We start from the raw sequence: 71634 nt of genomic DNA, 5'->3' as shown, positions 1-71634 counted from the left end.
ACCCTTGTAGATCGCGAGCGGAAGCGTTCAAGAGAACGGGGTTGATGGAGTCGTACTCGTCGTGATCCAAATCACCGATGATCCTAGCGCCGAACGGACGGCACCTCCGCGTTCAACACACGTACGGAGCAGCGACGTCTCCTCCTTCTTGATCCAGCAAGGGGGGAGGAGAGGTTGATGGAGATCCAACATCATGACGGCGTGGTGGTGGAAGTAGCGGGGATCCCGGTAGGGCTTCGCCAAGCACTAACGGGAGGGAGAGGTGTCACGGGAGGGACAGGGAGGCGCCAGGGGCTAGGGTATTGCTGCCCTCCCTTCCCCCCACTATATATAGGGCCAAGGGAGAGGGGGGGCAGCCTTGGCCCTTCCTCCAAGGAAGGGTGCGGCCAGGGAGGAGTCCTTCCTCCCCAAGGCACCTCGGAGGTGCCTTCCCCTTTTAGGACTCTCCCTTTTTTCTTATCTCTTGCGCATGGGCCTCTTGGGGCTGGTGCCCTTGGCCCATATAGGCCAAGGCGCACCCCCTACAGCCCATGTGGCCCCCCGGGGCTGGTGGACCCCCGGACCCCTTTCGGCACTCCCGGTACAATACCGATAAAGTGCGAAACTTTTCCGGCGACCAAAATAAGACTTCCCATATATAAATCTTTACCTCCGGACCATTCCGGAACTCCTCGTGACGTCCGGGATCTCATCCGGGACTCCGAACAACTTTCGGGTTACCGCATACTAATATCTCTACAACCCTAGCGTCACCGAACCTTAAGTGTGTAGACCCTACGGGTTCGGGAGACACGCAGACATGACCGAGATGACTCTCTGGTCAATAACCAACAGCGGGATCTGGATACCCATGTTGGCTCCCACATGCTCCTCGATGATCTCATCGGATGAACCACGATGTCGAGGATTCAATCAATCCCGTATACAATTCCCTTTGTCTATCGATATGTTACTTGCCCGAGATTCGATCGTCGGTATCCCTATACCTTGTTCAATCTCGTTACCGGCAAGTCTCTTTACTCGTTCCGTAACTCACATCATCCCGTGATCAACTCCTTGGTCACATTGTGCACATTATGATGATGTCCTACCGAGTGGGCCCAGAGATACCTCTCCGTTTACACGGAGTGACAAATCCCAGTCTCGATTCGTGCCAACCCAACAGACACTTTCGGAGATACCTGTAGTGCACCTTTATAGCCACCCAGTTACGTTGTGACGTTTGGTACACCCAAAGCATTCCTACGGTATCCGGGAGTTGCATAATCTCATGGTCTAAGGAAATGATACTTGACATTACAAAAGCTCTGAGCAAACGAACTACACGATCTTGTGCTAGGCTTAGGATTGGGTCTTGTCCATCACATCATTCTCCTAATGATGTGATCCCGTTATCAACGACATCCAATGTCCATGGTCAGGAAACCGTAACCATCTATTGATCAACGAGCTAGTCAACTAGAGGCTTACTAGGGACATGGTGTTGTCTATGTATCCACACATGCATCTGAGTTTCCTATCAATACAATTCTAGCATGGATAATAAACGATTATCATGAACAAGGAAATATAATAATAACCTATTTATTTATTGCGTTCTGCGTCGTTACCTTGATGAAGGCATTGTCATGTGACTACTGTTGACCCACTCATACTGCTCTGGGGGAAACCCTAGGATCTGGTCTTCCAGGTCGGATGATGGCGGCACTGCGGTGTCGTTTCTCTCTTGGGAGCATCGTTTGTGGAGCAGCGCTCGAAGTCAGAGGCAGGAGGTGGAGCGGCTTCGTATTGCACGGAGTTTCGGTGGAGATGTCAAGTCATGCCTGGCCGACAAGTGCTACACTTTGTCATGTCTGGTCGGCAGGTGCTACGCACGACAGATCTTCCAGAGACTTCAAGTTGTGTCGGCTGATGGTACTTGACGATATGGTGTTGAGGTGTATCAGCGGCGACCGCGATGTGCTCAGCAGTTCGCACGCAGGGAGGTGGTGCCGTTGGGCGACGTGGTGGCGTCGATGGGAGCTAGACCGGGCAAGGACGATGCGTCAGTACAACTCTGAAGATGGAGTGGTGGTAGTTGGCGGCGACGGCCGCTGGGAGCGCGCCGGACCAGTGTGTGCGCCATACTCGGCAAGTGGCTTGGTTGGGGCCTCAGGTTTTAGATGTTAGACTTGGCTGTGAGGTCTGTGGTATTAGGCCCGGACTATCAGCATCCCTTCATCAACTGGATAGGAGTAGCGACAGATGTTGCCTAGACGGTGGCTTCGGACTTACTATTGTATCTCTTTATAAGGTCTTTTATGAATAATTAATAAAATGGCTGCATGCATATACAGAGGCCAGGGTCTTCCTCCTTTTTAAAAAAAAAAAAGAGTCTTTCATGGTGTACTACTACTAGACGTACTGGTGTTGGCTTGCACGCCATCGTGTTAGTGCCCATGTCTAGGTCGGTTCTGAGTTAACTAGTAAATATTTCCTTTTTTTTCTTTTTTTACGGGTGAGGAAATACTTCCTTCATCACATAATATAAGACATTTTTTCATGCTAGCTTGCAAAAACATCTTACATTAGAGAGTAACTAGCAGGTTGCCGTAAGGTTTTAGGCTAGAGTTCGAGCAGTTTCTGCTATGTTAGGGTCTCGGCCGTACGTGTATATATACACGTCCAGGGCCACAACTTTGTAAGAGAGAGAGAAAAAAAAGAGAAATTAAAGGGAAAAAGAAGAGGCATGACATGTGTCTTTGGCTAAAGTTTTCGCGAGTATTCGTCATCTAGTTTGATGCGATCGATTCGGTGGGCAAGTTCCAACAATTGGTATATAGAGCAAGGTTCAAAAATTTGAAGCCGCGCTTGGCCCGGGGTGGCGACCTACTAGCGCCTCGGGATGGGCCATGAAATCGTTGTGTGGAGCAATGACGAGAAGAAGCGGGCAATAGTCATCCGATAGAGCGTTGTATGTGAGCCAACAGGCGATCGTCATTCGACGGATCGACAAGGAGGTAGCCGACAGGCTGTCCTGGGAAAGATGGCGGGGGGGGGGGGGGGGATCATTGTTGGGGGAAGTGGTGCGAGGTGCGGCGTTCTAGCTCATCAAGATCGTTGTCTGGGGGAGTCGGATCAGTTAAGGAGTCGTGTGAGTTTGCATGTTCGGTTGGCGTCATGTCTGTAAGTCGTCATGTCCAAGTGCTCATCTTGTTGATGATTAGTTGAAGTTTAAGCGGTGTGCACGGTGTCCCGTGAGTCATGTCCATGTCCTCGTGGAGCATCCTGATTGTGGCCAGTTGGATTCGGTGTGGTGCCAAAGATGGACGGTGGTAGCCAAAGCCATCATAAAGCGAGAAGGTGTGCGAGTGGTAGAGAGTGGATCTACTACAAGTAAGTACAAGAAGTATGGTGCGGACCGAGTGCAAGGCAGCGGCGAAGCAATGTCAGTGGCACAACATGACAGAGTAAGGAGGCACGCTACATGTTTCCACACGGGTCATACTTAATATACGAATATGGCCGTTGAGATCAAGTTCGGCATGTAGTGAGACGGTGACCAGTTTAGTTGACTAACGATGTGTCTACTCTTGCACATAGCACGCTAAATGTGGCAGCATGGGCTGATAATCCGGATCATACATTGCGATGGATCGTCAGGTTGTGGATCTACAACGAGTCAAGATCATAGAGAGGGAGTACGAGAAGACATAAGTCAAGACTAAGGAAAGATTGTTAGAAATAATCATGATTAATTAGTTTCCAAGTGTCAAAGCCTTGCTTGTTGACATGCAACGTGTGTCTGGATTGAAGTTGTAGTCGTACTGGTGTTGGCCTGCATGCCCCGGTGTTAGGCGTCCTTGTGCTGCCACTGGTTATGTCTAGTCTTCATCTAAATAAAAAGGTTATGTCTAGTCTAGGCCGATTCGAGTTAACTAGACGGTACTGCGCGCTTCGCTGCCCCGTTCTTGGGTAATGGGGTTCAAATGTTTTCCCCTCCACATGCACTTTTTTAATCAAAGGTGTTCAAGAAAGTAAGTTTCCCTGCAAAATAGGAGGCATGCAAATTCCAATCAAATCATGTCAACTCATTCGTCTTGAAGCTTTTAATAAAAATAGATAAATTTCAGAATACGTTGTCAAAAGAAATTGTAACTGTGTTTTAAATATATGCATTCTGCAAATTATTAACGGATATAATGTTCCTAATGAAACCAGGAAAAGTTTGTAAGGAACCATGAAAGATTTAAGTTTCGTGCAGAACATGTCTATTAGGGGTGTAAGAAGCCATGAAAGAAGTCGTCTCCATGTCACAGCATGACAGCCAAAAAAAATGACGTGCCAAACAGTCAATCAATTGCAAAACGGTCTACGGTCTATCGTAGAAGCAAGCAAAGACGATTTATTCCTAGTGTCTGTAGCAGCATCTTTTTTTTACTCATTCGAAAAATCTCCTGATTAATGTTCGGCCGTTGAGCCATATGTACATTTCAACCGGCCACATGAGTAACTTGCAGCGAGGAGTATGTATAATGTCGCAATGAAGCATGTTAAAGCCTTCATCTCCATGCGCTATGTGCGTATGAAACATCAAAAGAAAAATGGAATCAAGCAACTCCATTCGATACCTCGGACGTCAAATGTTCGTCATTTGTCGAATTATTCGGTCTTCCCAGCAGATTCCATCATTGCCTTCCTTGGATCAGCTTCTCAATCTGCCCCAAAATCTGAGGGGAAAGAAACATCACAATGTCACAATTATCCATACTAGGAAATGTGCCCGTGCGTCGACCCATCCGTATTAGCGCTTCTCCTCTTTTCGATTGTTGCTGATGGTAGTCACATTAATATTATCCACTTATGCACTATGAATTTGGTCAATCCTAAAATGATGAGCTTGGCCATCGTACTCTAGAACATCGCTTCATGAGCCGCTCCCTGCACTGACTTGTAATTGTGCGTAGTTGTAATGAGGCCGGTGTCAACCTTATCTCATCTACACTTGATATATGCACGTTCCCGCCCTGTGTATGCAATTACTCTATTCTCATGGTGCGCAATATATGATAGAGAAAATATTGTTGGATGGTTTTGAATCAAATGACGAAGGCCCTACATGATGAAACTCGATGGCAATAGCTGGGAATTCTTTTAAAATTCACAGACGATTTCCTACACCTTCTCCATCCTATCTAAACCATAAGATATCCCCATCCGGTTGCACCCTTTTTTCTAAAAGGGCACTTCGTACAAGACTAAAAAAACAGGACATGGTCACATGGAGATGTTGTAGAGATAAAAATAAAATAACTTGAAAGGCCATCCAAAATACAAAAAATGTATGGGGTTATCACAGCCTATAAAGGCAGCTTCCATATAGCGCATGCCTCAGCATCGATGCCTCCAAGCTTAGTGTCCCTCTATTGAGGCTTCCTCGAACAAGTGAACTTGTTAATTTGTTCCACCTATCAGCAATCGGCTGTAGGCTTGTAGCTCGCGTCATTCGGCGGACGGATATTCAAGACAGCCGAACAACAAAAGAAGATGTTTTGCCAAGGAAAATAGAACAACAAAAGAAGATAGGTCATTAAATCAAATCATTCATTAGATATAAACTAAGATGTAAAAAATCATGGAAAGCAAGACGGCATCTTATCTATACGATACGATACAGCAGTGGCAATACGAAGGGAGACCGGAGAGCATTGTCACCAATGAATTCAAAGCATGAAGTTGTATCTAATTAAGTGTCACACTTCTGCACATGTAGTTGTCTCGTTCCTCCTTTGCATAACTAGACATGAAATTAGCCCAAGTGAGCATCGTTTTCTTGTACACTAAAATCATGGTTGAAAAAATTGATTTCAGTCATACCAAAAAGAGAAGCCCGGCAGCGGCGAGGTTCTGTCTGGATCCCGGGGCGGCGGCCCTGGAGGGTGGCGGCTGGTGAAGCTAGGGCTTCCCGCGGCGGCATGGCGTGGTGCAGTCCCTGTCCAAGGCGGATCTGTGACGGCGATTTGCTTTGGATTGGTTCGGATCAGAGACGGTGACGAGTGCGCGGGATCCTTCTCGGCGGCTCTCGCGGCTTGGCGAGGCGCGGTGGGAGCCCTTCTGCTAGGCCCCAGTGGTGGCACACTCAGGCAGTGGCCGGTGCGCCAGGGATCCCACGGTGGCACTGTTGCTGCGGTTGGTCGCCGGATCTAGGCGGTTGGATCTGGGGCTTTGAAGGCGGTCGAGACGGTGCACAGGTTGTTGGGTGGATTTCTTGGGACGGATCCGGGTGAAAACCTGGTCTTCGGTTGATGGCGGGAGCCGGTGATAACGATGCCCTTATCATCGTTTTCTTCATGAAGGCATCATCGAGGTGAAGCTCCCAACTCCACTCAATACCTCCGGGGGAAACCCTAGATCAGCTGATCGGATGTTGGCGGCATTCATGTGTCGTAACCCCCTTTGGGCCGGCATTCTTGGAGATGCACTCGGCTTCGCGGGACCAGCGGACGGCTTCTTTGGTGGGGCGGTGCTTCATCCTACACATTGATGGCGACGGATCTTGACGGCGTGGTGCAGTGCAGATTCGAAGTTTGATGTGAGAGGATGGACACGTGCAGGAGGACGACGCTGTCTGGCGTCGCGGTGGCGTCGATGGCAGAGAGACCTGGCACGGTAGATGAAACAGTACAACTCTGAAGATGGACTTGTGGCAGGTGGCTGCGGCGTCCTCATACCCGGCAGGCGTCCTGGTTCAGGAGTGCGCCGGACTGGTAGGTGCCCCATACCAGGCAGGCGTCCTGGTTGGGACCTCAGGTTTTAGATGTTTAGGTTTGGATGTGATGTCTGTTTGGTATTAGGCACACGCTATCAGCGCCCCTTCATCAATTGAATAGGTGTAGCGACAGTTGTTGCTTAGATGGTGGCTTTAGTCTTGTTGTTGTATGACTTTGTAAGGTCTTGTGAGAATTATTAATAAAGTGGCATCCTTCTTTTTAAAAAACCATATAAAAAGAAGGGAGACTCCGACTGAAAGGACCGTCCTGGATGTAGAAAATAATTGGCTCACTGTACAAATAAACACATGACTCGCCCCGTTGTAAATTACTTACCATCTTTCTTATCTCCCTCTGTAAGCATTAACGCAAACATCTGCAGTGCACAAAACAGAAAACACCACTCCGTACCACATCAAAAACAATTGATTAAATCAGTTGGGGATGAAAAGCACGCTGTTGTACCTACTAATAGAGAGAGAGGAGGAGGAGGGCAACGCCCATGTGCACACACGGGGAGACCTAGCGAGGAACAACAACAATAACCTGCAGTCCAATTTCTCCTGATGCAGAGGAGGCAGATTGGCGGCGGTGCTTCACACAGTACTATAGCAGGGATTTGGCCACGTGAACGAAGGCACATAGAGCAGCCAACTTCTGGATAGTCAACAACAGCCTGGCCTGCCGTTCTTGCAGACAGGAGCCGCACGACGAGGGCATGAAATCTCGAGGCGGACGGAATTTCTCCCGGGAGGTTCTCGTGGGGCTTATAGCTCATGTGCGACATTTTTTATGCGCATTAAAAAACATGCAACGCAGCTGTCAGAAATAGCTCGTGTGCGCCGTTTTACATGGAAATAATAGCCCAATACGACCAGATGGTTAAAACATGGGAACGGCCGTGACGGACCGCGGTTAAGTTAAAAACGGGCAGGGGGTCAAACTAATCAGTGCATCTGATGGTGGGTCCCACTTGGCAGTGCATCGATTCCCCGCCTGACTGAACCCGTGCTTCTCCCCTACTTCTGGTGGGCCAGGTGGTTGCTCTCTTCTTCATTCTCGTCGTCGGCGGCGGCGGAGCTTTAGTTTTGCCGGCGGAGCTGTCGTTCACGGCCGCCGCGTCGTATGTGGTGAGTGTATTCGGCACCCTAGACCTGTTCCCCTCCGTCTTGAGTTAGATCTGACCAAGTGAGCCTCTATTTTCCACGGGATCCGGATTGTGAAGGTGTGTGGGACTGGAGATGGAGCCCCGAGGGACAACGTCGACCAGGTAATCACAATTTCCAACCTATGTGATGTGTGCCTCGTCTGCTTCTGCTGCCTCACAGTGTCGGCCATTGATAAACAGGGGCAATGGTGCTCGGACCTTCGAATTCAGTGTTGAATTCCTTCCATCTAAAGCAAAGCTAGTTGATGGTAGCGTGCGAAACATAGAGAGAGATACAATTATGAAATGGGAGGATGAATTTACATAGATTGATCCACAGGAAGTACAGAGCATGGAAGAGAGGGACATGAGGAATGTTGTGGAGAAAATTGGGGAGAGCTTTTTTGAGGTCCAGAGCAAGACATAGGTACCTTGAAAGTTATAGACGTCCGGAGGCCGGACATAGGTACCTTCAAAGTTAGCTCGGAAAGCATCCTCGAACTCTTCCCAGCTTCCGATGGAATTTTTGGGTAGGCTATTTAACCAGTGTCATGATGGTCCTTTAAGCTTTAATGGCAGGTATTTTATGGCGTGGAGATCATATGCTCGGGTCATATGAATGTGGAGAAGGAAATTTTTGATCCACACTTCAGGGTCGGTTGTCCCGTCGTATTGCTTGATGTTTACGGGTTTAAACCCTTCGAGGAACTGATGATGCATCACATCGTGCCCTCGTCTGTGAAAAACATCGGGTATGGGGCGCCCCTGACTCGGGCCACATCATGCCGGAGATCAGCTGTATCCGAGCACGGTATTGCTCCCGCGCTCTATCGTTTCTATCGCGTCAGGCCTAGTATCCGTCCCATCAGCGGGAGTGCGTCCTCCGGACCCATAGATCGATCTTGTTTGGCTTGTTCTGGCGTCTAAGTCGTCTCGCAGGTCGTATGGGTCCTCTGGCTGTACTGGCTCCTTACCTCTCCGGGGAAGGGATGGTTGAGGGTGTTCGGCTTCGCCAGCCGCCCTATCCCGTCCTCGAGGGGGGCGGTCGGGCTGGTTTGCCTGGGCTCGTCTGGAGGTATGGGCTCAAAAGCCTCGTCGTCGTTGCTTTCGATAACTCTTGCTTTGGTCCTGTCATTCATTACCCAGACCTTCTTTGCCTCTGAAGACTTTTGTCCATCTCTCGTTGATGGTATCTTGTTCAGCCAGTAGCCGCCGCTGCTTCTTCCTCAGCCTTCGAGCGGTGGCTATAAGCTGTCGCTTAAATCGTTCTTGGTCCAGAGGGTCTTCGGGGACGATGAAATCTCCGGGACCGAGGCCTTTCCACGTCCCCTGGATCACTTTCGCTGGCGTCGGCGTTTGGATGACTCCTTAGCGGGGTCCTCGTCGTCCTCTTTGGGGGTGTCGACTATGTAGACACTATAGGTAGAAGTGGCAGTCCACTTTCCCGTGCTGGTAGTGGCTGGGGGATTTGCCGTATAGCTAGGCCGTGACGTCGATGTCCTCGTCCATGTCATCGGCATCTTTGGAAGCGTAGTCCAACATATCGTTTAAGTCCTCGATAGTGGCTACGAAGTGGGTGGTGGGTGGGACGTAAAATTCCCTATGGTCCGTCCTTAGCCCGACCCGATCATAGATCGGAGGTGGCCCATCTGTGATGCTTAATGACTGGATCCAATCTAATGTCTCGTTTAACAGCGAGAGGTTGATCGGACTTGTCTTGTGGCCTTGTTTACAGTTAATCTCCGGCGTGACCGTACAATGGGCGTGCTTGGCCAGGGTTGGTTTTAGACTCCGAGGTCGGAGCCGAACTCAAAGATGGACCCGGGGTAAGTGTCGACTTGAACGTAGGGTGGATAGGAAGATCTGAAGTTGAAGCTTCGGGGTTTGCAGGTTCCTTAGGCGAGGCTGAGAATTTAGTAAAGACCAGATCGCCCCGGGCATCAACGACGTACTCAAGGCTGTCGAACTTGATCTGGTGCTCCGCGGTGAAGCCGTCGACCTGGTCAAGGTGACAGGCCGAATTGGCGTGCAGCACGACGCTGCCGAACGCGAGTAGCTGACCAGGGACGAAGATGTCCCCGGTGCTGATGCCATCATTGATGACTAAGCGGGTCATCGTTCCTTCGGCGATCTTCACAGCGGAGCTCTCAATGAAAGCACCAATGTCAGTGTCAAAACTGGCAGATGTCGGGTAGGGGGTCCCGAGCTGTGGATATTGGAACAATGGGTAACAAGAGACAAAGGACACGGTCTTTACCCAGGTTCGGGCCCTCTCGAAGAGGTAAAACCCTACGTCCTGCTTGATTATATTGATGTGTGTATGATGGTTACAGAGTTGATCTACCTCGAGATGGGATGAACTAAACCCGAGATGAGTAGTGGGATGTTTTTGGCCTCTACGGACTACGCCCTCTGGTTTATATAGACACCATGGGTACCTAGGGTTACACATAGTCGATTGCCATCAGTGGATAAACATGCGTACGCCATCTATTTTGCCTTGAAGTGTACGCCAAGTCTTCGGAGCTTTCCTTCCGGAACATAGAGTCACCCGAAGCTCGCCCTTCCTTAACAGAATCCGGAGTCGTCCACTAGTCCGGCTCATGAGAGATAGGCCGGCAGACCGAGGACCCCCCTATCCAGGACTCCCTCAATCATATGACAATTTTTTCAAAAAAAGTGTGTCTCATACAGCATAGAAAAACCTGAACTCGTTTTCTTGGGAATAGTCACACGACAAATGTATGAAAATTTAGTATAACATTTTAACCTTTTGACAACATGACTATGTTTTAAATTTTTAGCATTGTAAATTAACACTTCATTGCCATGGAAAATTTTAATTTTCTTTCCCTCGAAAAGTTTATTTTTCTAATTTCTGCAATGGGAATTTTACATTTATCCCTATGGCAAAATTTAAATTTTCCTGCAATGGAATTTTTTTAATTTGCAGTGGCAAATTTACCTTCATCCCCATGGCAAATTTACTTTAGCATACATGTCAGATTTTAGTTTTATTGCCATGGCAACTCTAGTTTCATAGCATGGCAAAGAACAACTAGTCTTGCCATAGCAAAACTAGTTTTTAACTACACCATGGAAAATATATATACCATGGCTAATTTAGTTAACGGATGATGGCAAATTTAGTTTATCGATCACGGAAAATTTGGTAACTCTCCATGGCATGTTAGTTTTTTTATCACTGTATTTTTAGGTTTAACCATGGTAAATTTAAAAATTGATAATGGCAAAATATCTATCTCATAATATCAAATTATGCCATGTTAATTGTCACATATTTGCCATGGCATTTTTCTGAAATCTTTGTTTGCCATGGCAAACTACTTGCATCATACTTTTTTTGCTTTTTATATGCCAAAACCATGTATTTTTTGCCATTGACATTTTGTGTTCAGTAAAGAAATGCTATAGTCCATGAACATTTTGTGTCCATGGACATTTACCAAGGATAGCAACATGCCATGGTAAGTAGTTTGTTTTGCCATGCCATTTTTTCTGAAATTTTATTGCAATGGCAAAGTAGTGTGATCATGGCAAAAAAATAATTGTTTCTCGCGCAAATCATCTAGTTTTGTCATGGACATTTGTGTTTTTAGATCACAAATGACATATATTTTGCAGTATGTTTTCATGGATCAAACAAGGTAGAGGTGGGAGGTTCGGTGTGGCCAGCAATTTTCATTTATATATCATGGCAATCATTCTGTTTTGCAAGGTCCTCTTGTTTTTCTTCTCATTTGTTTTTTGTTTGTTTTGGGGCTCCTTTTGAGCATAACATTATGCAATGGGCTGTCCCTGACTTTTTTTCTTCTGTATTTTGGATTGATTGCTTTATGTGCCAAATGAGCCAGCTGGGAACGTTCCGCATGGGAGTTTTTCAGATCGAACGAGTCAGTTTGCGATGGGGCTCTTTCATCTGCTCGGGCCGTATGAATGTGGAGAAGGATATCTTGGATCCACACCGCAGGGTCAGTTGTCCTATCGTATTGCTTGATGTTTACGGGTTTAAACCCTTTGGGAACTGATGCTGCATCACCTCGTCTGTGAAACACATCGGGTGTGCAGCGCCCCTAACTCGGGCCACATCATGCCGGAGATCAGCTGTCATCCGAGCACGGTATTGCTCTCGCGCTCTGTCATTTCTATCGCGCCAGACCTGGTATCCGTCCCGTCCAGCGGGAGTGCGTCCTCGGGACCCATATATCGATCTTGTTTGGCCTGTTCTGGCGTCTAAGTCGTCTCGCAGGTCGTATGGGTCCTCTCGCTTTACTGGCTCTTTACCTCTCCGGCGAGGGGGTGGTTGAGGGTGTTCGGCTTCGCCAGCTACCCTATCCGTCCTCGAGGGGGCGGTCGAGCTGGTTTGCCCGGGCTCTTCTGGGAGGTATGGGCTTAAAAGCCTCGTCGTCGTTGCTTTCGATAACTCTTGCTTTGGTCCAGTCATTCATTACCTAGACCTTCTTCGGCTCTGAAGACTTTTGTCCATCTCTCGTTGAGGGTATCTTGTTCGGCCAATAGCCGTTGCTGTTTCTTCCTCAGGCTTCGAGCGGTGGCTATAAGCTGTCGCTTAAATCGTTCTTTGTCCAAAGGGTCTTCGGGGACGATGAAATCTTCAGGACCGAGGCTTTCCTCATCCTCGGAAGGAGGAAGGTAGTTACTTTCCTTGGAGTCGCCAAGGTCCCCGGGGTCGCTATTGTCCTCGGCTTCTCCGTTGTTTTCGTGGTCACCGTTATCGTCGTGGCCTTCGAGAGCGGCTGGGTTCTATTCGGGAATGGCATTGTGACCCAGCTTTTCTATGTCGTCCGGAGCAGCGTAGTCTTCGATGCCATTCGTGTCTTCTTTGGCCTTTTCGCGTCCCCTGGATCACTTTCGCTGGCATCCGCGTCTGGATGACTCCTTAGCGGGGTCCTCGCCGTCTTCTTTGGGGGTGTCGACCATGTAGACACCATAAGTAGAAGTGGCAGTCCACTTTCCCGTGCTGGCAGTGGCTGGGGGATTTACTATATCGGCCGTGGCGTCGATGTCCTCGTCCATGTCATCGACATCTTCGGGAACGTAGTCCAACATATCGGTTAAGTCCTCGATAGGGGCTACGAACTGGGTGGTGGGTGGGACGTAAAATTCCCTGTGGTCCGTCCTTAGCCCGAGCCGATCATAGATCTGAGGTGGCCCATCTGTGATGCTTAATGGCTGTATCCAATCTAATGTCTCGTTTAACAACTAGAGGTCGGTCGAACTTGTCTTGCGGCCTTGTTCGCAGTTAATCTCCGGCGTGACCGTACAGAGGGCGTGCTTGGCCAAGGTTGACCCCTGGATTTTAGACTCCGAGGTCGGAACCGAACTCAAAGATGGACCCGAGGTAAGTGTCGACTTGAAGGTAGGGTGGAGAGGAAGATCCGAAGTTGAAGCTTCGGGGTTTCAAGGTTCCTTAGGCGAGGCTGAGAATTTATTAAAGACCAGATCGCCTCGGGAATCGGTGACGTACTCGAGGCTGCCGAACTTGATCTGTTGCTCCGGGTTGAAGCTGTCGACCTGGTCAAGGTGACTGGCCGAATTGGCGTGCAGCACGACGCTGCCGAACGCGAGTAGCTGACTTGGGGCGAAGATGTCCCCGGTGCTGATGCCGTCATTGATGACTAAGCGGGTCATCGATCCTTCGGCGATCTTCATAGCGAAACTCTCATTGGAAGCACCAATGTCGGTGTCAAAACCAGCGGATCTCGGGTAGGGGGTCCCGAGCTGTGGATATTGGAACAATTGGTCACAAGAGACAAAGGGCACCGTCTTTACGCAGGTTCGGGCCCTCTCGAAGAGGTAAAACCCTACGTCCTGCTTGATTATATTGATGTGTGTATGACGGTTACAGAGTTGATCTACCTCGATATTGGATGAACTAAACCGTAGATGAATAGTGGGATGGTTTTGGCCTCTACGGACTAAGCCCTCTGATTTATATAGACACCATGCGTACCTAGGATTACACATAGTCGATTGCCATCAGGGGATAAAAATGCGTGTGCCATCTATCTTGCCTTGAAGTGTACGCCAAGTCTTCGGAGCTTTCCTTCCGGAACATAGAGTCACCTGAAGCTCGCGCTTCCTTAACAGAATCCGGAGTCGTCCACTAGTCCGGCTCATGAGAGATAGGCCAGCAGTCCGAGGACCCCCTATCCAGGACTCCCTCAATCATATGACAATTTTTTTCAAAAAAGTGTGTCTCATACAGCATAGAAAAACCTGAACACGTTTTCTTGGGAGTAGTCACACGACAAATGTATGAAAATTTATCATAACATTTTTACCTTTTGACAACATGACTATGTTTTAAATTTTTAGCATTGTAAATTAACCTTAATTGCCATGGAAAATTTTAATTTTCTTTCCCTCGCAAAGTTTATTTTTCTAATTTCTGCCATGGGAATTTTACATTTATCCCTATGGCAAAATTTATATTTTCCTGCCATGGAATTTTTAATTTTTTAATTTGCAGTGGCAAATTTACCTTCATCCCGATGGCAAATTTACTTTAGCATACATGACAGATTTTAGTTTTATTGCCATGGCAATTCTAGTTTCATAGCATGGCAAAGAACAACTAGTCTTGCCATGGCAAAATTAGTTTTTAACTACACCATGGGAAATACATATACCATGGCTAATTTAGTTAACGGATGATGGAAAATTTAGTTTATCGATCATGAAAAATTTGGTAACTCGCCATGGCAAGTTAGTTTTTTTATCACTGTATTTTTTTAGGTTTAACCATGGTAAATTTAACAATTGTTAATGGCCAAAAAATCTATCTCATAATATCAAATTATGCCATGTTAATTATCACATGTTTGCCATGGCATTTTTCTGAAATCTTTGTTTGCCATGGCAAACTACTTGCATCATACTTTTTTTGCTTTTTATATGCAAAAACCATGTACTTTTCGCCATCGACATTTTGTGTTCAGTAAAGAAATGCTATAGTCCATGAACATTTTGTGTCCATGGACATTTACCGAGGATAGCAACATGCCATGGTAAGTAGTTTGTTTTGTCATGCCATTTTTTCTGAAGTTTTATTGTAATGGCAAAGTAGTGTGATCATGGCAAAAAATAATTATTTCTTGCGCAAATCATCTAGTTTTGTCATGGACATTTGTGTTTTTAGATCAGAAATGGCATATATTTTGCAGTATGTTTTCGTGGATCAAACAAGGTAGAGGTGGGAGGTTCGGTGTGGCGAGCAATTTTCATTTATATATCATGGCAATAATTCTTTTTTGCAAGGTCCTCTTGTTTTTTTTTCTCATTTGTTTTTTGTTTGCTTTGGGGCTTCTTTTGAGCGTAACAGTATGCAATGGGCTGTGCCTGACATCTTCTGTATTTTGGGCTGACTGCTTTATGTGCCAGATGAGCCAGCAGGGATCGGAACGTTCCGCATGGGAGTTTTTCGGATCGAACGGGTTAATTTGGGATGGGGGTCTTTCAGACCGAACCTGCGGCAAAATATGAGGGACATTTTCTTTAAAAAGCATCGTACTATATTTACTCTTTACCGCCTGGCACTTGTACTCCCTCTCGCCCTTGGCGCACGGCCGAGAGATTACCATTTTTTATACAAGAGAGAAGAAGAATTAATCGGTGAATAGTAGGAAGGGCAGCAGTCGGGAATCAATGCTGCGAGAGCGGGAAGCCGATGCCGTGGCGTGTGGTCGGGAAGGTGACGAAGAGCATGCTCCCGACCACCCCGATGGCGATGGGCAGCACGGTGAGCACCTGCGCGGCATCCTCGGACGGCACGGGGTAGAAGCAGGAGACGACGTTGTGGTCGAAGAGCGCGACGGCGACGAAGACCATGACGGTGACGACGGCGTGCACGAGGTCGAGGAAGCGCAGCCTGTAGGCTGCTGCGGCCTGCGGGTCGAGCGGCGCGCCGCCATCGATGACCCAGAGCCCGCGGCGCGTGGCGAAGCCGTAGCGCACGGCGCCCTTGGCGTCCCGGAAGCTGTCGGTGAAGCTGAGCGCGAAGCAGGAGAGGCCGCAGAGCGCGACGAGCGCGCCGGCCATGGCGCGGTTGGCGCGCACGCAGTGGCCCTGGTCCGTGACGATCGGGGAGAGCAGCTGGAACGCCATGACGGTGCCCGTGGGCAGCAGCGTGGCCAGGTGCGCCGTGCTCTGGTACGTCTGGCTGATGGCCCTCTGCATCGGGCTCAGCCCGTCGCCTGGGTCGTCGCGGACGGCCGGCGGCCTCGCCAGGAGTGGCCGCTCCTCGTCGACGCCGTGGACCTCGTCCTCGCGCCCCTGCCGCGCCACCACCTCGTTCTGCGCCGCCATTGCCGCTGCCGGACTCGCTACAATCTACGCTCTGGAAGAAAGAATCTTGCCTATGATGAATAAACCGGAAGGAGAGGCAGGGGAACGCGAATGATGTGTGATAGCCGGTGCAACGGAGAAGGGATTTAAAGGGGATTACATGGAATGCCGCGCGCGGCGTGACGACATGGGTGGAGCTTGCCGGGGCGTTTGCGGCTGGCCGGCGGGCGCTTGCGCTTGGCTTGCAAGAAACAGGAACCTTGATTGAAACCGACACAGATCGGTGGAGGTTTTCGCCGTTGCTTGCAAGAGAGGTGGACCGAAACGCGGGACGCGACCCGACCCTTTGCCGCTTCAAGTCAAAGCCTTGCCTTGGGTTGCTTCCGGCTGCACTCCCAGCCAGTGGCCACGTAACACTAGCCCAGCCGCGCGCGCAGTTGAGTAACGCAAGGGGCAACGCGATTACGCCAACACGCTTAGTTATACTCCTATAGTAGATAGCCGTTACTGTGCGTGTATGCTTTGGCACGATGGCTATTAAGCAAAGGAGGCGATGCAAATACGTTAGTTAGGTAGAATAGAGAATCATTTATCCGTACCGTGCATGGCGTCCAGTGCGTTTTTGTGTGCGTGGAAGGCTTTGGCACGATGCGTATTACTATTGGATTTAGGCAAAGACTTTGAGCGGGTAGACGTGCGTCCGTGTCGTGCCAGCTGCATGTGTGCGGCCCACTACCACGCCACAAGGACACGAGTCTCGTAAGGGAATTGTTTATATGATATTTTTTTTGGCAAGGATGTTTATACGATTTCGGGTAAGAGCATCTCTAGCAGATCCCGCAACTGGCCGGCAAGCAAAACGAGTATAAGGCCGTCCGTAAAAAAAATTACGGTGCCGCAAGATTTTGTCAGAACACTCGCGGGACCGTAAATTTTGCATAGCAGCAAACAAATTACACATTTCAATGATATGAACCGAATACAATCATAATATAAATTCAACATACGAATATGTAAATTGTTCGAAAAGCGTTTCACAATACAACAATAGTTTTCATTACAACAAATGTTCAAATTCAAATAATTATTACAATACCAAATTGTTCAGATCTCACATGAATAGAAATGAATAAAAATGGGGATCTATCTCCCCCATCGAGTTGCCACCGATGCTCAATAGGATCTTGCTGGAGTTGGTTGTGTGAATCACGGTTTTCGATCTTCCGGTAGGTCAAAAGAAATGCAGTGATCCCATCTACGTCCCTGGCAGGCTTCACACGGCTACCAATATTGTCATAGTTGTACTCCAAGTCCAAATCCCTCTCATCCTCGACGACCATGTTGTGTAAAACTACACAAGCAGTCATGATGTTTCTGAGAGATTTTTTACCTCAAACAATGGTAAACCGAGCTTGCAACACATCAAATGCCCCCTCAATATCCTTTTTCTTGTGCTTCGGCCCAAATTTTGTGCTTCTTCATTTTGGGGTCACTAATGGTCTTCACAAATGTTGACCATGAAGGATAAATACCGTCGGCAAGATAGTACCCCATGGTATAGTCATAGCCATTGATGGTATAATTGCAAGCCGGAGCTTTGCCACTAACTAGTTGAGCAAATAAATGAGAGCGCTACAAATTGAGAGACAAGGACATACCTAAGAAGCAATGCCAAATCCATAGATCATGTGAAGCCACGGCTTCAAGCACGATAATGGGTTTACGTTTGTGGCTGGTATATTGCCCTACCCAAGCCATTGGGCAGCTCTCCACCTCCAATGCATGCAATCAATACTACCAAGCATGCCCAGGCATCCCCTTTTGCTTCGTTCATTGTCATGAGCTTCTTTGTGTCTTCTTCGTTTGGTGCTCGAAGGTACTCCGGGCCAAAAAACCGGATCATTATCTTCGCAAAGAGATAGACACATTTGATAGTGGTACCTTCGCCAATGCGAAGATATTCGTCCGCGTAGTCGGCGGGAACACCATAAGCAATCGCTCTCATTGCCGCTGATATTTTTTGATATGCTAAAGCCAATCAAACAGGCGACATTCCTACGCCGAGTGAAGAAACGACAATTTTGCTCGCAAGCCTCGACGATGTGGACGAAAACTGACCTACGCATTCAGTATCACCTACGAAAGAGGTGAGCCTGATATGTCGGTACCTCGGTGAAGTAGTCTTTCATGAGAATCTTGTCGCTGAGAGCTCTCGGTTGCTGGGAATGCATAGCCAACCAACCATGGATCCGCGCCGCTTATTCTTATGCCTCGCCTCAACTGATTCCACGAGATGCAACAACACTAGGTTGTCGACGTCGTCGTCGAGGATCATCTCTTCTATGTCTGAATCATCGGACGAAGACAACGAGGATGAACTCCAATCCATCTACAAAATGCACACAAAATGGCCATGAATTTCACCCGAACCTACTCTGGCCAAATCGAGCACGAAACCGCGAGTGTTGGACATACCTCGCCCAAAGCAAAGCTATTCCGCCCATTTCTTCTCCCTCACCCGCCAAAGAAAAGCCTCGCCGCCCCTTTCTTCTTCCCCACCAGCCGAAGCAAACCCCGGTCGCGCGCCCCTTTCTTCTCCCCGATGGCCAAAGCAAAGTCGCGCGGCCCTCTTCTTGCGATGCGTGTCGCTCACAGCCACCAGAACCAACCAGATCCGAAGCTACAAGCCCACGCGTCGAGCTCCAAGCGGATCCATGGAGCCGGTGGCGTCCATGAGCCGCGGGCACAAATGGGCACCCCCGCGGCCGAAACTAGGTGAAATAGACGCGGCGCGGGTCGGAGGAGCTTTTGGGCGGCGCGGGGCAATGGCGTCAAGCAATAAGTGGCCAGGATGTGCGGCGGCGGTGGCGGGGAGTCGAGGCGGGAACTGAAGCCGGCAGAAGTGGGTTCGCGCCAAGGAAAAGGGGGCCGGCCAAATCGGGTGAAATCCCGTAGATATGGAGGACATGGGATCGCAAATTCTGGATCCCACAAAGAAATCGGGACGGCTGTATTTGGAGGATCTAGTGTGGACGGGTATACGGGATCAATCCGGCAAACCGGCGGTTATTATACTGGATGGCCCGGTTTGCGGGATCTTCTAGAGATGTTTTTAACAAAAAGCTTTTGCGGCTTCAGATGTGCCTACTTCATGAACTCTCCCATGCCAAAGCTCTCAGCGACTGGCTCAGCTAAAAAAGAAGAAAATAAAGCTCTCAGCGACTGGGTGTTGCTCCTCCTCCGCCTAAGCCTACTAAACATGTATTGATTCCCAATTATAAAGATATGATATGCTTTATTTGTGGTGGTGTAGGCCACTATGTGGGTAATTACATTAGCTCCAAGATATGTTCATCTTTGGCTTGGAAGGTTATAATGTGAATAACTGCATTGGTTGGACTCGGTTACACACTGTGGTTGCATATTTTGGTAGCTCTGCTCTAGGTTTAGGGTTTATCATTTGGAACTGCCTGCTAGGGATGAATCAAAATGGCTTAATTTCAAATATTGTGGAGTGGTCAATGTGGTTAAAGGAGAGATTTTCAATGATGACCTGGTTAAAAATCTGGATGGTAGCTTTTGCAAAAATAAACAAGTGGCCATGGAATATTCGTTCAATTTCGCCTAATTCATTTCTAGCCAAGTTTCCCCCAAGGAAGAAGGTGGAAGATCTGATTGAATTCCCAACTTTTCACTTGCCTATTGATGGTGTTTCTGTTAATGTGGTGGAATGGATTAGTTCAATTGATCCCTTCGGTGAGCTAGCTGAAGCTTGGGTTAAGGTTAAAGGGATCCCTCCTAAATAGTATTCTTGGAAGGTGCTAGTTCAAATTGTGTCCTGTTTTGGAATTTTGGTGGATGTGGACTAGAATGGAATGATGAAAAGAAACTTTTATGAGATTGACAGTTAAAATTGTTTGTAGGGATCCAACCAAAATTACTTTTGAGGGGTTGGTGGAAATGAAAAATAGAAGTTTATCTTCTTTCCTTCTTTGTCGAAGGTTTTGAGTAATATGGTAGTGATGATCCCAATTAGGATTCAAGGCATGTGGATATTGATGTGGATAAACATGCTTAAGAGGGAACTGACCCTATGGATAAAGATTTGCATAATAATTATTATGAGGATGGTGCCATTGATGAATTGGACCTGGCCATCAAGAAAACTACTCCCAGTGCTACTGAAAGACATGTTGGGCTGGCTTTTGTCTCAGCGTCGGATTTCCACCCAACCCAGATTACTGAGGCGTATACTTCTCATGATATACAGTCTAGCCCCTTATGGCCTTTGAGATTTGGTTTGGATAGCGAACGTTCTGTGGCTTTTCCTCAAGGAGTGACCCTGAGTTATGGAACCAACGAGAGGATGTGCACTATGATAAAGGCTCTGGCATCACGAAGGAGAAACCAAAGGAGAGCAGGCCTCGCGTTGCTCCCCAGGGCGACGTCGAGGCGAACCCTAGCGCCGCCACAAAAGCTCCCCACGCCGTCGACTCCCTCGCTGCCGCTGCCACCGGCGTCGGCCGCGGTGGCGGCAGGCCCAGCACCGAAGGTGCCTGGGGGCTGGAAGGTTGCGGCGGCGGCCCGCTGGTGCTGCTGGGGCGGTGTTCGCGGCGCTTGCCCGCGTGCCGCGGCCGGGGCGGCGCTCCCCGGTCGAGTTGGTGGTGGTGCTCTCCCCTTCCACTGCGTGCGGCGCTGGTCGTGGGGCGTCCGCGTGGCACGAGGAGCTGCGCGGCAGAGGTGGCGACACGCGTGCGGATTGGATCTAGCGCGCTCGTGGTGGCGGTAGCCAGATTGACGTTGTAGCACCGTCAGGCTGTGCGGGATTCGGTCCGGCAGTTCTGGCTGGCGTGACGAGGCGGGGTGGCAGCCCCTCCTCTCGTCTTGGTGCTGCGCGTCCCGGCTCTGGCCGTGGGATTCGTCTCCGGCGGTCGTCCGGCTGGAGGTGCTGCGGTGGCGGCTGCCTGCCAGGCCTCCAGATCTGGCTGGCGTGGTTGGTGAGGGGTGGCAGCCCTCCCATCCCTGCCCCTGTGGCCGCCTTGGATGCTGCGGATCTGCTCGAGGGTTGGACTCCGGGGCGGCGGCCCCAAGACGGCGGTTGATGTGTCGGCGGCCGTGGAGTTCGCGTGGGCGACGCGGCGGCCGCGGTGTGCTTGGTGGAGGGAGGCTCGTCTCTTCTGTCTCGTCAGTGAGGCGTGGTGGTGGTCCCTGTGTGGCGATGGCATGGTTGCTGTGCAGGGGTGCGCGGGTCAGTGGAGGTGCGGGTTGGCGTTGGTCGACCGCGCGAGAGTGGTGGTGCTATTGATCCGGGCGAAAGCTTGGCCCGTGCTTGCCGGCCGGCGGCGGCGGCGCCTGTGGGCTTCGCATTCTTCCTTGGAGGCGCCGTCGTGGTGATTTGTGCATCCTCAGCTCTCGGGTCAAGATCCCCGGGCGAAAGTCAAGATCCTGGTTGGATCAGGCGGCGGCGTCGTCTCCAATGTCGTTTTCCCTCTTTGGGGCGCCGTCTAGGAGATCTTGGCCCCATTTGTGCTTCCTGCAGGCTGGACGTGCACGGCATCGCGGTCGGCAGGTGCCTGGCCGGTGGTGAGGTTGGTGTTGTGTTGCGACGCGTGTGGCAACGACGATGGTGGCGAGCAGAACCGAGTCGCGGCTTGTCCTTCTGCTGCCGACGGTCCGACGCGCTTATGGGTGTGCCCATGCTGGTTTCTGGCTGTGACAGAGAAGTCGGAGCTGTGGGAGGCGGGGCCATGGCGGCAACTATGACTCCATGAGGGCGGTTTTCAGCGGACGGTGCTCTCCGGATGTTGCACTGGACTATGTCGGTGCGAGGCTTGCAACTTTCTCTTGTGATGCTCGTCAGCAAAATCGGAGCTGCCATGTCCTCGACGTCGCGGTCGACTGTTTGGCGTTGTTATGGCCAAGTCGTTCGTGTGTGCCCCGTGTGGGGTTTGTATCTAGGTTTTTGCCCGGTTTTCCTTTAATTAACCGGGCAACTCTCTTCTTCTTAATCAATGAAAATGGCAAATCTTTTGCCTCGTTTCAAAAAAAAGCTCTGGCAAATCTTTATTAACAAATTAAATTTCAGTTTTTCGACCGGACCTTTAACAACCTTAGAGGTGTACACACTAGTATTTAAAACATGCATGGGTATAAGGTCTGACTCTCACAACCTTATATTTGTGCTTGGGGTCTTAACGATATTAATTTGTGTTCTGAATCACAGCCGCTAAGATGTGCTTGCAACACGAAGATGTGGGGGATTTACCCGAAGTATATCTTGACTGGTGTGCAACTTGCCTCAAAAGTTAGTTTTCCAATCGTAGCCCCTCACCATAGTTAGGTTACACACGGTCATATCACATTTTTGAGGTCAATTGTGGTCGCTTCTGTTCCATCTAATGCCGTATACACAAAGGTGCTTACCGATTATCTGCGAAGATGCAGAAGACCTAATCGTGATTAGTAAGACTCATGCCGCTGCTTTGCAACTTTTAGGCATGAGATAGAATATGAACGATGAGATGGACATGTACGTATTATCCAGCTATACATGCCTACGTGTTGATGGTTTGTGCAAGGATGAACTAGTACGTGCTACACGCCTACACGAGAAGACCAGTTGCCAGGAAATTTAGTTGGAGACAGAAATTGCCATGGAGATCTCGGATACTATTTTAAAAGGAAGACTGTCTGCCACATGGTCAAGGGAGAGTTTGTTTCCATAAAGGGTTACTTCCTAGGGTGTGTCTAACATTTATCAGTTTTGCTAGAACTCATCTAGATGAGATATAATTTGGTCGCATTCATTTTTTATAGTCATTGAATGTGATGCTATAAGATGCGTGTGTGCTGACGTGAGTTGTATCTGTTCTTGTTTTCAAAGTGAATGAGACCAAATTATATCTTATCTAAATGAGTTTTAGGTACTCCCAACTTTTATCTAGATCTTTTTCTTTTTCTTTGAGTAACCAAGACTCATCTAAGTTTTTTTTGGGGACATATCTAAGTTTTATTTGTTGCTTGTTTTCTGTTTATTCTCGTGCTTACCTTGTCCAGGCCGTAAGAACGGGAGGTCCGGCCCATTTGCAGTTCGAAGGATTAAAATCCCACAAAAGTGCGCCACGTCCGAACACAAGGCCTCGTTTCTTTGAGCATGCCCGACTACCACACGAGATGATTATAGATTTGGTGGCAAATACGCAGCGAAGAGCAAAAAAAAAAGTCATCTGCAGCGGCAGATCTAAGATATTTTTTCTGAAAGTTCAAAACACATGTTTTTCAAAAGTGAATATTTTTGAAACGTGAATCTTTTCTAAAATTGTAAATAACCTCGCAAAGAAGCGAACATATTTTTTTGAACATGGTGAACAATTTCTCAAAGAGGGTGAACATTCTTTTAATGTACGTTGACTTTTTTGTAATATACGTTGAACATACTTTTAGCAGTAATCAAATGTATTTTCTGTTCTTTTGGCTAAACAACCACTTAGTCAAAATTTGATAATGAAACAACCATTAAAAAAATTAAAAGCAGGAACAGTCGGCCTCAAATATTGGACCTAGTTGCGGGTCAAGACTGGACTTGCAATTGGGGCATAAAAAGGATCAAGGGGCCGGTTGCATGTCAACGATGGGCTTGCAAATGCGACAGAAAAAATGGTCCGGCCCAATTGCGTGTCATTGGTTGACTTGTAACTGCGACAAAAAATAACCTAGAGTCCAGTTTGTGAGTGAATGGTTGTCTTGCAATTAGGATAAAAAAAGGTATATGCCCAGTTACAAGTCGATGCTTGACTTGCACCTGAGAAAAAAAACCAACCCTTAGTTGCAACTTGTGAGTCGATGATGAACTTGCAACTGAGACAAAAGAGTCAGTCCCGGCTGCAAGTTAAGGGCAGACTTGCAACTAATGCAAAAAAAAAAAAAGAGTCGGACACAGGTGCGATATAAAAGAAGCATCGAGCTCAGTTGCATGTCGAGGGTGAACTTACAAGTGGAGACAAAAAAAAGCATCAGGCCAAGTTGTGAGTCAATTGACTTGGAACTAGTCAAAAAATATTAAGGGCACAGTTGCATGTCAATGGTGGACATGCAACTAGGATTAAAAAAAGGTACGAGCTCGGTTGCAAGTTGATGGTTGACTTGCAACCGGGCAAAGGTCAACCCCTAGTTGTGAGTCGATATTGTACTTGCAACTGAGACGGAAAAAAATCAGGCTTAGTTGCAAGTTGAGGGCGGACTTTGTTAGATGTATAACTAGGATGCCTGATCGGTTTGGGTTGTCTAGGACAGATTGTGTGTTCTAAAGGTGGATGATGTTAACGAAGATTGCTAGCACACTTGTGGGGTTTAGAGTAACTAGCATATATGCCCGTGCGTTGTAACGGAAGACAAAAAAAATTTATGTGCTAACCAAATAAGTATGGCTCAATATCATAATATATGAGTGTACTCTATTTTAACACAGTGGCTCACCATGTTGCGACTTACTTTTTTTCTCACCCTCGCCGATGATGGTCGCAATGTCCACGTGATCACAATGCATTCAACGTGATAAATCCCAAAGTTGTGAGCGTGCAATGTATGCCACACTTGTCATTATGTCGCGCAAGGGAATTTTTAAAACTTTAAAAACAAATCTCGTCGCCCACGAACTACTCCCTGCGCCAAGACATATAATGACTTTTGAAAAACTAATCAATTCCTAGATATCAAAGACTTTTGAATCGGTAACAGTTTTCCGAATCGACAAACTTTTTTTTGAAATTTTGGATTTTCTCAAAAAAATCACGAACATTAGTTTTGTTTACGAATAATTTTTAAATGCATGAACAGTTTCCGAATTCATTAACATGTTTTGACTCAAATAACATTTTTTGAATCCATGAACTTTCTAAAAATCGGGAAATTTTTAAAATATTAAAATTTATTATTTTTGTGATTTCTAAAATTTCACGGACATTTTTTTCCAGATTCCCGAATATGTTTTGAATACACAATCATTTTTCCAATATCATGAACATGATTTTATTTCCCGACCTTGTTTCCAAATCATGATTTTTTTATATTTTGCGAACAATTTTGCAAAACCACCAAAATTTGTTTAATTTGTGAAAAATTTATGATTTCCCAAATATTTTGTCAAATAACGTATATTTCACGATTTCTTGAACATTTTTCTAAAACTTGCAACTTTTACAATTGGAAATCCCACCAGGAGGAATCTTACTGAAGCCTCCATAGATGCTAGGGAACTAAAAGAAAAGAGGAGAATGAAGCCCCGCATATGGACCCGCCCATGAATGCATAAATGGGGAGGACATGCGTGAGAAAAGGGAACTAAAAAGTAGTGTGGATGCTAGGGATCGAATCCTCGCTAGAGGAGCTACTCGTCAACCACTCTGCTGCTTGTGGATCTGCAACTTATGTCAGTCTCACCTATATAAAACAACGAAGCTGGACATTGACTTTTGATCCGAAAAATCAAATCGTTTTCTCCACTTGGATGACATAGTGTGTAACTTGTAGCATTTTCATGGGTATTTTTTTGGATGGACTGCCAGAAGCGAAAGGCGTTTTATTATTATAGGTAAAGATTATGTTTAAGTTAGAGATTAAGAGCTATGTATAGAATCGGCGTAAATCATATATGATTTCCCTCTACTCTAAGTCTCTCTTCCATGTACTTCCCCATGTACACCAGACGAGGGTCAGATCAATACAACAGAATAATACAATATTTAGCCATCGTACATTTTTTCTACATGGTATTAGAGCGGTTAGGATCTGAATAGACACTCCCACTCCCCTGCTCCCCCGCTCCCTAGGGTTTCCCCGCCGCCGCCGGCGGCTCCCCCGCGCGGAGCCGCGGCCGCCGCGGCCGGAGCCCGCCGGAGCCGCCAGCCCCCTCCTCCCCCCGTTCCCCCTCTCCTCCCCCACCCCTCCTCCACGCCCCCGTACCCCTGCGCCGCCTCCCCGAGCGAGGCGGCCGGGGGCCCTTCCTCCGCGCGCCTCCAGCCCCTCCCCGCGCCCATCCCTCCTCTCGCCGCCGTCAGCTTGCGCCGCCGGCCCTCGGCCGCGTGATGCTGGCGGAGGTGGGCTTGCCCTTCCCCGCGCGCGGTCCTCCCCTGCTCGGGCAGTGATGGCCGGCGGCGGTGCGCCTCGGCCGGTGGCGATCCGGCGTCCTGGTGTGGAGGCCGGCGGTGCTCGCCGTAGTGGTGCCGCCTCTTGGCGCCGGGGTGGTTCGGTGGTGTTGGCCGGCCGGGGGCGCGTCCCCGGCCCAGATCTGGGCCCGTAGGGTCCCTTCTGGGTCCTTGCGGGTCGGCTCCGGCGCGACCGCGACACTCTCTGTATGGGGTGGCAGGGGAGCGGCTTGGACTGGGACAGCGACGCCGACGGCGTTCCAGCTACTGCGCGGAGGCGGGAGCTGTCCGGGCCTTTGAGGGCCCGGCCGGGCCTGTGGGGCCACGGGCCCGGTAGGCTCCTGCCATGGCGTCCGGTCGGCTACCGTCGTGGACGGTGGAGGTGGGGCCCTCCTGTATGCCGACGGTGTTGTTGCCCTAGTCCCGGCTCCTCTTCTCCGTTGTGCAGACCATCTTTGCGGTGCCATGGTGAGACAGCGTGGGAAGCTTCGTGTCCGTGTTGGCGCAGGGTGGTGGTCGGTCTGGTGGCGAGCTCCGGAGTGCCTGAGGTAGAGGCTGGGATCGGGAGAAATCTCTGTTGGCTTGGCCGACATCGACGTGGTGGCGCTTGAGGGTGCTGCCGGACCTTCCTGGAGGGCGTCGGGGCTACCCTTCCTCTCTCCTCGTCGTGTACCGGGGGAAACCCTTGGCAGCAACGTCATCATCGTCGCGTCCCTTCTTGGAGGTGTTGTTGGGTACCGGCACTTCGGAGTCTCGGAGCTTGGTGGGCGATCTCCGGTGGACGCAGCGGTCACGAGGCTTCGTCGTTTTTGTCGATCCGCCGTTATCGGCATTTGTTTCTTTTCTTTTTTCTCTTTCCATTCTTTTGGACGTGTTTGTGCTGCTTCCGCCCCAGGCCCTATCGTCGGTTGTATCGGTTGGTTGCTTTGTAATACAAAGTGGGGGAAACCCTTTTTCTCAATATTAGAGCGGTTAGTCTAACGACGCCGATTCTAGGTTTTCAATCGCTCCCGCGGCGCGCTGCCCTCAGGGAGATTAATCTCCTCTCCTCGGCGGGCGCGTCACCCAATCAATCAAAGATTAGATCGGTTCTCTAGTTTAGATTGTATCGATTAAAAAATCCGTCTAGTAGATAATTTTGTTTCGCCACCAGATAATTAGGCGACATCAATTTCCGGTGAGAAGCACGGGGAAGCAGTCACCGATCTACTGCGAGCAGTTGGTTTGTCCGGAATGAAGTGTTGCATTGCATTGCAAACCTGCAGCATCTATGGAGGCTTCAGTAAGATTCCTTCAAAGCTACGTCGACACCCTGATTGGAATCAAGCTGAATCCGCAAGCAGACCCAGCAAAAGGCAAATCTCCCATAGTCTATGAAAAACCGGCGTCAGCTGCGAGCATCACCAGTGTGCCAGATGTGAAAGGATGGTGTCCACCGGCGCTGGGTTGGAACAAACTGAACACTGATGGCTCTTTTGTTTCATCCGAGATTGCAGGGGCTGGAATGAGCTTGCGTAATCACCGTGGGGTCGTTAACTTTTCAGCATGTAGGGCCCTGTTTTCTTGTAGAGATGCATTGGAGGCGGAGCTGTGTGCATGCATGGAAGGGCTATCCCTGGCAATTCAACGCAGCGATCTTCCTATAGTGGTGGAGATGGACTCTTGAGGCTGTTATCATGATTTCATGTGAGGTCGTCGATCGCTCAATCTACGCATCCATCGTGAAGGAGATAAAGCATTTGTTGTCTCTTAAAGCTAGCGATAGTTTAGCATTGTTTGCTAGATCTCAAGGCAGGACCATGACCTGGCTAGGGGCTGGTCCGGATGAGCTGATGGAGATTGTTTCTCTAGATTGTAAGGACATCTTGAATGAGTAATGCAAGTTTCCCCCCCGCAAAAAAATGGACATGCACGTCCGATCACGGGAGGCCGTAGCTCCTGCATGCGGCGATTGCCATCGCGTACGGGTACGCGGATCCACCCGACGGCCGGACAGCAACTCCGATGCAGCTTCGACAGATGCATGGCATCTATGCCCACGCGTTCATCTACATGACTACATCGATCTACCCGAGGCGATGGTCGACCACACCCAGAGCTGCTTCGATCCAGCGATGCACAACAGGTAGTCCTCGGCAAGGCACTCCATTATCATCCGTCCGGCACGTGCTGGCAGTCATGGACTTGGCTCCAATCAAGCCTATGCGTACGCGGCTACGCAACACCAGGCGCTGCTGCATGCGGCCGGCTTCAAGAGCGGACGCCACACACGGAGGCCAGCCCTGACATCTCCCGGACGACGCGCACCCTTCCCCCCGCAGCGCGCAGCAGGACTCACGCTCCTCCCTCTGCAGCGTACGCGGACGACGGACACGTACGCGCCTCCCGATGCAGCATCGACCTACCGAGCGACTGCGCAACCGCACCGAGCTACCTCCATCGACAAGTTCCCAGCAGCCGCATCGACTACATGCATGCAAGGAGCAGCAAGGAAGACGCCCATGCGTACGCGCGTGGCATGGAGCCTTGGACTTCAGCCACGGGCCTTCTGCCAGGATCGCAAAGGCAACGCCACGCCCACGCGGGTCTCTGCGATCCACGGCTGGGAACAATCTCGTCGCAATCTGATCTGCCGGCAACATCGGATCTCAGCTGCAGCGACCTGTGCACACGTGTGACCAACGGGTTGTGTTTTTGCTACGTGTGCAGATCCAGTCGGCCATGTTGATGTGACGGAGTTCTGCTCGGACCTGCTGCACCAGGCCTCTCATATCTGCTACGCGGAGCGGCATCGTCATCGCCAACCATCGGACCGTTCGTCCGATCGACCCGTGCAGGCACACGCAATTATGTGCTGCCCCACGCGAAAGATGTACGCAGCACATGCGCCTCCGTGGCCGAGCTCGCGCGCACCAGGCTCCTGATCGTCTACATCCACATGCTACACCAGGCGGTCGACCCTCCATCCAGCTGAACATCTACATCGAGTTGTACGACTACGCAGTCAACATACTTCATCGAGCAGATCCACGAGAAGCCGGTGTGGAACACGATTTCATCGACTTCTTCGACAACAAGGCATCAGCACACCTCTTCAGCAAGGGACGCCTTCAAGCAGACACACTACTACCACTAAGCAACCAAACCCTAGTGATGGCGTGCTCGAGCGGCACAAATATGGCGACGCGCCCGACGAGAGATGGCGGGTATCCTTCGCAGCCGATCTCATGTCGCGCACGCTTTCATTCGATGACGGCGTGCTTACGCTGCGACGGGATGCTCTCCGTCTCGTCCTCACGGACACGCGTGGGGTCACGATCGACGAGCGGTTCCTTCCAGCGGGGGAAGACATCGACGTCGGCGACGTCGTCTCGTTCCGTGTCACTTCACGAAGGTGCGAGATCGGCTACGAGACGAGCTCTGCTCCCGCGGGCGTGTCGAATGGCCCGGGACGGGGCGACGCGATGCACGGAGGGCGCACGGGACTAAATGCGAACGGGTCGAGCCGAACCGTGGCGGACCCGAACTCCACCTACCGCCCACCAATGGCAGATGCTTGCCACCTGGGGGCAAATCCGAACATACATTCACACCCGCGAGGCTGTAATGTTGGTATAAAATCCTCACCTCGCCCAATCCTTGACCTAGAGGTTTCCTTGTCCCACTTTTGGACGGCGGCGAAAAACCCTAGATCTAGAACTCCAATTTCATTTGAGTGGTGGGAGGGCAAGGTGGGTGGAGATCCTCGCTCGTTCGCAGCGGCCGCAACATCTCCTCCCACGGCGACCGATGCGGGGCGCAACTACCGTGGACATCGACGTGGAGGAGGCGGAGCTGGCCACATGGGTCACGGAGCGGGGCCGCAGGCCGGCCGCGACAACGGCCGTGGAGGCGACCGGAACAAGTACTCGTGGAAGCGTGAAGACGGCGACGACCACACCAACTCTACCTCATCCAACATCGCGTCGGCTTCGAGGGACGCCTCGCGCTGGGACGAGGCAGCGGCGCCCAAATGCCGCGAGATCCAGGACGGTAGAGTCTGGGTTTAGAAGACTCAGGTGTCGTCGGACTCGGGTGGCAACGCCACCGGGCAACAGTCTACATCCCCACTGCGTCGTCCACAGGGGAAGCAAAACCCTGCTCAGGTGCTTCCTACCAACAAACCCTATGCCTGTCCTATTTTATGTCGCATGAGCATTCTCCTGCTCGTTGCCCTCAAGCATATTGCGAGAGGTGCAATAAACCAAGTCATCTTGCCTCTGTTTGTGTCGAATTTTTGCCTTAGGAGTTCATGCCACCGATGTGTGCATTTCAATCTAAGGGGCATGGTTTTTACTACATCGTGATTCATGTACTGCCAGTCAATTTAAGGAGAGGGCTAACATATAACATTGTAGTTACAATTGTGGAGGAGGAAACATCTACCCGCCAAATGGGGTTAGATCTGAGCGCTTATTTGGCCACTCGCTGGCGCTGCTCTGCTCATGCAATAGGGCCAGGAGTCTTTGCGGTGCAGTTTCCTAATCCTCATGCAGTGTCACATATCTGTTATGTGGGGAGGGCAGCTCTTAAAACTAGTGGTGTTGTAATCCATGCTACTCAATGGTCGTCTGCGGTCGGGACAAAAGGGGTGATGAAAGTAGCATGGGTTAAAGTGAGCAATGTCCCTCTGGGCAAAATAAGTGACAGAAATCTGAGGCATGTTGCTTCGTTGGTTGGTGTTCCTTTGGAAATAGATGCTGCTACCTTATATCGCCTGACCTCTGCTCGGGTCCGGCTAGGATGTAGAAATGTGGATGAGATTCCTGTGATCGCTCAGGCTGTTCTTGGAGATCATTTGTATGATTTCTTTTATGAGGTGGACCAAATCTTGGTGAGGGATCCTGACAGAGAAAAAAGTGTTGTTCAGACATCCTCTAACCCTGATAAGAATACAACTGAAAAAAATGCATCTCTGTCGACTCCTGGAGCTAAACTGGGTACTATTGGGCTTGAAGGGAAATCTCCCTACATTCCCCACGGAGGGAAACAAGACCCCATTCGAGAGTCACAGGAGAGTGTGGAGTCTGATGACTCACTCCACACTTCGCTGCTCATAGATACCATGGCGCAGGAGATGGAGCATGAAAAAGTAAGGCTCCGTGACGAGGAACCTACTGTTCTATGCATGAGCAACTTAAAAAGACATACTCTGATGTTGTTAAATCTTCTCACCAGGTTGTGGAGGCGAATGATCATTATGATCCTAATCTGACTATTACTAACGAGTACAAGGTCGAATCGCTTGACATTGAGATGAACATTGAGGTGATCCCTACTCCTCCTCTGGTTACTGAAGAAAACCTACGCTTCAGCCTGCGAAATGTGCAGAGCAAGATGGAGAGGGTGGACGAAAAGGCCATGGCAGTGGCGAATAAATGAGACAATGAAGGTACTCCCAAAAATCCCAACTCATTTGATACCCTATCCAATCATGATCTTATTCTTAGAGCTGTTAAAATGGGAGTTAATATTCCAGATGCTGACTTTGCCAGTGTTGATATTCTTAGAGAACTTGGAAAATGTAGAAATATAGAAATCTTAACTGACAAGTGTGCTCAACTTGATCTGGGGGGTAAACATATGATGTTAACTAATGCTAAAGGGCACCAGACACCTTTAAATATGAATTCGGAAGAAGAAAATGATGTAGATGATGATAACTTTACTGTGGTTTGGTCTAGAAAGAAAAAGGCGAGAAAGGTCAATGTGGCTATAGATAGGCCTTTTACCATAAGTGAGGGGGGGGGGGGGGGGTTCCTTGCAGAATGAAACTGGTAGTTCTACTTTGCTTCCTAGTAGAGGTACCAGACAGAGGGGCACAAAAAAGAAAAAAAATGAATGCCCTCTTCTAGAATTGTAGAGGAGAAGGTAAAAATGGGATGACTACCCGCTTCTCTCACATCATCAGAGATCATTCCCTACATTTTATTGGCATTCAAGAAACTAAGAAGAAGAATTTTAGTCCTAAACACCTAATTAAGGAAAACTGACCCCTTTGACAAATTTAGTTGGAACTGGATCCCTTCAACTGGCAAATCGGGTGAAATTTTGTGTGCGATCAAAAAACAATCCATGGAAATTATTTCCTGGTCAGTAGGTAACTATTTGTTACATGCTACGATGTTTGATGTGAATCTCAAATGTGTTTCGAACCTTGTAGTGGTTTATGGGGCAGCCCATGATGATAGAAAAGATGATTTCCTCACGGAGTTAGCCTCGTTTTGTGCTAATATTTGAATTCCCTATGTGATTGGTGGTGTCTTTAATATCCTGTGGGAGAGTAGTGACAAGAATAAAAACTTAACCCACTCCCAATACATAGATAGATTTAATTCTACCATCCACTCTCTGAATCTTTGAGAGATTCACATGGGAGGGGGGAGGTACACCTGGACCAATAAAGATAAACCCTACTCTAGAGAAACTAGATAGAGTTCTCATGAGTTTTGATTGGGAAGATCTATTTCCACTAGTTGTTGTTCGCAAGCTATTGATAGACCTCTCAGACCACAATCCCTTGATGTTATCCTCGAACCCAGTGAAAAAAGCCCCCTACATCATCGTGACTTTAGGTTTGAGTTGAGTTGGTTGAAGAATGAGGAATTTTACATTAAGGCTAAGGACATCTGGGAACAACCAATTTATTCTGATGATCCAATCGATATCCTCAATATAAAGTTGAAACGCGTCAAAAAATATTTCAAATGCTGGGGATCACACTCCTTTGGCCATGCTAGAAAGAGAAAGAAGTGGATTAAACAAGAGTTGGAAGAAATTGAAAAGAAGAAGAGTCATGACCCCTTGACCCAGAATCATACGAGAGGAGAACCTCTCTATGTATAGAACTCAACGAAATCCTTCCTGATGAAGAACTTTTTTGGTTATAACATTTGAATGAATGTTGGTAACTCAAAGGAGATCAAAATACGACATATTTCCACCACATAGCCAACGGGAGAAAAAGAAAAAAAACACTATCCACTCCCTTACAGATGGGTATGTGGTTATTGAGGGGGCACAAAACCTCCTTTCCCATGCCACTGCCTACTACAGAGATCTTTTTGGCCCCGCCAGAGGAAACTTATTCCATCTGGCCCTTGATACCTGGACTAGGGAAGAGAGGCTTGCTGATGATGATAACCTTATCCTTACCAGTGGCTTTACAGAGGAGGAGGTTAAAAAAGCTTTGTTAGTATGGAAAGTAACAGAGCCCCTGGTCCAGATAATATCCCAGTTGAATTTTATAAACACTGCTGGGACTTTGTTAAAAGAGATATTATGTGTCTATTCGAAGCCTTCCATAACAACACTTTGGATGTTGCGCGCTTGAACTATGGGGTAATTACCTTGATCCTAAAGTTGAATGAGGCCAAAAAAATTCAACAATATCGCCCTATTTACCTCCTCCGATGCCCCTATAAATTGATAACCAAGGTTCTTGACAACAGAGTTGCCGTGTTCGCTGACAAGCTTATTAGCAAGCACCAAAATGTGTTTATCAAGCATAGAAATATTATGGATAGAACCCTCACTCTGCATGTGTGTTGCATCACACACATCATAAAAAAATGTAGGAGTTGTGCTGAAATTAGATTTTGAAAAAGCCTACGATAAGGTAAATTGGGACTTCCTTATCGAATGTCACCGCAATCGTGGCTTTGGGGACGTTGGAGACATATGCGAAAATCCAAATTATAGATACGTTGGAGGCGTATCACGTCTTGCCCCTACCTGGCCTAGCCGCTGCCAGCCAGAGCCGGCCAATCCCTCATCTCGGCCATCCACTCCACCGTGGCCATCGTTCGTGCCCCGCAGTGTCGGTGGCCTCGTGCTGGCCGCCGGTGACCTCCAATGGCTTCGAACAAGCCTGAGCGCGCAGGGTCCCACGCCACCTCCACGACTCAAGAGAGAAGCCTTCTGCACCCTCGTGGCCGACCGCCTCTCGCTGCCCATGCCCATTGTGGCCACCGTCACGGGCCACGCAGCTGACCCGGCTGCATGCTAGACCGCGCGCACAACTCTGTCTTCATGTGCGCCTCCTCCCGCGGCTTCCCCTACATGCGTGAGGTCGACATCAGGCTCAATACGGGCGGTGGGTGATTGGATCCGGTTGCCAGTGCCTAAATCCGATGGCCGATGCCGGGAGAGGGGAGGTGTGTTGCTCGTGGGCTCACCTGGGAGGCCGTGGGTCATGGGCGGCGTAATTGTATGGGGAGAGGGTGCAGTCGCGCCTGCGTAGCTAGTCGAGGAGGGGTGGGCGGCGGCGCCGGGTTAGCTAGTGGTGCTGAATTGCTTTTATATTTTAAATCCAGGGGGTGTGTGTGTGTGTGTTTTTTTGCTAATTCGGCTCCTTACTATCCAGCTTCACTTGTGAGAAAGTGATAAAAAAAGGCCAAATCACCGGATTAATGCCTTTTGCAAAAAAAAACACTAAAAACACGGTGAATTTTACAAAAAATTAGCCACTAGGTAGATTTCTGCAAGCCTATCCGCAAATATGGTAGCTTTCTAATTTTAACTCAAGCCAAAAACATAATGAGCCAGATGAAGGGTAAAGGATTTTAAGTTCTCATCAAGTGTGCATACTTTTCTGTTGGCCGGATAGGCTGCCGATTGGCGTAGCTTCAGGTTTACGTCGTCCATCTCAAGGTACAGATCCGGCCGATCGCAGACCATGTGCAGTCTTGCAGATGACATGATGTGTCTTGCCAACTTGCTAGGTGCTCATCAAGGTGACACCCTCCATTGGTTCGGGCACGATCAGCTGGCCGGTGCTTTTGAGTAGAAGACCACTCAGGTAAAGGCTGGTTCCAAACCCCACGTAGCGATCAATTCTGCTAAGATGCGTACACGGTAACATATGATAGAGCATAGGCTATGCAGCTGCCTGTGTTCTTGGTTAGAAGAAGAAGACTACCCACGCTAAAGGCCCTGAACTCCACTTAGTTAATCGATTCTGCTGAGACCCGTACGCACGCAACGCAACTACCTACTTACACGCGCGAGAAGCTAGATTGATTGAAAAATTACAAAACTGACCCTTTGGCCAAAGTTCAGCACAAAATGGCCCTCTTCTGAAAATATTTCATAAAATGGCCCTAGCACCATGACGCCCGTGCCCGGGGCGCCATGCTAGATAACATAACGCCCCGGTCAAAGGCGCCATACGCGTCGGCGCTGACTGCCACGTCGGCATGGCCTTGGGCCCATGACGCCTCGGCCTAGGGCGCCATGGGCTGTACCACGACGCCCCGGCCTGGGGCGCCATACCCCTTCACCACATCGCCGCCTGAGCCCCTCTGCTCTCTGTTCGTTCCTTCTCTCCTCTCTCTGTTCTTTCCCCACACATGGCGCCCCTCAAATCTCCCCTCTCTCTCCCCACTCAAGAGTTGTGAATCTGAGCCGAAGATCGGTGGATCCGGTTGCCCTTTGAATCCTCAAGGTATTCTCCTCCCTTTTCCCTCTTTCTATTGGTTGAAATCTCTGTATTTGATTGATTTGGGTGAAACCCTAGTTCATCCTTTTGTTAAATGGATAGTGGATTTTGTGTGATAATGTGGGGATTAGTGTGATTTAGGATATGTATGGCTTAGAATATGTATGATATAGGATTTTTATGAAAGTGCTATGAATTTGGTTAGGATATGTACGCACATATATGGTATATGAAAGAATTAGTGCAAATATATGGTGTATGATATTGTAGAAAATTATATGCACATATATGGTGTATGGAAGAAGAATCAGTGTAGAAATTTTGCACATGTATGTATGTTTTTGCACTAGTGCGGATATTTGCAAATGAAAACGGGGCTTACCATATACATTTGTAATTTGCAGGATGGGTTCTTTTATCCATCCATCGTATGATCAATTGCATCGTGGACGGTTCATGGCAGATGAAGGAAGGGTTTTTGACCAGCTTCACCTGAGGTCCGGTTCGGTTCATGACAAGATGGAGTATGACGAGCGATACACGGAGTATATTCGGAAGATGGGGCTTCTCCCTTTCATCTCACTCGTGTCTCGTTCGATGCGGAAGATGAACCCGTGTGCGATCACATCACTCGTTGACCGATGGCGCCCTGAGACACATACTTTTCACTTCTATGCTGGGGAGATGACGGTCACTTTGCAGGATGTTTCTCTGATCACTGGACTTCCCATCAAAGGAGAGCCTATTTGTTTTAGCACATATTCTAACGGATGGCGTGAGATTATGGTTGGACTCATAGGGAGGGAGCCAGGGGTACAAGGGAAGTCCGCCGGTGCAAGTTATCATTGGATTGCTGAACACTTTGGGTAATGCCCGGCTGGTGCGGACGATGAAACAATGCAGCAGTATACCAGGGCATACTTGTGGTATGTAGTCAGTCGGGCTCTTTTCTCTGACGGCACTGGTGTGAACGCTTCCTTTATGTGGCTTAAGCTGTTTGCTGGGTGGGAGCATGGACTCAGTTGGGGTATGGCGGCGTTGGCTTATTTGTATTGTCAGGTAAGTAGTTTTGCTTATAATAGTGTGTTCACCATGTAGAAATATTCTCTAGTTTGTAATGACATATTTCTTGTTTGTGTCTAGCTGGACGAGGCGTGCCGTAGGGGTGCGAATCCAAGAAACGTCGTAGAGTCAAAGGAAGGCAACATCGGTGGTCCGATGCTTCTATTATCGATCTGGAGTTGGGAGCATTTGCCAGTGGGGCGGCCGACACCAAAGGGTTACGACCCGTGGGATGATCATGATGACCAGGACCGTATGCCTACATGGGCGTATAAGTGGGACAAGGTTGAAGGTTTTGTTGGCAATTCAAAGACCATGTATTTGCACTACTGCAACGAGCTTGACATCATGACCCCGGAGCAGGTTATCTTAGTAGAGACTTGCTTTGTCTTTCCGGTTTCTTTGGTTTTCCAAAAATCATAGTAAAAATGTAGTTTTTTTCTTAATCTTTGCTTATAGGTTACGCGGGAACCGTACGGAACGGAGGGCAATATTGGTAGGGGAGATGGTTTTATTACTTTCAGACTTAACCCAAAGTGTCTACAGGAGGTGCCGCAGCTGCAGAGGAGAAGGCGTTTAGTGAAGGGGAAGGATGTTGCACCGGCTAAGAGGGGGAAAGGAAGGAAATGATGAAGGGGAAGGACTTGTAGTATTTGTCCAAAACTTGATGTCGTGAACTTATGTTTGTCGAGGACTTGTAGTATTTGTCCAAAAGTTGATGTTGTGAACTTATGGTTTGTCGAGGACTTGTAGTATTTGTCCAAAACTTGATGTCGCGAACTTATTTGTTGGAAACTTTGATATGTGTCATTTATGTCTGTCAACACTTATTGTCGGAAACTTTGTAGCATTCTCATCAAAATCAAAAACAAAAACAGAACTGGGCCAGTTGACAGCATGGCGCCCCAGCCAAGGGCGCCATGCTCGTCGCCAGCACTGCGCCCCAACCCAGGGCGCCATGCGTTGCCAGCACGGCGCCCCAGCCTAGGGCGCCATGGTCGTAGAAAATGGCTAAGTCCAACAGCAAAACATTTTAAGCTTCTGATGTTGGGGGCGCCATGCAAGTCTTCATTATCAACTTGGTCATTCCCGACGTGGCTCAAACACTGGGTTATTGGAGGTTGGCTCATTGTTGTGTCATGCACATTCGGAGTGACATGTGTTGAATCTCGAACCGGGCTTCTAGCATCATATGAAGATGCACACCGATTCAAATCAATGTGCAACCGAGCACGAACAACCTTTGTGGCAAATAACTCAAATAATTTATCTTGTGAGGCCAACACACTCTCTTTATATGCTTCCCAATGAAACTCGGAGTCAAGAGGCATTATCTTCCAACGAATATGTTGCCCATACCCAACATTATACCTTCCGATTAAGTCTACTCCATCGCTTTCTTCCATCCAATTCAACCTTCTTCGAAGCTCAACCAAAACCTCCTCAAGGCTAGGACTTATGGGAAACACCATCACTACCGGCTTCTTCTTCGGGTCACCATAGTCCGCGTCTCCCTTCTCAAAGGAGACAAAGTCCACATGATGCACATTGATGATCCTCGCCATCTAGAATCATAAACACCAAAATGCATCAACAAAAATAGCAAAATTGGATGACCTAGGTTTTCCCCAAATCCCCACAATGTGGAGATTTCAACCAACAAAAAGAGAAGGAATGATGGAGAATACCTTGAGGGATCGAAGGGAAGGATAAATCACCGATTTGGAGCTCCGGTCCACGAAATTTTGTGGGCATTAGGGAGGGGCTTGAGTGGGGCGGCCGGGGCGGAGAAGGGGAAAAGTGAGGGTTTGTGGAGGGGAAAACAGGGGGTACTCTGTTTTTGTTCACGCAAGGGGCATGGCGCCCCGGGCAGGGGTGTCATGATCATGAGCACGGCGCCTTGGCCTGAGGCGCCATGCTGCCATGCCCTGCCAACGTGGCAAGTCACCGCTGACCAGTATGGCGCCCTTGACCGGAGCGTTGTGTTACTTGGCATGGCGCCCTGGGTGCGGGCGTCATGCGGTTAGGGCCATTTTGTGAAATATTTTCAAAAGAAGGCCATTTTATGTTAAACTTTGGTCAAAGGGACAGTTTTGTGATTTTTCACAATTCTCGGCTCATCTTCCCGTGGCTGTCACTGTTGCAGCCTTGTCCTGGTCCTGCATGCGGATGATGGGAGAACTACCTGCTCGTGGTCCTGGTCATGGTCATCGCTGTCACTGCTGCGGTCCTGGTACCACGGAGGACGGGAGAAACGAGACAAGATTAGGGCGCCCGGTGCGTGCGGCGGCGGCGACCGGAAGAAGGGATGCGAGGGAAACATCGGTAGGCCAGGGCGTGGGAGATGTGGTGATCGATCTCGTGCATCTGCTTTTCACGGACTCGTTCATCCGTTTGTCATTTCGACGGGGGAAAAAATGGTACATCAGTGTAAGTCCTCTAGGTTAATTATACCTTGATCCTAAAACCTGCATTTACATATCTCTCCTCATTCCTCTTAATCCTGGCCTTCTAGCTAGGCTTGATTTCATATCGCTCCTGCTTCTGTTGGTTACTTCCCAGTCACGTACGTTCCTTCTCCGTCCTCTCAACTTTTGCCGCTGCACTTCCTTTGTGCAATGGAAATGGATCGATAGATAAGTACCTCTAGAAGCCCCCTTTTTATTCAGAATAATATTCATGGTGCCCTGACGATTGGTTGGGGAATTGGGGGCGGCATATCTTGCTGGGAATGAATCTTAGTCACTCTAGGCCCGTACAATTATTCGTCTCGTCGCTGGCGTCCGTGTGGATAGGTGATGGCGGTGGGCTCAACTTTGGCATGCAATGGGGCTGCTGCCGCACCAGCACTTAATTTCCTTTGCCATGCAACAACTTTTCATTTCCTTTCTGATTGGGAGTGCCTAAACTGAGCTGCTGCGTGGTAGTACTATGCCGAGTGCTGAAATGGACACCACATGCCTAGTTGTGACACTGCTGGGTTGCTTGTGGTACACATGCAAGGTGAGGCCCCACACTAAATTATTTTCACTGCTACAGTATTGGCATAAATGGCATAATATTTCCCATGGATAAAGTATATGCGAGAACTACACAATTGACCTGTTAGTGTTATCTAAAAGATGAATCGATGCATTTCAAACAAAATTGTTATCTCCATTTCACCAAGCTAATTTATTGAACTCACATTAGATACTTTGGTACTACTTGGGCTAACCTTAGGTGCACAAGTAAGAAACTAGTTTGCATAGAAGTTTAGTTAATGGTTTCTGAAACAAAATATTTGGCAGTGCTCAATAAAAAATATATTTAGACTACACATTTACGCAATTTTGACTTCGTAATTAACTCTAAGAGTTTGCGGACTCCGACGTCCCGCCGCCAAACATCGCGGCGGACCCGGACATGGCGTACGCCTTTGCCCTGGACCACTCCGCGATGACGGCAGAGACGAGCAAGAGCCGTCTCCGCCTCCTCGACGAGGAGATGGCCAAGTAAACGAAGAGTGGTCTCTCAGCGAGATCGCCGCTGCGAATGATGCCTTCTCCAAGGACCGCCGCCCTCTCCTTGCCGATGTCGTCGATGGCCATAGCCGCAGTATGCATGACGTGGGAGGTTGCCAAGCGGATCATCTGCGAGCATCAGGCAGCTGCCGGAAAGCCCTGCTGCGACACCGCACCCTTCCGCCGCTTGAAGCCCCCCGACGACAACAAGTTGATGACGATAACGGCTCTGACGACAATGATGGGGAGCCGCCAGTCAGCTCAAGATGGCCTACGTGGTCACCATGAAATATAGGGTAGTGTAGGAATACGGTTTTTTAAGGTTTTTAGTTCACTGGATGAAATATTGTTCGGTTTTATGTTAAAATTATCTAAGTTTAAATGAATATCGCCCGGTTTGTTTGAGTTTGCATCAATTTTTGTTCGTTTTCGTTGAAATACGTTGAAATGTAAGCGGACATATCCGGCTAGTTTGGATGAATGCCTCCCGCATCCATGTCCGAGGACTGCCTGTCAGGGGACGTATGCCGGAGCAAATTTGCGGGTCAGTGTTGCAGATGACCTTATTGCACATCATCTAAGTGAGTCAATCAAGCAAAAAAAGAAAGAGAAAAAGAAAAGAAAAAACCACACGAATCTTCGCGTGAGATCAATGATATAGGACTTAGATATCAAATACATAGGGCATCTCCAACGCCGACCCTCAAACCGCCCACAACCGTCTGGACCGCGTAGTCCGGACGTGTTGTGCCATTGGGCCTGGACCGGTCTACTGGGCGGTACGGACGCACTTTTTCTCGAAAATTCGAAGCAAAGTGCGGGGGGGGGGGGGGGGGGGGGGGTTGTGGGAGTCCGGACCGCCGCCATGTAGGACTCTGACACCCCCGGACCACTCAAATCCCCTCTCGGTCCCATTCTCTTACGCTCCACCCCTTGCCGCCCCTTACTTTGCATCCGCACCTTCCTCCTCCGATGCCGGCGTTGTACCTCTTCGTCCGCCACACGCATTGTCGGACGTCCGCAACTAGCAAAGACGCGCCTGCTCGTGTTTCATGATGGTGCCGTCCATACATGACCCGTCCGCAGCCAGGTACACTCCGCCCCTGTAGACGGCGTCCATGACGGACACCATGCCTGCCAGGTGTTCGGTGAAATGCCATTGAGCTTATTTCGAGTGCCATGTCATTTTTTAAGAGTACGAAGGATGGCGGTGGTACTCGATCATGGAGGATGAGTTGTTGTGTGATGCGTGGTTGTCCATATCCACGGATTTTGTAGGCAGGAGCAGAAGGGGGCTCTTCTGGTAGCGCTTGCATGATTTGTTTCACGCGTGAAAGCACATTGGGCCCTACGACATGCACATCATGCATGATCGCAATATGAACTCATTATCGTATCGATGGTACGCCATCCAAACCTCTGCCACCATGTTTTGTGACATGGCTGGTCGGTTGGAAGTAAGGTGGCCATTGCGCGTGGCAGAGGAGGAGATCGTAAGTTTTGCTTCTTCTTCCTCAACTTGCTGATTGAATCCTTCATTCAATGTTGATCTACACATTATGTCGCCCGTACACGCTGTCATTATGTACCACAGGATAGAGAGACGGTCACTTATGTACATACATTGTTGAATGAAGCTGAAGGGGCGGTATGTGTGGGACGACATGATCCGTTCATGAAAAACTTGTTGAGCATCCGGTTATTCTCGTTCAATTTCAACTATTTCTTGTTGAATTTAAACTATTATTGTACTAGACTTATATGGATGCTATGTATGGATGATTTGTGCTATTTTCTATCCAAACTTTGATGATTTCCGCCGGATTTGATGAATTTCGCCCGTTTAGTTGAAACTTGGCTTGAAATGTATGCGGGCATCGTTGGATGTCCGCCTCTCACATCCGTGTCCGCGGACTGGTTCCCTTTTATCTGCGGACGGATGCCGGAGCCAATTTGCTGGTCAGCGTTGGAAATGCCCTTATGGCACATTTAGATGTGCTTTAGCAAAAAAAAATTAGTTTTATGCTACTACTCGTTGTTTGACCTAAACGGTAGTTGAATACTTTCTTTGTCTGGAAATACTTGTCAGGAGAATGGATGTAGGGAGGACATCCATATTACTCCTTCTATTAGAATGGAAGCATTGGAAAGTTAGAAATTCATCGGACACTTAAAGAGCTATGGCCATTTCTAACCGACCCCTAAAATGCCATAAGGGAGTAAATTTTTTGGTTTACTCCCTTACAATGGACCTAGCCGATCCCTAAAATAGTTAACGGAGTATTTTTTTTACTCCAACTCCCTATTTCCCCTAAAAAATCATAAATTTAGTCCAACTTTGCTCGGTTGAGGAAAACCAAGCCTCTCCCTCCCGCGCCGCACTGCCTCCTGCCTCCGCTGTGGTCACTGATGACCTTCGAGCCGGTCGGAATGGATAGCCAACACCCCCCCCCCCCCCCGCTCACCCCGCTGGCCGCCGGTGCCGGTGAATAGTGGCCGGAATCCACCCACGCGCCGTCGCCGATGGCGAAAAAAAGCTTGGGGCTGACAACCGCACCAACGGTGTCCGGCGTGGCCACTAAGTCTCCGGCAATGACACTCGACGTTCCCGCCGCACCTACCGGGGGCAAACGGTCTCGAAAGCCGATGGCGGTGGCGGCGGCGCTCGCCGAGGCGGCCGCCAAGAGGAAGACGAAGAAGACTGTGGCGCCGGCTTGTGCAAGGCCTACGCCTCGTGCGGCAACTGCTCCGGCACGAGCGGCGGCCGCGGCCGGCAACAAAAAACGTGGCCGCCAAGTGCTCTATGAAATGCCAACAAGGTTAAAAAAACTCGTGTCCCGAGGGGGTGGTGGTGATGGTGGCCGAGGGGGTGGTGATGGTGCTCATGGTGATGGTGGCCGAGAGGGTGCTGGTGAGGGTGATGGTGGCCGAGGGGGGTGGCAACGTTGATTTCTTTGCGGATGACCTCCTTTGAATGGTGGTGGCCGAGAGGGTGGTGGTGCATGCCAAAGATTGGCTCGATCCTGAACATATACATACTATGTTTGTGGTAATTTTGAAGCAAACATTGTGTTTAAAGTGATGTCTTTTGAATGAACTTCGCACGTTTAAATTTGAAAACACGGTGATGAAACTTTATGTTATGATGATTATTGCTATGCACGTTTTAATTTGAATGTTTTTAAGATATGTATTATGTTTTATTTGAAGTTGATGTGGCTAGGATACAAAATCTAGACAATTTTATTTTTACTTCACTAACTTTTAGGGGATCGGCTAAGTGCGGCCACCGTGAGTGGAGTAAAATTTTACCCACTAACTTTACTCGGCCGTTTACTCCCTTATGTTTTAGGGGATCGGTTACAAATGCCCTAACAAGAGTAAATGAATTTTTTTTTTGACGGGAGAGTAAAGGATTGTAACTGAACAAGGGTGCGTACTTTTCTGTTGGCCGGATAGGCTGCCGATTGGTGTAGCTTCAGGTTAACCTCGTCGATCTCAAGGACAGGATCGCAGAGCATGTGCAGATGACATGGTGTGTCTTGCCAACTTGCTAGGTGCTCATCAAGCTGACACCCTCCATCGGTTCGGGCCCGATCAGCTGACGCAAGTTGCTGAAGAACTATCTGGAAGCGATGCCTCGCCTGATGGATGTACTTTTGGCCGGTGCTTTTGAGTAGAAGACCACACATGATAAAGCCTGGTTCCAAACCCCACGTAGCGATCAATTCCGCTAAGATGCGTACGCGATAACATATGATAGAGCATAGGCTATGCAGCTGCCTGTGTTCTTGGTTAGAAGAAGACTACCCACCCTAAAGGCTAACCCTAAACTCCACTTATAGTTAATCGATTCTGCTGAGACCCGTACGCATTCAACGCAACTACCTACACGCGAAGCTTCATTCTCGGCTCGTGTTTCCCGTGGCTGTCACTGTTGCAGCCCTGTCCTGGTCCTGTGGATGATGGGAGCCCGTGCAATTATTCGTCGCTGGCGTCCGTGCGGATAGCTGATTGCAATGGGCTCATCTTTGGCAGGCAACAACTTTTCATTTCCCTTTTTTATCGGGAGTGACGCTGCTGGGTTACTTGTGGTCTGGTTACATATGCAAGATGAGGCCACGCACTAAATTAGTTTCACTGCTACAGTGTTGGCATAAATGGCATAATATTTCACATGGATTAAGCTCCATGTTGCAAAGGGAGCCGCAATGTTGGCCACTCGATTTTGCCCATCAAACGGTCCATGACCCGGCTGATCTTTACAAAAGATCAGTCGGCGGACGCATTGTGCGGCCCTATTTAAACAGTAAATGAACTAGTAAATTTTTGGATGACCAAACCAACATGTCCATAGAAAAAAAGGCCCAAAAATCTTTCACGCCTGCCACCACGTCGCTCCCTCCACAGTGCGAGAGTGCGGTGACCCCAACCACCGAGCACCCGGCGACCGCCACCCTCCTCCTCCCCTCGCTGACGCCGCTGCCTCTCGCAAGCGAAGCTCGCGTGGAGCAGGTGACCGCGGGGTCGGCTCTTTTCTCCAGCGACGGTGTCATCCACCAGTTGGGGGCTCATCTCGGCGTGCGTGGAGCAGGCGACCGCGGGGTCGGTTCTTTTCTCCGGCGACGGTGTCATCCACGAGTTGGGGGCTCATGTCGGCGTGCGGTGAGCAGATGACTATGGATGGCACGACGTCACGCCTCTGCGTCAGCGGATGTGGTTAGGCGGGCGGCCTGGGAGGCGTGGGCGGCTCGGTGGCTTCCCGGGAGCGGGCCCAAAGGTCCAGATTGGGGCGGTCCCAATCTCCCTCCTCCGGTCACGGGGATGGCCGTTGGGGTCGGTGCTTAGGCTGGCGGATTGGCGCGGAGGAACGCAACAAGTGCCGTTGCGGCTGCGCACAGTGGAGGTTTTGGGCCTAATCTAGTACGGTTGGGTTGTGGCCGGGTTTCGCTTCTTGTGTGAGCTGTGATTTCGTGGCGGGTCTAAGGCTCGACCTCGGTGTTCTGTTCATCGGCGTCTACTCACCTCCATGGTAGTAGTGTGGGGCTCGATCGGAGGGCTCTCTGATCCGGTGGCCATGGTTAATTTTTACTACCGATATAGCACGGCCTCGGTTTGCTCTTTGTCGACCGTGGCTGGGTTCCTTCTTTGGGGCTCGGTTAGGTGGAGGGGTTTAGGGCTCAGTGCGAAAGCCTTGGTTCCATGGGGTTTGAAGGATACCGGCGATGATGGCGTTGCGGCGCCCTCCTATTTGGAGTTGCCGCCAATGTTTTCAACCTAGTTTTTTCTCATAAAACACGCAATTATGTATTTGGTTTACTCTCTTATTATTAGTCAGCAGAGTTGTTCCCTTTCTCCTAAAAACAAGGAACGGACGTGCTTTGGTAGATCATAGGTGTTGCAGCTGAGTTCTTGCACTACCCTTGCCATCAGTTTGGACATGCAGGTGGACCCCGCTGCCGCTGCCTTTGCGCTACAGTGCTGGCCGCACAGCAAAGAGCTTGTCCAGTAGCTGCGCAGAATACCCCCATGCTATGACACTGCCTGAACAGTAGCTCTACTCCGAAATGGCAAAAAGGCTCGTCTGACTGGCGGAGCAATTAATAAAGCGCTGCTCGAACAATTAACTCGTAGAGGGTCCCACATGAACATGTTTTAACCTGGTTGTACAGGAGTCGCATGCGATGCATCGATCATGCGCAGCCTGCAAGGCGCTTTTGTGTCCTACTACGTGACGCAATGTAGCTGTCGCTGTTTCGGACCACGCGGCGGCATTGGATTTCCGGAAGACAAGAGTGTTACAAGGTACGACACGCTCCGTTTGGATTTGTTAGGGCATCTCCAACCCTAAACCCTCAACCGAAATAGAGTACTCGTTACAACCGAAATGAAATATGCCGACGGACTCAAAGCGAGTTCAAGATTTCAAGTTCAGGAAGCTACTCGAGGAAGCACATACTAGCACATACTGAAAGGGCAAATACGATCAACTCTGAAACCCTGAAAGAATCACCGTGATCAGATAGTGTTGTAACTCGGCTCCGAGAAGCTGAGGCGCACGCCGCCTTGCGCGTGGATGAAATTGATGAAGGGCCTCCTGCGGACATCGTCCAGCAAGCCTCCCTCCAGGTCCAGCTCGGCCACCGCGCCGCCGTGCAGCTCGCCGCCCTCGAGGTCGAAACCCTCCTCCGCTCCGCCGTCCACCCCAGCAACTGCAGCGCGGGGGGCGCCCTCCTCCGCCACTGGTGCGAGGTCGAAGTCGTCCTCCCCGACGACGACGACGATGCGGCGCTCGCCGCCGCCGCCGCCGCCATACCGCCGGACGAGCCAGCGCACGCCGAAGAAGACACCACCCGCCACGCATAGGCCGACCACAACTCCGCCTCCTTTCAGGAGGATCTTCAAAATTTCTTTCATTGCCGCGCGCAGAGGGTTGACTGGATGGGAGGGAGGGAGGGAGGATGAGGGGGGATGGCGGCGCGCGGTGTTTCAGATATGGAGAAGAAGACGGGGGACGGGGACGGTAGAGGGAAGATGGGAGGTATAACATGGCAATATAACAGCAGAGGGGTAAAATGGGAAATGACAGTGGGAACAGGGAAGAGGGAAGTTTTTCTTTTTTGAAGAAATATCCAGCGCGCGCTGGTTTCCATTGATTTAGCAGGAGGAGATGTTACAAAAAGTGATCAAGTGATCAAGAGGCTAAAAGAGGACTACATGTAGCCGGTTTGGCCAGGGCTACGGCTACCGATTACAAAAATGAAACTTCTCACATTACATCCCCGAATGGGTGCTCAATGCATTTTGCGCCTGCCAGCCTCCATCGCTCCAGGTCCCGCCGACACGCATCCACAATGTGACTCGCGTCCGCCTGCTTTGCTCTCAAAACACATGCATTACGCTCCAGCTAGATATGTCAAGTGATTAGAGAAATCATTGTTCTAGTTTGTTGGAAAGAAAGGATTGCATGCATCGATAATTCAGAAACTATGACCGACATGAGTAATCGAGGGTGATACAGGTGGAGGTGTTAACAGGAGAGTATGAGGTTAGGTTACCGGGATGAACTGTCATGTGGGCAGTAGCCCCCGTGTCCATCTACCAATCACCTCCACTGACGTAGTTGTTGGGGGACGGCCCCGAGTGCAGCGCGGCGAGGAGGGCCGGATCCCACGGTGCAGGTGGGAGCGCGTAGCCCCCATGGGTCGGAGCCGGCGCGAGCAGTGGCGGGTAGCCGCAGGTCGTCGGTGGGGCTAGGAGCCCCCCCCCCCCCCCCCGCCTGGTAGGGCGCGCCAGATATGCCGGCGGGGCGGCGGGGCGTGGTCCAAGGAGACACGGAGCGGGAGCTCGCGGGACCGGCATGTGGTAGGCATGAACCACGCCAGTCCGCGGGTTGGCGCCGGTGGTCCAGGGCGGGGAGGGCTGGGGTTGGTGTGGCGCCCCTCCGTACCCTGGCTGCTGCTGCTGCTGCTCTGCGGGGCGGCCACCCCCACGGCGCCTGTTGTGGCGACCACCGCCCTGCTGCTGCTATGGCGCGGGCGACGCGGGAGGCAGGGGGAAGAACCCCGACGGGGCAGGATGCTGCGGCTGGGGTGGAGCTAGCGCGGGTGTCCCGCGAGAAGTCCCGGTGGCGAGGACGGTGTGATGCACCCGATCCTTAACATTCTTCATCCGTCCTCCCTCCAGACACAAGTACATGTCAACGGTGTGGAAGGTAGGGTTCGGTAGCAAGGTGAGGTTGGGGGCCAAGTTGACGAAGTCCTCGTTGAGGCCGGCAGTGAGGGTGCTAAGCATAAGCTCATCAGACACCTTGGCACCGATGTCACGAAGCTCATCAGCAAGCCTCTTGAGGCACATGCAATAGTCATCAATGGAGGAATCATCTTGATGGCACCCATAAAATTCTTGCTGCAAAAAAACGAGACGTTGGAGCTTATTGTCGGTGAAGAGCGTGTTGATCTTGGTCACACGACGTAAGCGTCTTCATCCTCGGAGACGAACGTGTGGAAGATGTCTGTCGAGACGGTGAGGTAGAACCAGCGGATGAGGGTGGCCTCAATAGCGGACCACTCCCGGTCGCCCGCCATGACGGCGATGTCAACGGAGCCGTCAACGTGCTCGAGGAGGTAGTACTCATGGAAGACAAGGTTGAAGTTGGTCTTCCACGCGTAGTACGAGGAGTTGGGTTGATCAAGTTTGATGGGGACGTGGGTATGGATGTTGAGATCGCGGACATCGGCGACGGAGGGCTCGGGTCCAGCAAAGGGATTGGAGTTGGTGGAGTCCATGGTGCGGCGACGTGGGTTAGAGATTTGGGTAGCGGCGGCTAGGGTTGATGGCGGCGACTACATGAGATGGGTGGGAGGTGGCGGCGACAAGGGAGGGGTGCGGCGGCTACGGGAGAGAGGGAGGGCGGCGGCGGCGACGACGACGGCGAGAGAGATTGTTGGCGGCAGGGAGAGGCGGAAGAAAGGAAGGGGATTCGCATGCTAAACTAATACCATGTTAGTTGGAAAGAAAGGTTTGCATGCATCGATAATTCATAGATCATGTGCATGATGCACATATGTAGGTACAGGGTGGATCGGCCTCTACTTGTCTTCCAAGATGTATAAATATACAGAAGGGAGAGAGGAGATACAATAGTATAAATACAAGACCCTAGTCCTATACATATACAGTAGACACCGTTCGTTCAACAGTTCCGATTCCCTTCCCGACGCTCGGAGCTGAGGCATTGACAATCATTTGGAATTTTTCCATTGTGGAATTTCCCGGGCTCCAACATGTCTGATCCAGGGCGTTGCAGCCGTGTTGCGCCAAACTTGCAGGGCAGTGGGGCCCTCCCAGGACAGATGAATCGAGGTTCCTTCTACATAGCTGGCAGAAATATCCACTCTCCCATCCTTCTCTTTGGAGTCGATCATTGCACCACAACTTATCAAGATGCAGCAGCCAAAGGAACATCTTGATCTTACCCGGAGGCCAAATCTTCCAGATTAGCGCCCTAAAAATGCAAGATCGCATGTTGTCGAACTAGGCATTGTTTGCAGATTTCACTGCGTACTACCTGGTGCTCCATAGCGTCCACTGAATGCTATCCTTTCTTCCTTGCTCCAAAGTAATTCCTGCATGTCGTATTTCTCTGGCCAGTTCTATGATATGATCCAAAATGTTGTTGTAGTCTCCGTGCCTCAGGTCTTGGATCCATCTATCTTCATCCAAGGCCTCCCTGAGTGTTCTGTTCTTCCTCCTTGAGTTGGCGAAGACAACAGGGTATGCCTGGCACAGCAGCCGGCTACCGAGTGATGACCCACAAGTATAGGGGATCAATTGTAGCTCTTTTCGATAAGTAAGAGTGTCGAACCCAACGAGGAGCAGAAGAAAATGACAAGTGGTTTTCAGCAAGGTAATGTCTGCAAATGCTAAAATTATAAATAACAGAGTAGTTTGATAGCAAGCTAATTTGTAACGAGCAAGTAATGATAATAGTAACAAAAGTGCAGCATGGTAGCCCAATAATTTTAAGGCAAAGGACAGGCCAAAATGGTCTCTTATAGTAAGCAAAGCGTTCTTCAGGGTACACGGGAATTTCATCGAGTCACTTTCATCTTGTTGGTTCGATTTGTGTTCGCTACTTTGATAATTTGATATGTGGGTGGATCGGTGCTTAGGTGCTGTTCTTACTTGAACAAACCTCCTACTTATGATTAACCCCCTCGCAAGCATCCGCGACTACGAGAAAAGTATTAAGAAAAAAATCTAACCATAGCATTAAACTTTTGGATCCAATCGGTCCCTTACGGAATAGCGCATAAACTAGAGTTTAAGCTTTCTGTCACTCTCGCAACCCATCTTCTAATAACTAATCCACAATGCATTCCCTTAGGCCCAAATATGGTGAAGTGTCATGTAGTCGACGTTCACATGACACCACTAAGGGAATCACAACATACATACTATCATAATATCGAACACATATCAAGTTCACATGATTACTTGCAACATGATTTCTCCCGCGACCTCAAGAACAAAATTAACTACTCACAAGTGATAATCATGCTCAAGATCAGAGGGGTATTAAATAGCATATTGGATCTGAACATATAATATTCCACCAAATAAATCATATAGTAATCAACTACAAGATGTAATCAACACTACTAGTCATCCACAAGCACCAATCTATAGTTCTGGTACAAATATTGAACACAAGAGATGAACTAGGGTTTGAGAGGAGATGGTGCTATTGAAGATGTTGATGGAGATTACCCTCCCAAGTTGGGAGAGTTGTTGGTGATGATGATGACGATGATTTCCCCCGCCGGGAGGGAAGTTCCCCTGGCGGAATCGCTCCGCGGAGGGCAAAAGTGCTCCGGCCCAAGTTCCGCCTCGAGACGGCGGCACTCCGTCCCGAAAGTCCTCTCCTTATTTTTTTCTAGGTCAAAATGTATTATATACCAGAAGATGGGCACCGGAGGTGGGCCTGGGTGAGCACAACCCACCAGGGCGCGCCTGGGCTCCCTGGCGTGCCCATGTGGGTTGTGCCCACCTGGTGGGCCCCCTCTGGTAGTTATTTGCTCCAATATTCTTCAAATATTCCATAAAAAATCTCCGTGAAATTTTAGCTTGTTTGGAGTTCTGCAGAATAGGTGGCCTGACGTAGCTTTTACAGGACCAGATTTCCAGCTGCCGGAATTCTCCCTCTTTGTGTGTACCTTGCATATTATGAGAGAAAAGGCATTAGAATTACTTCAAAAAGCATTATTATGCATAAAAAATCATAAATAATAGTAGGAAAACATGATGCAAAATGGACGTATCAACTCCCCCAAGCTTAGACCTCGCTTGTCCTCAAACGAAAACCGAAATCGAGAAACATGTCCACATGCTTAGAGAGAGAAGTGTCGATAAAAACAAATACGGACATAGAAGCATCAAGTAGATTATTATAACAGCCACAAATTTAAACATAAGACTTTTATCATAGAGCTTTTATCATAAACTTCTCAGTCAACTTTATTAGAAAACCAACAAACTATATTCTCAGTCAACTTTGCAACTACAATTCATCATCTTTTCAGGAAGGGTCACATGTCGGAGCCTTTAGGCAAGTCCACATACTCAGCCATCATATAGTCTTCTATGATTGCTAACACTCACCTCATACTCATGAGCAAAACGTTTCGACCGGACACATAGAAAGATAGGGGCTTATAGTTTCGCCTCCCAACATATTCACCTGAAGGGTGATGTCAACAATAATAACTAATGCCACCCATATTCAACTGGACATATGTGCCAAAATCTTTCCTCACCACATGATGCTTGCCAAAGGAGAAAAATAAAAAGGAATAGAGAGAAAAACTTTGACTCTTGCATAAAAGTAAATACATAAAAGTAAAAAAGATAGGCCCTTCGCAGAGGGAAGCAGAGGTTGCCATGTGCTTATTTGTTTGTATGCTCAACCCCTTAGTGCAAAAGAACGCCACGTTGCATTGCTCCTTGTGATAGCGACCTTTATTATGCAGTCTGTCGCTTTTATTCTTCACCATCACACGTTCGTGCAACACTCAATTTTTTCTTACACTAAATGAACTCGCACATTTAGAAGCAATTTTTATTGCCTTATTGCACCGATGACAACTTACTTGAGGGATCTTGCTCAATCCCTAGGTAGGTATGGTGGACTCTTGAAAATAAGATTTGGGTTTAAGGGTTTTTGGATGCACAAGTAGTATCTCTACTTGGTGCGGAATTTTTGGCTAGCAATGATAGGGGCAAGCACCACATGTTGAAGGATCTATGACAATATGACTTCTATGTGAATATGAGCAAACATAAATCATTACGTTGTCTTCCTTGTCCAACGTCAACAATTTTGGCATATAATATTTTGATGCGGGATCGCAATCAGAAATGATTTCTATGCTATTGTATTAATATGTGAATCTTCTCTTCCCTTATTAATTCTTTCATGAGTTGCATCATTGACTAATGCTATGATTGCCAATCTCTAATAAAATTTTCTACTAATTTTCCTTATGTGGTGTCATCACTCACCATAGGATTAGCATATGATCTTTTTGATTTATTTCCTTTGTTTTTATTGTAACAAGAAAGTAAAGAAAGCAAAAACTCAAACTAAACTTTATTAGATATCTTGCACACAATTACAAGGATAGATCACTAAGCAAGCTCTTGAAAAGAAAGGATCGAACTAAACTTTTATTCTTCTAAAGAAAAAGATCGAACTAAAACAAGTAAAGGCGAAAGATAATGGGGATGATACGATACCGGGGCACCTCCCCCAAGCTTGGCGGAAGCCAAAGGGAGTGCACATACCCGATACTCAATCTTCCTTTGGTGATGAAGAAGAGGGTGATGGTGATGAGGTAGATGCGATCTTGTCCTCGGGTTTCCATGGAAGAGGTCCACCATCATAAGAGGAAGAGTTGTTGGGGAACGTAGTAATTTCAAAAAATTCCCTACGCACACACAGGATCATGGTGATGCATAGCAACGAGAGGGGAGAGTGTGTCCACGTACCCTCGAAGACCGAAAGCGGAAGCGTTAGCACAACGCGGTTGATGTAGTCGTACGTCTTCATGATCCGACCGATCAAGTACCGAACGCACGGCACCTCCGAGTTCAGCACACGTTCAGCTCGATGACGTCCCTCGAACTCTGATCCAGCCGAGCTTTGAGGGAGAGTTTCATCAGCACGACGGCGTGGTGACGATGATGATGTTCTGGTGGAGGGGGGCACCGCACACGGCTAAGAGATCAATGATCAATTGTTGTGTCTATGGGGTGGCCCCTGCCCCCGTATATAAAGCAGCAAGGGAGGGAGAGGCGGCGCGCCAGGAGGAGCCCTACTCCCATCGGGAGTAGGACTCCCTCCCTTCCTTGTTGGACTCGGAGAAGGGCGGAAGGAGGAGGGAGAGAGGAAGGAGAGGGGGGCGCCGGCCCCCCTCCTTGTCCAATTCGGACTAGAGGGGGAGGGGGCGCGCGGCCTGCCCCTGCCGCCCCTCCTCTTCTCCACTAAGGCCCATGTAGGCCCATTGAACCCCCCCCCCCCCGGGGGGGGGGGGGTTCCGGTAACCCCCGATACTCCGGTATATATCCGATAACCCCCGGAACCATTCCGGTGTCCGAATATAGTCGTCCAATATATCAATCTTCATGTCTCGACCATTTCGAGACTCCTCGTCATGTTCGTGATCACATCCGGGACTCCGAACTACCTTCGGTACATCAAAACACATAAACTCATAATATAACCGTCATCAAACTTTAAGCGTGCGGACCCTACGGGTTCGAGAACTATGTAGACATGACCGTGACACGTCTCCGGTCAATAACCAATAGCGAAACCTGGATGCTCATATTGGCTCCCACATATTCTACGAAGATCTTTATCGGTCAAACCGCATAAGAACATACGTTGTTCCCTTTGTCATCGGTATGTTACTTGCCCAAGATTCGATCGTCGGTATCTCAATACCTAGTTCAATCTCGTTACCGGCAAGTCTCTTTACTCGTTCCCTAATACATCATCCCGCAACTAACTCATTAGTTGCAATGCTGGCAAGGCTTAAGTGATGTGCATTACCGAGTGGGCTCAGAGATACCTCTTCGACAATCGGAGTGACAAATCCTAATCTCGAAATACGCCAACCCAACAAGTACCTTTGGAGACACCTGTAGAGCACCTTTATAATCACCCAGTTACGTTGTGACATTTGGTAGCACACAAAGTGTTCCTCCGGTAAACGGGAGTTGCATAATCTCATAGTCATAGGAACATGTATAAGTCATGAAGAAAGCAATAGCAACATACTAAACGATCGAGTGCTAAGCTAACGGAATGGGTCAAGTCAATCACATCATTCTCCTAATGATGTGATCCAGTTAATCAAATGACAACTCATGTCAATGGCTAGGAAACGTAACCATCTTTGATCAACAAGCTAGTCAAGTAGAGGCATACTAGTGACACTCTGTTTGTCAATGTATTCACACAAGTATTATGTTTCCGGTTAATACAATTCTAGCATGAATAATAAACATTTATCATGATATAAGGAAATAAATAATAACTTTATTATTGCCTCTAGGGCATATTTCCTTCAGTCTCCCACTTGCACCAGAGTCAATAATCTAGATTACACAGTAATGATTCTAACACCCATGGAGCCTTGGTGCTGATCATGTTTTGCTCGTGGAAGAGGCTTAGTCAACGGGTCTGCAACATTCAGATCCGCATGTATCTTGCAATTTCTATGTCTCCCACCTGGACTAGATCCCGGATGGAATTGAAGCGTCTCTTGTGAAATATGGATTCCTTTGCCAAGGCAATTGCACCAGTATTGTCACAAAAGATTTTCATTGGACCCGATGCACTAGGTATGACACCTAGATCGGATATGAACTCCTTCATCCAGACTCCTTCATTTGCTGCTTCCGAAGCAGCTATGTACTCCGCTTCACACGTAGATCCCGCCACAACGCTTTGTTTAGAACTGCACCAACTAACAGCTCCACCGTTCAATGTAAACACGTATCCGGTTTGCGATTTAGAATCGTCCGGATCAGTGTCAAAGCTTGCATCGACGTAACCATTTACGACTAGCTCTTTTTGACCTCCATAAACAAGAAACATATCCTTAGTCCTTTTCAGGTATTTCAGGATGTTCTTGACCGCTGTCCAGTGATCCACTCCTGGATTACTTTGGTACCTCCCTGCTAAACTTATAGCAAGGCACACATCAGGTCTGGTACACAGCATTGCATACATGATAGAGCCTATGGCTGAAGGATAGGGAACATCTTTCATCTTCTCTCTATCTTCTGAAGTGGTCGGGCATTGAGTCTTACTCAACTTCACACCTTGTAACACAGGCAAGAACCCTTTCTTTGCTTGATCCATTTTGAACTTCTTCAAAACTTTGTCAAGGTATGTGCTTTGTGAAAGTCCAATTAAGCGTCTTGATCTATCTCTATAGATCTTGATGCCCAATATATAAGCAGCTTCACCGAGGTCCTTCATTGAAAAACTCTTATTCAAGTATCCCTGTATGCTATCCAGAAATTCTGTATCATTTCCAATCAGCAATATGTCATCCACATATAATATCAGAAATGCTACAGAGCTCCCACTCACTTTCTTGTAAATACAGGCTTCTCCAAAAGTCTGTATAAAACCAAATGCTTTTATCAGACTATCAAAGCGTTTATTCCAACTCCGAGAGGCTTGCACCAGTCCATAAATGGATCGCTGGAGCTTGCACACTTTGTTAGCTCCTTTTGGATCGACAAAAGCTTCCGGTTGCATCATATACAACTCTTCTTCCAGAAATCCATTCAGGAATGCAGTTTTGACATCCATTTGCCAAATTTCATAATCATAAAATGCGGCAATTGCTAACATGATTCGGACAGACTTAAGCATCGCTACGGGTGAGAAAGTCTCATCGTAGTCAATCCCTTGAACTTGTCGAAAACCTTTCGCAACAAGTTGAGCTTTATAGACAGTAACATTACCGTTAGCGTCAGTCTTCTTTTGAAGGTCCATTTATTCTCAATGGCTTGCCGATCATCGGGCAAGTCAACCAAAGTCTACACTTTGTTCTCATACATGGATCCCATCTCAGATTTCATGGCCTCAAGCCATTTTGCGGAATCTGGGCTCACCATCGCTTCTTCATAGTTCGTAGGTTCATCATGGTCTAGTAACATAACCTTCAGAATAGGATTACCATACCACTCTGGTGCGGATCTTACTCTGGTTGACCTACGAGGTTCAGTAACAACTTGATCTGAAGTTTCATGATCATCATCATTAACTTCCTCACTAATTGGTGTAGGTGTCACAGGAACCGGTTTCTGTGATGAACTACTTTCCAATAAGGGAGCAGGTACAGTTACCTCATCAAGTTCTACTTTCCTCCCACTCACTTCTTTCGAGAGAAACTCCTTCTCTAGAAAGTTTCCAAATTTAGCAACAAAAGTCTTGCCTTCGGATCTGTGATAGAAGGTGTACCCAACAGTCTCTTTTGGGTATCCTATGAAGACACATTTTTCCGATTTGGGTTCGAGCTTATCAGGTTGAAGCTTTTTCACATAAGCATCGCAGCCCCAAACTTTAAGAAACGACAACTTTGGTTTCTTGCCAAACCACAGTTCATAAGGCGTCGTCTCAACGGATTTCGATGGTGCCCTATTTAACGTGAATGCAGCCGTCTCTAAAGCATAACCCCAAAACGATAGCAGTAAATCAGTAATAGACATCATAGATCGCACCATATCTAGTAAAGTACGATTATGACGTTCGGACACACCATTACGCTGTGGTGTTTCGGGTGGCGTGAGTTGCGAAACTATTCCGCATTGTTTCAAAATGAAGACCAAACTCGTAAATCAAATATTCTCCTCCACGATCAGATCGTACAAACTTTTATTTTCTTGTTACGATGATTTTGAACTTCACTCTGAAATTCTATGAACTTTTCAAATGTTTCAGACTTATGTTTCATTAAGTAGATATACCCATATCTGTTTAAATCATCTGTGAAGGTGAGAAAATAACGATACCCGCCCCGAGCCTCAATATTCATCGGACCACATACATCTGTATGTATGATTTCCAACAAATCTGTTGCTCGCTCCATAGTTCCGGAGAACGGCGTTTTAGTCATCTTGCCCATGAGGCACGGTTCGCAAATACCAAGTGATTCATAATCAAGTGGTTCCAAAAGTCCATCAGTATGGAGTTTCTTCATGCGCTTTACACCGATATGACCTAAATGGCAGTGCCACAAATAAGTTGCACTATCATTATCAACTCTGCATCTTTCGGCTTCAATATTATGAATATGTGTATCACTACTATTGAGATTCAACAAAAATAGACCACTCTTCAAGGGTGCATGACCATAAAAGATATTACTCATATAAATAGAACAACCATTATTCTTTGATTTAAATGAATAACCGTCTCGCATCAAACAAGATCCAGATATAATGTTCATGCTCAACGCTGGCACCAAATAACAATTATTCAGGTCTAAAACTAATCCCGAAGGTAGATGTAGAGGTAGCGAGCCGACCGCGATCACATCGACTTTGGAACCATTTCTGTCGTGGTTTTGTCACGGCAGATGTCCTAGAGAAAGGACTTAGTCGTGGAGCCATCGCTACGGGTTAGCTTAAAGGGGTTAAAGCGGACAAGGGACGCAAGAGAGTTTTATACTAGTTCAGCCCCTTATGATGAAGGTAAAAGCCTACGTCTAGTTGTGATGGAATTGATGGGGTTTCGATGACCAGGGAGCGAATACGCTTTGCCTGAATCTCGAGTTGTTTTCTGTTCTCCCTGAACCGCCGCCGGGTCGTCCCCTTATATACATGGGTTGACGCCCGCCGGTTTACAGAATCCCGAGGCCGGCTCATAATCATGTCCGGCTCAGCCTCTGCTACTTCTATCTTACAACACAAGTTTACATGTCAATGTCGTTTTATGTCTACAGGCCTTGAACCGGCTTTGGGCCCTGGGCCTTCATGAAGCATCACCGTCTGTCTTCATGGACTTCAGATACAGATGAACTACTTCTGGGGTTAACCCGGCCTCTCATGTCCGGTTTACGCCCAGTGGTAATATCCCCAACATTAGGCCCCAGATTGATTTGAACTGGTTCATGTCAATCCTCAATACTTAAGAAAATTTCTTCTTCAACATCTTCACACAATCTTGTAAACCGCCGTGACATCATCTTCTAGGATCATGGTAAACCGCCGTGACGTCACCTGTCACCTGACGCTTATCTTTCTGTCCTTATAAATAGGGCCAGGGGGTCTTTCCATTCCCCCCCATATCTCTTCACCTCGTCCTCTTCCTTGCACTGCCCGACCTTTGGAGCTTCGCCGCCACCGTCGACCTTCGCTTCTGCCTCGACTCCGGCCGCTGCATCACCCTGAACGCACCAGAGAACCACGGCGCCTCTCCGCTCTTCCATCAGCATCGGTAAGCCTTCTTTCCTTCCGCCATAGATCTGTCATTAGGGTTTGAGTGTTCATCGGTGTTCGTCGGTGTTCGTCGTTGTGGAACAACTCTTTGATTCAAACCTTGATATTTATCCTGTACGGCGATAGCCGTAGCCCTTCTTTTCCATCCATGCATCTCGTTTAAGTAGAAAATCCCATCTGAACCTTCATCAACTGCTTCGGTACCAATATTTAGGTCTGAGTATATTTTCATTTTCTGACATGCGGTAGATCCAAAATTATAATGCCAACTTGTGAAACCTGTTTTTCCCTTCACTTATACATCTTTAATACCAGATTGGGCGGTTTTACTTCATATACAAAATGATGACCCAGTAGATACCATTAGTCCCCTGTTGAACCGCCAATGCTTTCATCATTGTACTGTTTCCATTGTCAGACTCCGGTTTACAAATAACCAATTCCGGTTTATCAATATGCTTGTATCCTTATACTGCTGTGTAGTTTTCCACTGTAAATCTTAAACCAGCAATAATCATGTTTCAGATTTCCATTGCCATGGCCAAGCAAGTCTATGAATGCAATTGGGCTCCCTCTTGAGTAACCGAAGAGCAGTTAAACAATCTTGTTAAAACGGGCGCTTTAGCTAAATAGATGTCATCCACTGGAGGGTCCCTGGCCCGGAAAATCCCCCCACACCCAAGGATGGAGAGGTAGTCGTGTTTGCTGATCATCTCGGACGAGGTTTTAGCCCTCCCGGTTCAAAAAAATTCCGGGATGTACTGGCTAGTTTCCTACTGCGCCCTCAAGACATTGGTCCCAATTCTGTAACCAACATCTGCCACTTCCGAGTCTTTTGTGAGGTTTATCTGTAAGAGGAACCTTCAGTCGAACTGTTTAGGGATTTCTTTCACTTAAACCGTCGCACGGAGTTCTCAGATGGACCCAATACGGAACTGGGCGGAATGGCGGTTCAGAAAAGGAAGGAAGTCACCTTCCCCCATCCCAAACTCCACAGTCATCCCAAACAGTGGAACCAGACTTGGTTTTACTGCATGGATACATCCCCATCTGATGAAAAACCCCTGCCGGGTTACCGCCCTGAACGCCTTAGCAACACACATCCTTTTCCTCAGAGGTTGACGGCAAGAGAAAGGGCCAACTATGCTCCCCACTTATCAAAGCTTAGAGCCTTCATGGCGAACGGTTTGACAGGAGTTGATCTTGCTCGTTGCTGGATAAGCTGGAGTATCCTGCCCTTAAGCCGGCGCTCTGGTTTGATGTGTGAGCATACGAGGAGTTTGAAGGATGTTCAGCGGCACATTGACATTCAGCTTACAGATGCAGAAGTCATTGAGGCTGTAAAAAAGATACTGAACGAACCGGAGGCTGTCTGTGCCCAAACCGGACTAGTCCCTTTCTGCACCTTCAACAAACCACTAGCTGTAAGAATCATATAATCTTTTTATCTGAAGTTGCTTATGTCCAAATATTCTCTGAAAGTGTGATTATTTTCTGACAGGGTGATGATCCGTTCTGGAACAAGAAACCATCCCAAGCCAAACCGGTGAAGTCGCAAGATAAACCGGTCAAGCCAGTTCGTCCAAAGACCAAGGTTGTTAAAAAACCTGCCAAGAGAAGGACCACTGCATCCTCCGATCCACCAGCTGATGACGATGTGGGTAACCCGGAACCAGAGGTAGAACTTGACTCTCTTGGTTCATTTTTCATACATCTCATTGACAATGATTATTATCAGGACGACGCTGAAGGCAGTCATGCTGAGGACGTAGAGGTAACCATTCTTTCCTCCGATCTAGATCCTCTGCCAACATCAAAAATCCGTCAAGCAAACCGGAAAGTAAAATTTTCTCACCCTCTTGCTTACTTGGACCCAAACTCTCTTTTGAAGACGCAGCAGCACGAAGCTCGCCGTACAACCCGGCACAGTGGCCAGGTAGTTACCTCCGCCGGTTTACCGAACAGTCCAGTTCGGAAACGCCGATCAGAGGTCTCTTATCCCATTGATACTTCATGCCCAAAAGCAGGTTGTTTCCGCCAGCCTCTTAGCCCATCTGATTCAAATTATCAGGGTACTTCTCACTCATCCTCTGGCGAGTCATCGGCCACACAGCTTCCACCCCTCAAAACAGTTCCTGGGTGAGCTATGCACGTGTCTTTATTCTTGATGTGTTATCTTTACATACTGTACTGATCCTTATGTCTATCTTTTCTCAGCGCCAAGCCAAGACCCAGCAAGAAGGCTCGGTTAAGCAAACCGGCTGATGATAATGTAGCTGCTGAACCGGAAGCAACTCCAGATCTGGAAGAAACCGACGCTGACGACATGCTTAACGATCCGCCGCCTCAAGACCATGACTTCCTTGCCGAACAAGTGCAAGTTGACACTACAAGCCATGCAGACCGGCCAACCAGCCCTGTCCGAACTGATGCCAAATCGGCCAGTCTGGTTAAGGATACTGACAAACCGCCAACTGCAGCGAAGGCTGCTGATGATCAAGATGATGACATTATGATTACTGGCACTGGGCACACCACTCCTGGCAACCCTGTCGCTTTGTCAAAGCATACTGCCAAGGACGAGCTCTCTGCGATTGGCAAAGGCAAATGGAATGCCGATTTATCAAGCTACGCCCATCTCAATGCTCAAGACATTCACTCTGGCTTCTTGAACCGTCTGTATACCAGCCGTGACTATGAAGCTAGTTTGGTAAACTTGATGAAGGAGCGATATGAGGTAACTACTATTTTTCTCTTTTGTCCAATTGCAGTTTATCAACTCCTAGTAGCCCCCAAGTGACGGTTTATGATACTAATCTAAACCGGGACTTTGTCATAACTTAACTTTGCATATTTAGCCTCCAGGGACCAGATTACTTCTTTATGATGAACCGGTTCCTTAAAATTTGCCATACTGCTCTTTCACCGGTATAGCCCCCAAGGGCCGGTTTAACTTTATAAAGATGAACCGGGACTGTATAAGAATTCCCATACCAACAGTTTTTGAGCAAACACACATTAGCCCCCAAGTGCCAAGATTAATACTTGTATTGTGCTTGGGACTTGTAGAAATTTCTGATAAGGAGCAAATATGCATTAGCCCCCAAGTATCAAGGGCATAACTTGTTATGTGCTTGGTACTTCAAATATGTACTGTCAACTCATTATGTATCTGTCTCTTTATAGGCTGAACTGAGCAAGAAGGAAAGCCAAACCGCTGATCTGCAAGAGAACATCAAGTCCCAACAGGCCGAAACTTCCAAAGCAAAGATGAGCTGACGAGCGCCTTAGCCGCTATGGAAAAGCTAAAGGAGAGCTTCGCCAAGGAGCGGGCGGATTGGAACACAGAGAAATCCGCTTTGCGGAAAAGAGCTGAAGACGCTGAAGCAGCTCTCAAACCGGTGGTAGACGAGCTGACTGGTGTAAAGCGGCAGATACATGCCATGACTGCTGCTGTGTTTGGTAAGCATCCTTACTTTATACTTTCAACATATCTTCTCATGCGTTGCCGGTTTGCTGATGTTTGCAATGATGCAGGAACTCGCATTAGTCATCTGGGCTCTGATGTTCAGAAGAAGCTGAAGGCTGCCTGCACGCTGATAGAACAGCTGTATACCGGCGCACAACGAATTATCTGCACCGCTTCTCACAATAAGCCGCCCCCGACGTTAATCAAGGATACCTTAGACAGGCTATCTATGCTGCCTGCCCGGGTAGAAGAACTAAAGAGGTCTGCTGCAAGGGCTGGCGCTCTGATCGCACTAACCTGGGCAAAAGCATGGGTGCCTGATCTTGATCCGACGGATGTGGCTAAAGGCTACCCAAGCTTAAAAGAAGACGGATCAGAATTTGGCACTGAAGATCTCCGCGCCATAAACCGGGAAGTACGTCCACTGGCTTGTCAACTTGCTGAAGAGGCTGATCTTTCATTTTACCAGGCAAGTTATGATACCAATAACAAGCGGGTTGCTGCACCAACTCCTGAGGCTCAAAACCTGATCCCTCCAATCCGTAAGCACACTTATGCCCCTGAAATTGAACCGTCCACCCTTATAAGCGACGAAGCTGTGTTTCAAGCTTTATCTGGGATTGACTAGACAACTGTTGACTTCCAGCCGCTGGGTAGGGACGAAGATGAACCGGTGCAAGATGATCTGCAGCCGTCAGGTCAAGCTGATAAGCAATCATAATCCGGGGGCCGGTTTAGTCTTCCACTTGCTGCAATGCTTATTGAGAAACAATTATCCCTTTGGGCACTGAAACGCCTTGTAATAGGCTAGTTAAAACACTTGGTCTGTTATGCCTTCGTGCATATCTATCTGCAACTGATGCATGTTAATCCGCCATGCTTAAGATATGATGTTCATAATCCATAGCTATTTATTCAAGTTGTTCCTGCAGATAAGAAGCTTAAAGCACCCTGGCGGTTTACCACCGGGCGGGTCATGATACCCAAATATATATATGACCAAGGTTTATAACCAAGGTAAAAGATAACCAAATATGGAAATATATGGTACCTGTGACCTTTAGGCATAGTGTTGGCTGACCAACTTTGTAATGAGGGCAATAACCCTAATCCGGAGTAGAAGTAACTCCTGTTATATGATGCCGGTTTATCAGAAAACCGTTCCGGGCTGTGATAAACACCAGTTTATTCCATACTGGTGACTTTGAGTCAAAACCAGACCGGGCTGATAGTCTCCGGATTATAATTTGATTGTATACTGTCAATTTGTAGTTGACAGCCTAACCGGGCTGATAAACACCGGTTTAAAAACGTCACAAATCTTATTAAAACCAAGAAAACTCAGCAAAAGGCAAATAAAAACCGTTGTAGTCGAGGCTTTTCACGGGCTGCCAGGCCCCAAATTTGATCAAGAGGTGTAGCTATGGTTCGGGTTCGACCAAGCCCCCAAGTGATGTTGTGGCATTACGCCGATCAAGAGGTGTAGCTATGGTTCGGGTTCGACCAAGCCCCCAAGTGATGCTGTGGCATTGCGCCGATCAAGAGGTGTAGCTATGGTTCGGATACGACCAAGTCCCCAAGTGATGCTGTGGCATTGCGCCGATCAAGAGGTGTAGCTATGGTTCGGGTTCGACCAAGCCCCCAAGTGATGTTGTGGCATTGCGCCGATCAAGAGGTGTAGCTATGGTTCGGATACGACCAAGCCCCCAACTGATCTAATATCAAGCTTTGAGAAGCTAAATCAAGGGGTAAACCGGATGCCGCTTTGTAAGCTCCATGTAACCACACATGATGTAAGAAAACAACAGATACCCCACTTTAGCTGAGGTTCCGGTTTATTATATTGACCATAATATATACAATGTCATAAGATGTACATAAGCAGAGCCTGTAGCTCAAGTATAGTAGGGCCGAAGATGAGCAATATTCCACGGCCGGTTTGTCTCCTCCTCCGATTTACGTGAGTCTTTGCGCTCTCGAACATCGATTAGGTAGTATGACCCGTTGTGCAGATTCTTGCTGACCACAAAAGGTCCTTCCCAAGGGGGGGATAGCTTGTGCATATCCGTCTGATCCTGGATGAGTCGAAGCACCAAATCTCCTTCCTGAAAGGTTCTGGTTCTAACCCGGCGGCTATGATAACGACGCAGATCTTGCTGATAAATCGCCGAACGGGCTGCCGCCATGTCACGCTCCTCATCTAACAGGTCAAGAGCTTCCTGCCGTGCCTTCTCGTTGTCAGCTTCAACGTATGCCGCTACACGAGGTGAGTCATGACGGATGTCACTAGGAAGAACCGCTTCCGCTCCATAAACCATGAAGAACGGTGTGTATCCTGTCGATCTGTTGGGTGTGGTATTGATGCTCCATAACACTGAAGGTAGCTCCTCAACCCAACAACCCGGCGTCCGTTGCAAAGGAACCATAAGCCGGGGTTTGATGCCTCTCAAGATCTCTTGATTGGCCCTCTCCGCTTGACCATTGGACTGGGGGTGAGCCACTGATGACACGTCAAGCCGGATGTGCTCACGTTGACAGAACTCCTTCATGGCACCCTTTGACAGATTGGTACCATTGTCTGTTATAATGCTGTGTGGAAAGCCAAACCGGAAGATCACCTTTTTGATGAATTGAACCGCCGTGGCTGCGTCACACTTACTAACTGGCTCTGCCTCCACCCACTTCGTGAACTTATCAACCGCCACCAAAAGGTGGGTCTTCTTGTCCTTGGACCTCTTGAAAGGCCCAACCATATCCAGCCCCCAAGTTGCAAACGGCCAGGTGATTGGAATCATCCTCAATTCTTGAGCTGGTACATGAGCGCGCCTTGAGAATTTCTGACAGCCATCACATCTTTTGACCAAGTCCTCGGCATCAGCATGAGCTGTCAACCAATAGAAACCGTGACGAAACGCCTTGGCCACCAAAGATTTTGAACCGGCGTGGTGACCACAATCTCCTTCGTGGATCTCACGCAAAATTTCACGGCCTTCCTCAGGAGACACACAGCGTTGAAACGCCCCTGTCACACTGCAATGATGTAACTCTCCATTGATAATAGTCATGGACTTGGACCGCCGGGTTATCTGCCTGGCCAAGGTTTCATCCTCTGGTAACTCGCCCCGGTTCATATACGCCAGATATGGAACCGTCCAATCCGGGATAACATGAAGAGCCGCCACCAACTGAGCCTCCGGATCAGGAACAGCCAAATCCTCTTCACCAGGGAGCTTGACGGACGGATTATGCAAAACATCCAGGAAGACATTAGGTGGAACCGGTTTACGTTGGGAACCCAGGCGGCTTAAAGCGTCCGCCGCTTCATTCTTCCGCCGGTCCACATGATCCACCTGATAACCTTTAAAGTGACCTGCAACAATATCCACCTCACGACGATATGCTGCCATTAGTGGGTCCTTGGAATCCCAAGTGCCGGACACTTGTTGAGCCACCAGATCCGAGTCACCGAAGCACTTAACTCGGCTGAGGTTCATCTCCTTAGCCATCCGAAGACCATGGAGTAAAGCCTCATATTCAGCTGCATTGTTAGTGCAAGGGAACATTAAACGGAGAACATAACAAAACTTATCACCTCGTGGGGAAGTTAATACGACTCCAGCCCCCGAGCCCTCCAATTGCCTGGACCCATCAAAATGAATAGTCCAATAAGTGTGATCCGGCTTCTCCTCTGGCGCTTGTAATTCTGTCCAATCATTGATGAAATCCACAAGTGCCTGAGATTTGATCGCCGTTCGGGGTATGTATTTCAACCCGTGAGGCCCGAGCTCGATAGCCCACTTAGCAATCCGACCAGTTGCTTCCCTGTTCTGGATTATATCCCCCAAAGGAGCAGAGCTGACCACCGTGATGGGATGACCTTGGAAATACTGCTTAAGCTTCCGGCTTGCCATGAAAACCCCATACACCAATTTTTGCCAATGCGGGTACCTCTGCTTGGACTCAATAAGTACCTCACTGATATAGTAAACCGGCCGCTGAACCGGATATTCCTTTCCTGCCTCCTTGCGCTCCACCACAATAGCCACACTAACAGCCCGAGCATTAGCTGCCACATATAGCAACAATGGTTCTTTGTCCACTGGAGCAGCGAGAATCGGCGGATTAGCCAGCTGCCGCTTTAAGTCCTCAAATGCTTCATTAGCGGCGTCACTCCAGACGAAGTTATCCGTTTTCTTCAGCATCTGATATAAAGGGATGGCCTTCTCGCCAAGGCGACTGACAAACCGGCTCAACGCGGCAATCCGGCCTGCCAGGCGTTGAACATCATTGATACATTTCGGTTTAGCCAAGGAGGTGATGGCCTTGATCTTTTCCGGATTAGCTTCAATGCCCCTGTTAGACACCAAAAAGCCCAAGAGCTTGCCTGCAGGTACACCAAAGACACACTTGGCCGGATTAAGCATCATTTTATAAACCCTTAGGTTATCAAAAGTTTCCTTCAAGTCATCAATCAATGTCTCCTTCTTCCTTGATTTTACCACAATATCATCCACATAGGCGTGAACATTGCGGCCGATCTGTTTATGCAGACAATTCTGCACACACCGTTGATAAGTCGCCTGGGCACTCTTGAGCCCAAAGGGCATGGACACATAGCAGAAGGCTCCAAAGGGAGTTATGAAGGCTGTCTTCTCCTGGTCCTTAACTGCCATTTTGATCTGATGATAACCAGAGTATGCATCCAAAAAGCTTAAACGCTCGCAACCCGCCGTAGCATCAATAATTTGATCAATACGGGGAAGGGCAAAAGGATCTGCTGGACAAGCTTTGTTGAGATCTGTGTAGTCCACACACATACGCCAAGTGCCATTCTTCTTGAGGACCAGCACCGGATTAGCCAACCACTCAGGATGGAATACTTCAACGATAAATCCAGCCGCCAAGAGCCTGGCTACTTCTTCTCCAATAGCTTTGCGTCTTTCTTCATTGAACCGGCGGAGAAACTGCTTGACCGGTTTATACTTGGGATCAACATTGAGAGTGTGCTCAGCGAGTTCTCTCGGTACACCTGGCATGTCGGAAGGCTTCCATGCAAAGATGTCCCGATTCTCACGGATGAACTCGATGAGCGCGCTTTCCTATTTCGGATCCAAGTTAGCGCTGATGCTAAACTGCTTGGACGAATCGCCAGGCACGAAGTCAACAAGCTTAGTCTCATCAGCCGATTTAAACTTCAGGGCCGGATCATGCTCTGTAGTTGGTTTCTTCAACGAAGTCATATCTGCCGGATCAACATTGTCCTTGTAAAACTTCAACTCTTCTGTTGCACAAACCGACTCAGCATAAGCCGCATCACCTTCTTCACACTCCAGAGCAATCTTGCGGCTCCCATGCACGGTTATAGTTCCCTTGTGACCCGGCATCTTGAGCTGCAGATAGACATAACAAGGCCGTGCCATAAACTTAGCATAAGCTGGCCGTCCAAATAGGGCATGATACGGGCTGCTGATTTTCACCACTTCAAAGGTCAAGGTTTCTGATCTCGAGTCATGCTCATCTCCAAAAGCCACCTCCAGAGCTATCTTACCAACAGGATATGCCGACTTACCAGGCACTACACCATGGAACACCGTATTGGACGGTTTAAGATTTTTATCTGTTAACCCCATGCGACGGAAAGATTCATAATAAAGGATATTGATACTACTCCCTCAATCCATGAGTACCTTAGTGAACTTATAACCTCCCACCTGAGGTGCCACCTCCAGAGCCAGATGACCCGGATTGTCAACCCGAGGTGGATGATCTTCTCTACTCCACACAATCGGCTGCTCGGACCAGCGCAAATAACGGGGCACCGCCGGTTCAACGGCATTCACCACCCTTTTATGAAGCTTCTGATCGCGCTTGTCCAAGCTAGTGGTGAAGACATGATACTGTCCGCTATTCAACTGCTTCGGGTTGCTCTGGTAACCTGACTGCTGCTGCTGGTGACTGCCCTGATGATTATAGCCACCTTGATTACCCTGATTACTTTGATTGTTATGTCCACCCTGATTACCATGGAAGCCTGAACCGGAATTTCCTCCACCATAACCCGGCCCATGAGACCCGGGGCCCGAACCGCCTCCTGGTCCATGATCATACCGGAAAGAATCAAAATTTTTGAACTCTTGCATGATGTAACAATCTTTCCGGAGGTGCATGGACGGTTCCTCCTTCGTCCCATGCTTTGGATAGGGCTGGTTCAACAGATAAGGCAAACGGTCCGGATTAGGATTTGGCCTTCCACCACGCTGGGGCGGTTTACCCTTACGCCGCTGGCCCTTGTCGTGTGTATTAGTATTAGCCGCAAAGTATAAACCATGGTCCGCCTTACGCTTGCCGCCGTTTCCATGACCCGCCGGGTTGTGGTGCTGCCCCTTGGTGTTGCCGCTCTTCTTTCCCTTCCCTGTCTTATCATCGTCAGACTCGGGATCCTTGGTACTATCAGAGTCGGCATACTTCACCAATGCAGCCACGAGGGTTCCCATGTCATTACAATGACGTTTGAGCTGTCCCAACTTCAACTTCAGGGGTTCAAACCGGCAATTGCCTTCCAATGTTAAAACTGCGGTGTCAGCGTTGATGCGATCTGATGAATGCAAAATCTCCGAAACCCGGCACACCCAATGGGTTGTTGACTCTCCTTCCTCCTGGACACAGGCAGCTAAGTCCACAATTGACATGGGCTACTTGCATGTATCCTTGAAATTCTGAATAAACCGGGCTCTCAACTCGGCCCATGACCTGATAGAATTAGCCGGTAAGCTCTTTAACCAAGTGCGGGCTGTCCCTTCTAGCATCATGGTGAAGTATTTCGCACATGCCGCATCATCCACATCCAACATCTCCATGGCCATCTCATAACTTTTGACCCATGTTTCAGGGGATAAATCGGCGATGTAATTCGGCACCTTGCGCGGGCCCTTGAAATCCTTGGGCAGGCGCACATTGCGCAATGCTGGGACAAGACATGGCACTCCGAAAGAACTAGAGGTAACTCCTGGTTCCACCGATGTGGTTGGACGAACCGGAGTAAGCTGACGGGCTTCATGCTGCGCCGCTAACTCGGCTTCTCTAAGTTCCCGAGCCCGGTCCACCACCTCCTGAGCATCACCAGCACCACCCGCCGGGTTATTGCCACGGGGCGGATCACGGTTCCGCGCATTGCTTGACACTGCCGGTTCATCCATACGCCTGCTGTAACTCCGGCTTGGACGGGGAGTGGAATGAATCCGATCGCGACTATATGAATAAGCCTCCTGTTGAACCAAGGCTGTCTGAAGAAGCTCCTTAACCCGACGCGTCTCGACCGCCGCTGGAGAATCGCCTTCGATCGGGATGGCCGCCAGCCGTGAAGCGGCAGCGACAATGTTGTCCATCGGGTTAGAATAATGACCCGGTGGCGTGGGGACATGCGGTGCCACAGTGTTGTTCTGACGAGGCGGATCCACCAAACGTGGCTGAACTGGCGCCCCTACCCCCGGTGCCTCCGCCCGGTTTACCACCGGCGGATTACTAGTCCCCGCTCCTGGGGTGTTAAAAAGATTTCTAGCGTCATAAACCGGCGGCAAGCGAGATCGATGCCTCCTCTTCAGGACTTCGTTCGACGCACTCTGATCCAGCATAATCTGGTAAGCTTGTGCATCCAAAGCGGCCCGCTCCGCGGCTATCCTGGTATCCTCAGCTGCTAAGTCGGCTTTGGCCTGGGTGATCTGATCTTTCACTTTCGCAATTTCCACATTGTGTGCATCTTGATCCGCCAGGTTAACCTCCGCCATCAGCGTTGCCAACGCGTCAAACAAATCAGATAGAACCTGAGCTGGCGGTCGCACAGGGCCTCCTGCCCTGGCCGCTGCCGCTGCTGCTGATCCGGAAATCATCGCCGCTGCGGTCGAAGAGTGAAGCGCCGGCTGCGTGCCGGCCATGAAGATCGCGACCCGGTTTGGCAGATCAAAGGGGTCCGGAATACTGTCGCCATCGGAATAGCCCCCAATCCGGCCATCTTGTAACTGATATAACGACTCGGTTTCTGCGGTCGATGACTCGTCGCCGGAATAAACGACGGTCTCACCGCCAGATTCCGATCTATCCTCAGATTCCCCTTCATCGATAACTCCCACGAAGGCACGCTTCATGACAGGCTTGACCCGGGCAGATCTCGCACGCTGAGCCGTTTTGACGAGGTCGGTGCAGATGTCCGGCTCAGGGCCCGGTTCGCCGATCTTGCCAATGAAAACGTGTATGCCACCAAAGGGGATCCGGTACCCGTACTCGATTGAGCCGGCCTCGGGGCCCCAGCCTGCATCGTCGATGTAGAGCTTGCCGCGACGACTCTTGGTCATCCGGCCCACATCGTAATCCTTAAGTCCTTCGAAGTTGCCCTCCAAGAACTTGAAACCATCGTGCGATAGCCCCACGGTGGGCGCCAACTGTCGTGGTTTTGTCACGGCAGATGTCCTAGAGAAAGGACTTAGTCGTGGAGCCATCGCTACGGGTTAGCTTAAAGGGGTTAAAGCGGACAAGGGACGCAAGAGAGTTTTATACTAGTTCAGCCCCTTATGATGAAGGTAAAAGCCTACGTCTAGTTGTGATGGAATTGATGGGGTTTCGATGACCAGGGAGCGAATACGCTTTGCCTGAGTCTCGAGTTGTTGTCTGTTCTCCCTGAACCGCCACCGGGTCGTCCCCTTATATACATGGGTTGAGGCCCGCCGGTTTACAGAATCCCGAGGCCGGCTCATAATCGTGTCCGGCTCAGCCTCTGCTACTTCTATCTTACAACACAAGTTTACATGTCAATGCCGGTTTATGTCTACAGGCCTTAAACCGGCTTTGGGCCCTGGGCCTTCATGAAGCGTCACCGTCTGTCTTCATGGACTTCAGATACAGATGAACTACTTATGGGGTTAACCCGACCTCTCCTGGCCGGTTTACGCCCAGTGGTAATATCCCCAACAATTTCCCACGCGCATCGTCACCTCGTCCTTAGCTAATCTTCGCTTAATCCCTAGTCCCTGTTTCGAGTTGCAAATATTAGCAACAGAACCAGTATCAAATACCCAGGTGCTACTGCGAGCATTAGTATGGTACACATCAATAACATGTATATCACATATACCTTTGTTCACCTTGCCATCCTTCTTATCCGCCAAATACCTGGGGCAGTTCCGCTTCCAGTGACCAGACTGTTTGCAGTAGAAATACTCAGTCTCAGGCTTAGGTCCAGACTTGGGTTTCTTCTCCTGAGCAGCAACTTGTTTTCTGTTCTTCTTGAAGTTCCCCTTCTTCTTCCCTTTGCCCTTTTTCTTGAAACTGGTGGTCTTTTTGACCATCAACACTTGATGCTCCTTCTTGATTTCTACCTCCGCAGCCTTTAGCATTGCGAAGAGCTCGGGAAGTGTCTTATCCATCCCTTGCATGTTATAGTTCATCACGAAGCTCTTGTAGCTTGGTGGCAGTGATTGAAGAATTCTGTCAATGACGCTATCATCCAGAAGATTAACTCCCAGTTGAATCAAGTGATTGTTATACCCAGACATTTTGAGTATATGCTCACTGACAGAACTATTCTCCTCCATCTTGGAGCTGTAGAACTTATTGGAGACTTCATAGCTCTCAATCCGGGCATTTTCTTGAAATATTAACTTCAACTCCTGGAACATCTCATATGCTGCATGACGTTCAAAACGTCGTTGAAGTCCCGGTTCTAAGCCGTAAAGCATGGCACAC

The 71634-nt window shown here is 48.8% G+C and overlaps 3 protein-coding genes across 3 annotated transcripts; 2 read left to right on the top strand and 1 right to left on the bottom strand.

The window, feature by feature from the left end:
• Positions 1–15426: 15426 nt before the first annotated feature.
• LOC123176624 (protein DMP6) lies at positions 15427–16433 on the bottom strand. The gene has a single exon (XM_044590743.1). The coding sequence runs from the start codon at positions 16240–16242 to the stop codon at positions 15580–15582; it is 663 nt and encodes a 220-aa protein (XP_044446678.1). The 5' UTR covers positions 16243–16433; the 3' UTR covers positions 15427–15579.
• A 13563-nt stretch (positions 16434–29996) lies between these two features.
• Positions 29997–32075, top strand: LOC123176613 (uncharacterized). The gene is made up of 2 exons (XM_044590733.1): positions 29997–31494; positions 31581–32075. Exons 1-2 carry the CDS (start codon positions 30655–30657, stop codon positions 31782–31784), a joined length of 1044 nt encoding a protein of 347 aa, XP_044446668.1. The 5' UTR covers positions 29997–30654; the 3' UTR covers positions 31785–32075.
• Positions 32076–36155: 4080 nt separating this feature from the next.
• LOC123176601 (protein MAIN-LIKE 2-like) lies at positions 36156–37676 on the top strand. Its single transcript, XM_044590724.1, has 3 exons — positions 36156–36900; positions 36985–37266; positions 37363–37676. Exons 1-3 carry the CDS (start codon positions 36739–36741, stop codon positions 37531–37533), a joined length of 615 nt encoding a protein of 204 aa, XP_044446659.1. The 5' UTR covers positions 36156–36738; the 3' UTR covers positions 37534–37676.
• Positions 37677–71634: the final 33958 nt, after the last annotated feature.

This window comes from Triticum aestivum, chromosome 1D (genome assembly GCF_018294505.1).
Source record: "Triticum aestivum cultivar Chinese Spring chromosome 1D, IWGSC CS RefSeq v2.1, whole genome shotgun sequence".
Lineage (NCBI taxonomy): Eukaryota > Viridiplantae > Streptophyta > Magnoliopsida > Poales > Poaceae > Triticum > Triticum aestivum.
This window is presented reverse-complemented; position numbering and strand designations above follow the sequence as displayed.

What these genes read in the sequence shown, in the direction of transcription:
- LOC123176624 (XM_044590743.1), bottom strand. Translation starts at nt 16,242, where the DNA reads ATGGCGGCGCAGAACGAGGTGGTGGCGCGGCAGGGGCGCGAGGACGAG.
- LOC123176613 (XM_044590733.1), top strand. Translation starts at nt 30,655, where the DNA reads ATGCCACCGATGTGTGCATTTCAATCTAAGGGGCATGGTTTTTACTAC. An exon ending in AGGAGATGGAGCATGAAAAA is followed by an intron (nt 31,495 to 31,580) that starts GTAAGGCTCCGT and finishes TCTTCTCACCAG; the next exon opens with GTTGTGGAGGCGAATGATCA.
- LOC123176601 (XM_044590724.1), top strand. Translation starts at nt 36,739, where the DNA reads ATGCAGCAGTATACCAGGGCATACTTGTGGTATGTAGTCAGTCGGGCT. An exon ending in TGGCTTATTTGTATTGTCAG is followed by an intron (nt 36,901 to 36,984) that starts GTAAGTAGTTTT and finishes GTTTGTGTCTAG; the next exon opens with CTGGACGAGGCGTGCCGTAG. An exon ending in ACATCATGACCCCGGAGCAG is followed by an intron (nt 37,267 to 37,362) that starts GTTATCTTAGTA and finishes CTTTGCTTATAG; the next exon opens with GTTACGCGGGAACCGTACGG.